Consider the following 72,089-nt stretch of genomic DNA (forward strand, 5'->3'; position numbering starts at 1 on the left):
TATGCAATTTAGGTTTTAAAATAATGGGTTACCTTTATACAACATAGAGCATCATTTATCAGACACAAGAAAATCTAACTGGACATGTAAAAAAATAATTTTGCCCATATCTGAAAAATAATAAATGGCATTGTTAACATTTTAATGACCTAATACTAAATATTTCTTCTATAAAACTGAACAGCAATTTAAAATTGATTATATTGCCCAATATTACTATAGTTTATAGTTGGCAATTTTGTATACATTTGATAGAAGAAGAAAAAAACTCCCAGTTAAGCTTATACATGGACTTTGCCCATGACTAAAATAAAAACATTTTATTATACATGTATTATAAAATGTTGGATAAAGAGCTTTAGTAGGTTTGGCTCCGTGGATAGAACATTGGCGTGTGGACTGAAGGGTCCCAGGTTTCATTCTAGTCAAGGGCACATGCCTGGGTTGGGCTCAATCCCCAATAGGGGGCATGCAGGAGGCAGCCAATCAATGATTCTCATCATTGATGTTTCTATCTCTCTCTCTCCCTCTCCCTTCCTCTCTGAAATTAATAAAAATGTTTTTTAATGTTGGATATAGAATTTGAAAGTTCATTTTCACATTTTTTTACTTTAAATGTTATTTTGTATTGGTTTCAGGTGTACATCAGTGGTTAGACAATCATATACTTTACATAGTGTTTCCCCACCCAAATTTCCAGTACCCAATGGGTATTATACATAGTTATCACAATGTTATTAACTATATTTCCTATGCTGTACTTTACATCCCCATGACTACTTTGTAATTACCAATCTGTACCTCTTAATTCCTTCTCTTTCTCCCTGTTCCCCAACACTCCTCCCCTCTTAGCAACCACCAGTTTTTTCTCTGTGTCTATAATTCTGTTTCTATTTTGTTTGTTGCTTGATTTTGTTTTTTAGATTCCACATATAAGTGAAATCATAAGATATTTATCTTTCACTGACTGACTTATTTCACTGAGCATAATATCCTCTAGGTCCATCCATGCTGTGGCAAATGGTAAGATTTAATCTTTTTATGGCTGAGTAATATTCTATTGTATATATGTACCACCATTTTTTTTTTATCCATCCATCTATTGGTGGGAACTTGAGTTGCTTCCATTTCTTAGCTATTATAAATAACACTTCAGTGAGCATAGGAATGCATATAGTCTTTCGAATTAGTGTTTTGAGTTTCTTCAGATAAATACCCAGAAGTGAAATTGTTGGGTCATAAGGCACCTCCATTATTAATTTTTTGAGGAAATTCCATACTCTTTTCTACAGAGGCTCTACCAGTCTGCATTAGTTTTTTCCACATCCTCATCAACACTTGTTTTTTGTAGGTTTATTGAAGATACCCATTTTTACAGGTGTGAAGTGATAGCATATTGTGGTTTTAATTTGCATTTCTCATCTGTTTGGCCTCTTTGGAGAAGTGTCTATTTATGTCCTCTGCCCATTTTTTATTTGGATTGTTTGTTTTTGGTATTGAATAATATGAGTTCTTTTTAAATTTGGATATTAACTTCTTATCAGATGTATCATTGTAATACATGTTCTCCCATGTATTAAGTTGTCTTTTTTGTTTTGTTGATGTTTTCCCTTGCTATGCAAAAACAAAAAAAATTAATTTGCTATAGTCCCATTTATTGATTTTCACTTTAAAATTATTTTTATTATATTTATTTTTTGTAAGTTTCATCTTTTTCTTTTTCTTTTTCTTTTTTCTTTTTTTTTTTTTTTTTAATCCTCACCCAAGGATATTTTTCTATTGATTTTTAGAGAGAGTATAAGAGAGAGGGAAAGACAGAGAGAAATATCAATGTGAGAGAAACACATTGACTGGTTGCCTCCTGCACCAGCCCTGACCAGGACCAAGGTACATGCCCTTGACTGGAATCGAACCCAGAACCCTTAATTCCACAGGCCAAAACTGGCTAGAACTAGGCTTCATCTTTTAAATCTTTTGTATGTGTGTATGTTTCTTCTGTTGTAAAAATAATAGAATGCCATTACACGAATTTAAACAATACCAAAATATACAATAGTAGACAATGAAAGGCCCCAGCAATGCCAAACAGTCTGGTGGTTTCCATAAAAATACTGGCTTTTGACTGCCTGCATACATTCAAGTCCCAGCTCAGTTTATTTCTACCAGTATGATGTTGGCTGAGTTCATTTTATTCAGAAAAATAGGTAACAAAATGCCTATCTCAAAATGTTGGGAATACTAAATAAAATAATCCAAATAAAACACACAGTACATCTTCAATGGTCTGATTTAATTTTCAAAATTACGTCACTATTTGTAGTGAGTTGAAGATCTCAGTTTGCTTCCCTTGGATAATTAGGCCTATTTCTGTGAATTCACAGTAACAAAATTCTATAAATTGCAACTAAATCCCAGAATAAGTAGGATCATAAAATTAAGATAGCATCTGCTCTTTTTCTCTGCTACCTGTTGAAACTTCTCTGCTTCCCAAGCATTTACTTACTCTCACTGGGAGCAAATTCGATAGTCCTCTTCACAAATGGATTTTCCTGGACAGTTTTGTCATAGATTAGAAAAGGCTTGTGGAGCTAGATCATTCTCAGTTAGCATCTAAAGAGAATCTACCTTCTCTGCCTCCAAAACCCTTCCTATATGTCTCCTCTACCCACATAGACCCACCCCAATAACACTTTGATTCCCTAAGCTATACTCAAGAACTACATAGGTATCTAACCACTATCTATACACCTGAAACTAATTTAATGTTGTACATCAACTATAACTTAAAATTTTTTAAAATAGTTTAAAAGCAATGAAAATAAATTTTAAAAACCCAAACGCTGGTATGCCAGATTTAATGCCTAATGTTTAGCATGCCCTGACACTCCTCTAATCTGGAGGTTGCCAATGTGGCTATGCTTGACAATCTACTCTAGTATGTGTAGCTACAGTCAGTTCTGCTATAATGCTGGTTTCAAAAATGCAAAGTTGTTCCAATGGTGACTGATGAATTAGAGAAAATTTTATCACAACATCAATTTCACATTTGCTTATGCCAATTTCAGCTTAGGCCAACACAGAAAAGTGCGCCCTGCTGAACTGAGCTGCACACCAATCAACAAAACAGACAGAAAATCAATAAGGAAGCAGTGGCCTTAAATGATATTGAATACATCTGATAAGGAGTTAATATCCAAATTTTACAAAGAATTTATAAAACTCAACACCAACAAAATAAACAGCCCAATTAAAAAATGGGCAAATGACCTGGACATTAGATGAGTGGGTAAAAAAAAAAACTTTGTTATTTACACAATGGAATACTACTCAGTTTTAAGAAAGAAGGAAGTCTTATGTTTTGCTACAGCATAAACGGACCTGGAGAGCATTATGCTAAGTGAAATAAGCCAGTCAGAGAAAGACAAGTACCATATTATTTCATTTATATGTGGAATCTAATGAACAAAATAAAGTAACAAACAAATAGAAACAGATTAACAGTTACTAGAGGGGAGGGGGTTGCCAGTCTAGATGAAAACAGTGAAGGAATTAAGAAAAACAAAACTAAACAACCTCATAGACACAGAAAACAGTATGGTTATATAGTGATTACCAGAGGGAAATGGGGTTGGAGGGAGGGAGGAAGAAGAGGGTGTATCGGGGGTAAATGGTGATAGGAGCCTACTTGGAGTGGAGAACACACAATACAATATACAAACAATGTATCATAAAATTGTGCATCTCAGACCTATATAACTTTATTAACCAACTTATCACCCCAATAAATTCAATAGCATTTTAAAAATAAATAAAAATAAACTAAATAAATAATAAATAAAAATAAAATCTATTGGTCTGAGGGAATTCTGTCCAATAGAAATGTGAGCCATATCTTTTTTTAAATATATTTTATTGATTTTTTTTTTTCACAGAGAGGAAGGAAGAGGGATAGAGAGTTAGAAACATCGATGAAAGAGAAACATCGATCAGCTGCCTCCTGTACACTCCCCACTAGAGATGTGCCCACAACCAAGACACATGCTCTTGACCAGAATCGAACCTGGGACCCTCCAGTTGGCAGGCAGGCACTCTATCCACTGAGCCAAACCAGTTAGGGCTGTAACAACATTTTTGAGTAGCAAAAAAGTAAGAACAGAAATTCATTAAAAGAAAATAATTTTAAGAATGTTTTATTTAACTCAACTATTATCATTTCAACATATAATCAACATAAAAATATTAATATCTTACAGTCTATTTTTTTTTTAAATCCAAGTCCTTGAAATCTGCTGTACTTTTCAATGCACATCAAACTTCAAGTGCTCAACAGTCACATGTGGCTAATGGCTACCATTAAGCATCGAGATCTAAAGGATTCTAGCCCTCTGGCCAGAAGAGGATGAAAGGCAGGGAAGAAGATACCCATTTACCCTTTATTCTCAGATAATATAAACACAGCTAAAAGATAGCTTTGGTTAAAGAAGGCCAGAAATAAATCCACCCGCCCTTACATGCCTCCTTGCCTGATTTAGATTAATGCCTTGCTTAGTGTCAGAATTGATGTGGTCCAAGAGTGGAGAAATGCACATCCATCTAATCTATTCCATGTGGGACTCCTGAGAAACACAGAGGGAATTTTCTTGTTTCAAACTTATGCACTATGAGCACATGAACATTGTTTTGACTAATAGTTCAGACAATAAGAAGGATAGTTTAAAATAATTTTTATGAACAAAACAAGGAATAAACACATTTAACTTTATGTTGGTTCATATAGGACCAAAAAATTTCATATAGAACCCACTTTAGAAATGTAGGTCTTCTATGAAAAGTTCCCTACATTCAGTTCCTTCTAAGTATCAATTTAATCAGCATCAGCAAAACACACATAGTTTTCTGAATGCTTTAAGGTCAGTCCTTTCTTCAAAAGAAATCCTAATATATAAAAACCCAGGGTCCATAACATCCAAAAACAAATGAAAGCTGGACTAACCAGAAGTCAGTTCTGCAGTCAGTACTGGGTTGCCCTAGCCAAAGGGATTGTGGATCAGGCCAGAGAGAAGCCCGAAGAGATTCTGGGTCTGATCCGAAGCCTCTGTGGCAGCTGTTGATCAGCTGTTGTCTCTCTCTTTTTTCGCCAGGCTTTGCCAGCAACCGCACCTCTCTTTCTCTCTGGCCTCCACTGGGCTGATGATCAGCCCCAGAGACACTGACTGACATAGACCAATCAAAACCAAATCTGGGTGAACTGTGAGGAGCCAATGGCTGCCTAGGAGGTGGAGCTTTTGACACTGACTGGCATAGAAACTGACCAATCAGAACCAAATTAGCTGGCAGGGGAGGGAAGTTGGGGGTGAGATCAGGCCTGCAAGGGAGGGCAGTTGGGAGAGATCAGGCTGACAGGAGAGGGCAGTTAGAGATGATCAGGCAAGCAGAGGCAGTTATGGGGCGAGATCAGGCCAGCAGGGAAGGGCAGTTGGGGGCAAAATCAGGCCAGCACGGTAGGGAATCCTCTGACCTCAGAGCCCAGCTGAGCAAATATAGTTTTGTTTTTACTTTGATTCATTGCCTCAGAGTCTGGGTCCTCCAGCATTGGGGTCCTAAAATTTGTGCACCTGCAATATACCCATGCCCCAACACTCATCTCTATCCCCACTCTTTCCAGAGTCTAGAAATATCAGACCTAAATTCCAACAGCTATGGCTGGATCTCTGTTGTTTGAAACTGCTTCTCCCTAACATTGTCACTTGCCTAAATCTTTACCAGATATTTTCCAGGGTTTTAGAACGATCTAATTAAGGTATCTGGCTCATCAGTAATGGGTAAAATTGAATGATGAGATCTGCATTTCTACCCTGTTATTTTCTTTCTCCTTTACCATGCCCTAAGCACCCTTCAGAAAGATGTTTTTTATTGTTGACCATATTACAGATATCCTCCATTTCCTCCATCCCTCTCCACCCTTCACCCAGCCCCTGCCCTACCCCAGACCTTCATCACACTATTGTTTGTGTCCAAGGGTTATGCATATTTGCATATAAGTTATTTGGTTAATCTCTTTCTTGCCAGGGAAGACCAGTAGCCCTGAATTGAAGGATAAACAGATTACTCCAACACAGTTTCACTGTGAAAGAGAAGGCTAAGGGATAGCCTGGCTGAAGAAGCCAGGTAGCCTCGACTGCCTGCCTCATTAGACTTTTATTGGAATTTTTATCTTTAGACACAATCAGTAGGGTGAGTAATCTTGGGAGGACACATGTGTTTACATTCTCCTCCAGGCAAGGGCATCCAGGGGTTAAGCATAAGGATTCCAGTAAACACTGGGGGGGGTCTTCAAATGCAGAGACTTGTTTGGAAAGGTCAAGGAATAATTAGGGGCACTGCCTTCAATAATCCCTAAGTCTCCCCTAAGTCAAAATTCTGATAAACAGGGCAGGCGGCCTTCCACACAGTTCCCTTTTATCAGAATGTCCTCCTTACAACCTTCCAACCAAGTCTCCTGTGCTCCCCAACATTTTCTGTCCCCCTCACCCTCCACCCCTCTGAGATCTGTCAGTGTGCTCCTTGCATCCATGCCTCTAGACTAGGGGTGTCGAACTCAATCAGAGAAGGGGCCAAAATCTAAAATCCAGCCTAAATCACGGGCCGAATGGTTTACTGAACAGTCATAAACTGACAATGTCATAAACTGACAGCGGAGTGCAGTGATGACAGCGCGGTGCGGGCCACATTGCAAGGCCTGGAGGGCTGGATTTGGCCCGCGGGCCTTGTGTTTGACACATGTGCTCTAGACCTATTTTGTTTGTCAGTTTATTTTGTGCATTAGATTCCACATATAGTGAGATCATATGATATTTACCTTTCTCTGCCTGGCTTATTTTGCTTAGCATAATAATCTCCAGTCCATCTATGCTGTTCCAAAAAAATATATTCCCAGAAGTGGAGTCACTAGGTCAAATGACAGTCCCATTTTTAATTTTTTGAGGAAACTTCATACTGTTCTCCATAATGGCTGCACCAACCTGCATTCCCAACAGCAGTATCCTAAGATTCCCCTTTCTCAATATCCTTACCAGCACTTACTGATGGTAGCCATTCTGGCAGGTGTGAGGTGATACCTCATTATAGTTTTAATTTACATCTCTCTGATGATTAGTGACATTGAGCATTTTTTAAATGTCTATTGGACATCTGTATGTCCTCACAAAGATGATGTTTTAAATGTATTTTTATTGATTTCAGAGAGGAAGGGAGAGGGAGAGAAAGACAGAAACATCAATGATGAGAGAGAATCATAGATCAGCTGCCTCCTAAAGACCCCCTACTTGGGATCAAGCCCGCAATTTGGGCACATGCCCTCAGCTGGAATCAAAACTGGGGCCCTTCAGTCCACAGCCAATGCTCCATCCCCTGAGCTAAGCTGGCTAGGGCACAAAGATGATTTTTTTAGAGGAGAACAGTTTTCCTACAGCTCCTATTCTTCCCTACTATACAGCACTCCGCATTCTTTATTGCCTTTTGCTTGGAGCTCTCTTCATTCTCCTCTCTATTACCAAGTACCTGTCCCTTTTCTAGAGGTGGCCCTTCCCCAGTCTATTTTTATCTTACTGAAAGCCCTCTCCCTGAACTCTACCATAAAAATCTTCTCTTGGAAGCTTATAGATTCTCCAGAGCTCCCTATTAAATGGATATATACCTAGGAGTAATAGTTTCTATTTTTTTCTTTCTATCAGTTAATACCATAACTGGCATCTACCTCAAGGCAAAAGCTAGTATTAGTAGGAATTAAATATGCACAGGCAGAATTTCACATTAAACACCATTAAGACTCAAATTATAGTACTACTAATAGCCTGGTGCACAGATTCGTGCACATTGAAAGGAAATTAGTTAGAAGAAATATTTTTTTAAAATATATTTTATTGATTTTGTACAGAGAGGAAGGGAGAGAGATAGAGTTAGAAACTTCGATGAGAGAGAGTCATCGATCAGCTGCCTCTTGCACACCCCCTACTGGGGATATGCCCGCAACCAAGGCACATGCCCCTGACCGGAATGGAACCCGGGACCCCTCAGTCCCCAAGCCGAAGCTCTATCCATTGAGCCAAACCGGTCTCGGCTAGAAGAAATATTTTAATATCTCTATTTGCCTCTTCTCTATAATAGAAGTGTCAGAGATGAAAGAAAATTAATAAACTTATATGAAAATAATATATAAATTAATAAATAAACAATAACAACATGATATAACAACAAAGACATGATGTGAAAAACAACAAATCATGACATAAAAACAACAAAAACATAATATAAAAACAACATTGATAAAAACAATGACTGATAAATTGATTAAACTTATTCTAATATCTCACTGTATACCACATTAAGAGTAAAAACACTTTCAGAGTGCTTGATCAGTTTCCCTTGTGATAAAGTATTTACAGATTTAACTTTGTCACATGCTTTTCAAACTCAAGAGAAAGTAGCATGTGACTGACCATGTCTGGAACAGGTTCAGGTGGGAATATTCTGATTCCGTCTAGATTGGTGCCAGTAAGAGTTTTATATGTATCGTGCATGTGCGAGTCAATGTTTATTTTTAAATGGCTAGTGTCATATGGACTGGCCAGTGGGTTGGACAGTCAGATGGATGGATGGTCGGTCACTTAACCTTTTATATATATATAGATAATACAGAGTAGGATGAAGAGTCAAGAATGATTTAGAACAAGTATTTGGTAAATGACTAATATATATGGCTTAACATAGTCTATCAAGAAAGTTAGGATTCTCAGAAAACAAACTGATGAACTCAATGAATTCTAAGAATCTTCATAGTCTAGATATCAACATTAATTAACTCAAGCAATTTTCAAATATCTTTTATATTAAAAGGTACATATTTCAGTAATGATATAAAAAGGCGTTTAATAAACAATGTAACTGCCCAGAGATAATGTCACTCCCCCATCAGTTTTGCTTACCAGTATGACCTGCAAATAGCCAACTGACTGCTAGATCAAATTACTGAGATTTAGTTATATAATTTAATACCTACCCCCAAAATATCTAATAAATTAATAATAGTTGTGTTTTATGCACTACTTTATGGAATGAGAAAAAAGAAATTCACTTTTTAAAAATTTATAATTATCTAACCCAACTTCAGTATCACTATTACATGTTAGGAAAGAACCTATTTTCACAAACTACAGTGGCACTTGCTGTCAATCAGGGATAAAACTAGAGTATAGAAAGGGTGTTTAAAGGTCATGGGAGGTAATCAAACAAAGACCTTGTATGCCTATATGCATAACCATGGATGCAGACAGTGAGGTGGTGAGGGCCAGGGCATGTGGGGTGGAGGTAGGAGAGGGGGCTGAAGGGGGTTAAATGGGGGGAAAAGGGGACACATGCAATACTTTCAACATAAAGATATTTAAAAATAATAAAGGTCAAAGAATCATCATAATTTTCTTTTCTGTCTTCCTCCTCCCAAGTTGGCCAGCTAATTGTTTCAGAGAACCAGCAGAGGGAGCACCAGCCATTGTTTTTTTGCCAATGTGCAGTTAAAACAAAAGGGACTGTCTTTTCTTTGTGGATTTTTAAACACTTTATCAAGATTGGCAAAACATTTATGAAGTACAAATATTTGTGACTGCTAAATTTTCTCATTAACTATTTATTTTAAATCAGTATTAAAACATTTTCCTTATTAATATTTTAATTATGAAAGAAGTAGATGTGTGTTGTACAAAGCAAAACAAATTAGAAAAAAAGTTTAAAATTCCATAATCTTCTGCCTTCCCTTAAGACCCTGTATATTATACTTTCATATCCTTCTTATTAAAACAAGAAAAAAATAAATCCTTTATTTTATTTTTCCCATCACCCTTTATCATTTATCCCACTATGCCCTCTAATAATTCTTAATTTAAAATATATCCCCATGTAGTTTTTTACTTGCTTGTTGTTTTTTTCTTTAATGGATTCATACAAAAAAAAACCCTATCTTTAGGTAGCAAAATAGCATGAAACATCCATGAATGTACAGTGGATTCAATAGGAAATATTATGTAAACACAATGTCACATCATATAAAAACCATGTACATACAGATGGAAAACCTACAAAACTGAAATGAGATCACTGTCTTCCAAATGAAAAATATTTATACACATATTAACAAATGTGTCGCTCTGGAAAAACAAGCAAGCTGGAATATACACTGCCCTTCTGAAGAAGGCCAAGAGGAATACTATGTTAATTTCTGGTTGGCAATATATATTATCAATCTCTTCACAAAACAAAATGAAGACAGGACAACAACAATAAAACTCAACCAGTCAAGGCTTTTTTTAAAAAAAATTAGATATATTAAAATGGATTCTTCGATATTTCATATATTCTAATTGAAGTAAAAGACCAAATTTCTTTCCACTCAAAAATACACTCTACTGCACAATTTAACTGAAAAAGGGAAAAGGATACAGCCATAGACAGCCAGAAGATGTGCTCCATCCCATCCCGTTGACAGAACCCTTGAATTTTACTCTGGCTTCCTACCCTTATCCAACCCTATCTTGTTGCAAAGAGAACCTTCTAAAAGTAGTCTAGGGCTCAGACACCCATCTAGCCAGCTGGTAGCTATCTCTGAAGGTTTATCTTTCTGAACCCAATCCATTGGCAGAAGCTTCGATAGCCCTGACTGTCACTCCCCATCCATTCAACTCAAAGTGCCTTCCTTTCTTTCTCTCTCGGTATACCCACTTTGTACACAACCTATCAGAGATGTTCTTCATCTTTGCCAACTTATATACACCTTGATTTAATAGTTGTGACTACATAGGAAACACTGCAGGGGGTAGGAGGGAAGGCAGAGGGAGACAGAGAGAGAAAGAGAGAAAAAGAGCAAAAGAAAAGGGTTTGAGGAAAAAAATTAAAAATAAATTTAAAAAACTGACAGGGTAGGAGGGGAAACTCCCTACATATGGGATTATAGAGAGAATTATTTCTGGTAGTGGAGAGCAACTAGGCAGCTGTGGCTTCCTTTCCATCTCCCCAAAGGCCAGAATAGGCCATTCTTTTTTTTTTTGCTTCTTTTTCCTTTTGCTAAGGGCTTTAAGCACTAAAATACCTTTCAATAATCACATCTTCGTGATAAAATAAGAGAACACTGCATAATGATCCTCACTTGAGAGATGAGAAAAAAAAATGAGGAATGGGGAGGTCAAAAGCCTGGCTCAATGTCACAGGAAAGGCAGTTGCAAAGTCAGGATAAGACCCAGGGTTCTTGACTCCAGCCCTTTACTTTATCCCCAAAGTCAACACAGGCAGTCTAGATTTGTTATCTCGCCCCCTTCTGTCTCAAAGGCTGAGTGACAAAGAGTGCTTAGTGTGATACTGAGTGTAAATGACAGCACAGGAAGTCCATTCTCGGGGCAAGCTGCGAGACTGGCAGCTGAACGGGAGGCCAGAAAGCAAGTCTGTACAGAGCACTTTCAGTCTACACTCGCTATCTCGCCCCTGCTGTGGCCGAAGTCCACAGGGCCAGGGGGAGGAGTTGTGAGGCTGCGTGAGGACACCACCAGGTCCCAAGTCCACTTAACTCATCAATTTCTGATCATCTCCTAGCAACACAAAAGGCTGTGGCATCATGAGAAAGACACAAATACCTGCAGAACTAGATGGTTTTTTTTTTATTAGTTTAAATATCATTTTAATATTATAACTCACTTGTGAATTAGAGAATCATTTATGAACCATGCATGAAATTGCTGTGCAAATTTTCAAGGAACACTGTTTTCTGACATGGTACTCACCTCAGAATTCAACTCCTTGAAACATGTTAATACAGTTCTCAAGGAATTTCATCCAGTCACGTATCACATGTTTGAAGCTGAAAGGCTGAAAGTAAAGAAGTGTTACATCAAAACAGGTTCAGTATGAATATCAGCCATATAAGGAAGAAACATTTATATAAAAACCACACCTACCGCTGAATTCAAAGTTGTATCAGCCAAGATCTTAGGATATATGCAAAGAGCGTAAGTCTAGCTGTATAGCAAAAGATTGCTTTATTTGTGTTATTATGGCATTGTCATTTACTGCAAAAATAAAGGAAAACATGGAAAAAGGAAAGACTAGAAATAGAAAAGCTGATAGTGACCCAATTCTAATGCAAATTGAGTTTCATTATTATCTTTCTGTAAACATAACTTTCATTACAAGTAATGTATTACAAATTGATCATCTATTGTATTTAACACAATGGAGGAAAATAATTTTATCATACATAGGACAACATCCAATTTACAATTTTTTATATAATGCTAAATTGTGACCAACAACTCTTGTTTTTATTTATTAAATGGTGATCAAATTATCCTGTGAAAGAGATGTTTTATATAACTTACTATCTCTTCTTATCATTGACTGTTTGCCCTAGCTGGTTTGGTTCAGTGGATAGAGCTTTGGCCTGTGGACTGAAGGGTTCGATTCTGGACAAAGGCACAGGCCTGGGTTGCGGATTTGATCCCCAGCAGGGAGCATGCAGAAGGCAACCAATCCATGATTCTCTCTCATCACTGATGTTTCTCTCTCTCTGTCCCTCTCCCTTCCTGTCTGAAATCAACAAAAATATATTTAAAAACAAACAATGACTGTTTAAACAAATTGACTGAACTAGACATAGTTAAAAATCTAACAGATGCTTGAATATATTTCTTTTTTAATTCTAAATGTCCACAAGTTGTGAAAACCTAATCTCTAAGCCTTATACTCTGATATTTTCACTTAGGATGGTTTTCTGTTTGGATACCAGCCATCCAGTAAATAAAGAGAAAGAGCAATCATCACAGAAGGTAATTGTTTTATATTGTACTCTTATATTTCTAATTATCGGTAAGGTCAATCAGAGGTTGGCAGATTTTTCCAGAATTTGGAAAGCAAACACATTCAAAGAGGGAAAGATGCACACTAAGAAAAACACAAAGACAAGCACAAAGAGACACAAAGAGATAGGAAAAGTCCAAAATGTGCTTCCTTAAAATACCAGACGTCTTCAGTGAGGACATATGCACTGGCTTGGGGTTCCTAAATCAACAACCGGAAAAAAAACTGACTTGTCATCACAACTCCAAAATATACGATTCTCGTGAGACACAACTACGTGGAGCTGTACGTCTAAATCCCAAAGCCCTGTGGAAGAAAACAAATTTTAGCTGCCCAATAAACAGAGCGACGTGAACAATAAGTTAGAGACTACACCAAAGACATTCTAAGAGCGAGAGACACTCAACTCATTTTCCTTTCAAAAGCGGGGAGAGGACAGATAGAAGGGCTGCTCACTGCAGCAAACAGAATGCAAAAAAAAAAAAAAAAAAGGAAAGGGCTAAATAAAAAAAGACCGATGAAAGCATAGCATTAAAAAGAGAAGTGTTTAGCTGTTAAATCATCCAAATTGCTTTGCCAAATTTTGACATGCTTGATTTCCTGTAGTAAAAATCTCTCCTCTCTCTCCTTTTTTTTTTTTCTTTCTTGTCTTTGAAAAAAAAAAAAAAAAAGTGAGGAAAAATAACCAGCTGTTCCTTGTATAGTTCAGGAAACAAGTTTGATTTATTGCTGTAAGGTTATTTTTGAATAAGCTGCTTGTGGCAGCCAGAGTGCAAGAAAAGTCACTGAGGCCTGTCCACTTGAAGGGCTCACACTGCTTCCTGAACAGCCCCTTCTTCACTCCGCACCTCCGACGGCTGTTATTGACAACGTGTGACTGGGGCCTTCCAGGATTTTAAAACAGCAGGGGTCCCGGCCGGACAATCGGGCTGTCAATTACCTTTTCCCCTGTGGTGAAAAGGGGGCCCGGGGACAATGCCACGGCCCAGCGGGGGGCTGTGCAGCCCCGAGTGCCGAGCCCACGCTCGCTCCCTCCTGCATTCAGAGCTCAGGAAAGGGTCGGTGCCTTCACTTTTGTCCCTGAGTGTCCGTCTAAACCAGAAGCACTGCAAGGTAGATGTCTCCATGGAAGGGTTTTTAAGTTCTTGGTCGGGCAAAATGGACTCTATACATTGTAATCTCTGGGCTTTGTGGATTTTTATTTTATTTTATTTTATTTTTTCCCTAAAACCCAAAAGGGTACAAAGAGCACCCCTACTTCCCCCTTCCCTTGTATTCTCCCCCCCGACTCCCAGCCCCCTTCTGCAGGCTGGTCCTCCAGGAACGCCCAGCCCTCTCCACCTATATGGAGGCTTTAAAAACTTCCTGTGGACATTGGTGACTTGCTGTGAGGACTGTCCATCATCCCGCGCCTTTGTCCCGCAGTCACTTCCATTCCGAATCTGACTGACTGAGGAAGCCCGAGTTATTTGTTAAAGAACAACAAGGCTTTTCATTCATAATTTTGGTAGGAGGGCCGGGTGCTAATGACTGAGCTTGAATAACTAGGCCATGTGGTATTCAAGGCAGGAAGAAGCCCAACCGGCTGCCAGAGGAAGGCAAGGGAGGATGTAGGTGAAAAGTGGCCCGGGTAAAATTAGCCAGACAATTGCTATGAGGATCGCCCTGTGTACAAACAAAATACTTTTTTTTTTTTAAAGGTGAGAGGATCCCAAAGATGGAAGCAGGAAAGGAGGGCATGGAAAAGTCTAGCAGGATTTCATTAGCGTTGGGGTCAAGTTACAGGGCAGAGTTTACAGAATCCAAAACCCATAAAGTGTCTACAGCGGAAGTGATCTTTTCTTCCTCGGTTGGTTCTCCTACAAAAACAAAAAATAAAAATAAAAAGGAAAACTGGTTTTCACTCTCTTTGGCTACCTTTCATATATTCAGACAAAGAGAGTTTCTTTTCCAGGGTCCTCAGATTGACAATCAAGCCTGGGTTCCATAGAGCATACTTTGGGGGTCTATAGTCAATTTTATGTGCATGCAGCATAAATATAATATATAATACTTTTACGTACAAGGAAGATGTGTAAAAATGTTCATTTCTGGTTGAATTTAACTGTATAGAGAAGTACTATGAATTTTCTTTCTTTCTTTTTTTTTTTGCTAAAATAAAATTGTGCTTTGGAGTTTTTAAGAAATTAAAAGCATCATATTAAAAAAATAAATGCATGATTTTACACAGATTTTATAAAGAATAATGCAAAAAAACAATGCTGCACATTTTTAATCTATTGCAAATTAGCAGGAAGATGCAAACTCCTTTTTTCAAAACAGATTGCATATGTGAAGAATGGTTCATTCATCATTGGAAGATTTTTATTTGTGTCTGCTGTTAAATCAAGTCAAATAAAGGTTAAACTGAACTATAACAACTGCTGAAGTATGTAGAGATCGGCAAAAATAGTCAGGCAATGAGACTCTTTAGTTCTGTCTTGGTTAAATCAATTAGGACCAGTGATTTTCGAAGCACTTAGGGCTACTGAGACCCAAGGTCAAAGTTCAGACTCTGGCTGGGTGTCTACTTAGCTCCATTTTCCTAGGTCATAAACTGGCACAACAAATGTTCTTAAAAACTGAGCATTTAACTACAACCACTCTGCAGTCAAAATCCTTGATTTCATTTCAGCCTGACAACCGTTCTGTTCTGAGCAGTGGGGAAACTGAGGTATGGAGGAACTCCAGTGCTTTCCATCTATTTCCGCCTGAGTACCCAACAAAGGCAAAGGACAGAGAACGTATTCTCAGTGTTTCAAAACCAACCTAAAAATTTCAATGAGATTTCTTCTCTTCGTTGTGTTATTGTTATTGTTATTGTTATTGTTATTATTGGCTTGTTTTAAGAATGTACATGGGTTGAAATAGTTAGGCGGACCATGTTTATCTTGAGGCTTCCTATGTCCCCTGGTATATCTCCACAAATCCTTAGAGGGTTGTTTTTTTTTTTCTTTTTCTTCCAGCATTATTGAGGTGCAATTGACATATAAAATTGTACTATATTTAAAGTGTACAAAATGATGACTTGATATATGTATACATTTTGAAATGATTGCCACAACAAATTCATCAGTACATCTATTACCTCACATAGTTGCTTGTGTGTGTGCATAAGAACTCTTAAGATCTCTCTTAGAGAATTTCAAGTGTATGATACAGTGTTATTACTATAGTCACCATGCGTGTATATTACAGCCTCAAAACTTATTCATCCTGGAACTGAGAGTTGGTATCCTTTTACCAACCTCTTTCCATTTCACCTCTCCCTTACCTCTGGCAACGACCATTATCCTCTCTGTTCTAGAAGTTTAAATCCTTAGTTTTTTGAGTACATCATTAAGTAACAGCATTAAGACTTAGAATCAATGATTGGTTGAGAGTTCTATCATATCCTAGTGAGTCTAGATTCAAAAGCAAGTGAGGACCACTATGTTCTTCCACCCACCGCACCTGAGGACCCACAGCTCAGGTCCCAGTTCCACGAATGACAAACAGATGCCGTGATTGGCCAGGCCGGTGCCCAGGCCAAACCATGATGTAAGCATATGGTTTTTTTCACCTCGGACTTCGATATCAACTGCTTTTATCCTCTCAGGTGGAGGTCAGTGTTAATAATTGGTTCTCTGGGGTACACAGGATTTGGTGATTTCTGTGTTGTAAATAAACTCACCATGGCTGATTTTCAAACCTAATACCATCATTAAATGTGGAGATGAGACAAGATATCATTAATCAGCTCTTTCAAGCAACTATGAGACTTTTGCAGCATCTTCACCTACCCATACTTTATTTAGTGTTACTCCATTTTCTATTCTTAGTCTCAGTCAGCTATGAATCTCCATTATGACTTCATTATAATAATATGACTTTCATTTTTTGAGGACTTAATACAAATCAGACCTCCTCTAAAGCTCTACATGTATTATTCAAGTAATCCTCACACTGATGCTCAGACATAGGAAATATTTTTATCTCCACTTATGGGTGAGGAAACTATAGCAGCTGGAGATTTAATTTATAAAAATAAAAGTGTAATATGCTAATTAGACTGATGTCCTTCCAGACATTGTTCTGGACGACCTTCTGGATGAAGCTGGAGGGAAGACCTGGTCCCAGGTGCCAGGGGGAAGCCGGTGGCCAGCAGCCAGGGGAAGGAAGGCTACTCTTGCACGAATTTCATGCATCAGGCCTCTCATTTTTATGTAAGGTCCCTTCCCAGGTCGATGTAAATCAGATTCTATGTGAAGGATCATGACATCTGATTTTTTCTAATCTCCCCATGTAATTTTTTTAAATTATTGATTTGTTTAAGAGAGAGAGAAACAGCAAATTGTTATTCCACTTATTTATGCATTCATTAGTTGATACTTGTATTGATCCCTGATCAGAAATTGAACCTGAAACCTTGGTGTATTGGGAAGACACTCTAACCAACTGAGCTGCCAGCCAAGACTCCCGAAGTAATTCTAATGTGCAGCTAGGGTTTGAGAACCATCGATCTAGAAAACAAAGAAAGAACAATTGCTATTTGAAAAAATATATAATAACTTTCTAATTAAAAGTGGCTAACTACATGCTAGGCTTTGGATAAAGCTCAATTCACACTTCTATTTGGTTATGCAGACACACACCTTACATGAAAAACTTCTGGAGAGATTAAGAAAGTGAGAATGCAGACAATCTTCAGGATTTGATGCAGTTTTTCTTTAAAAAAAAAATGTTCTAATATAAAAACCTCAATAAGGGAGTAGCAGATTTTGAAACTACTAGCTTTAATTTCAAATATACTTATACTAGAAATTGAGAACATCATTAAATAACAGTGTTAAGAACTAGAAGCCCAGTGCATGAAATCTGTGCACAGTGAGAGGGTGGGGGGTGTCCCTCAGCCCAGACTGCACTCTCTCCAATCTGGGACCCCTCAAGATGTCCGACTGCTGTTTAGGCTCAATCCCGCCCCTAACTGCCTACCCGAGCTGGCCCACTCACCCCTAACTGCCCTCCCTTGCCAGCCTGGTCACCACCAGGATCGAGCCTAAACAGGCAGTCGAACATCCCTCTCACAAACCAGGCATGCTGATTCCCAACTGCTCACATGCCTGCCTGCCTGATTGCCCCTAACTACTTCCCCTGTCAACCTAATCGATTCCTAACTGCTGCCCTGCTGGCCTGATTACCCCTAACTGTCCTCACCTACAGGCCTGGCTACTCCTAACTGCCCTTCCCTGGCAGCCTAGTCACCCCCAACTGCCCTCCCCTGTAGGCCTGGTTCCTCTGCAACTGCCCTCCCCTGCAGGCTTGGTCTACTCCCAACTGCCCTTCCCTGAAGGTCTGGTTGCTGTTAACTGCCTTCCCCTGAAGACCTGGTCCCTCCCAACTGCCCTCCCGTGCAGGCCTGGGTGCCCCACAACTGTCCTCCCCTGATGGCCATCTTGTGACCATCTTTGACCACTTGGGGGCAGCCATGCTGTGTGTTGGAGTGATGGTCAATTTGCATATTATCTCTTTATTATAAAGGCTTATTATTTATTTAATTTGCTTAATTTGAGGTCACCAGATAAACTATAGTGTGAGACATACTTATACTTATTTAAATCAACTATTGGTTGTTATTCTAAAATGCAATTGTGACTGAGTGTCCCGTATTTTTAGCTCTTTAATTTAGCAATCCTAGCATAATTTGGGGCTAGAATTTTCATGCGTTGAATCAAAACTCAAGTATTATTTTCCTTCATTTCTCACCACCCAAACTTATCCATTCACCAAATTAGGCCTAGTGATTATGCCAATAAACAACATGGGGTTTACTATCTATTTACCAGATTAATTTCCAATGATTTTCTCCTTAATATCTTACCTAATAATAGACAAGCATGTAAATTGAGAGTACATCTGCTACACCCACAGCCAATCAAAGTGAGTATGCAAATTAACCCAACAAAGATGGCAGTTAATTTGCATACATAGGTGCCGAGAGGCCTGGTTCCCAGGAACATCTTCGGCACCCAGGTCACTCCAAGGTAAGCCCCATATGGACTCTGAGCAACCTGGGAAGGGCTAAGCCAGGGGCTCCTGGGAAGGGCTAGGTCTGCGATTGGAGGAAGTTGGGGGGCCTCTGCCCAGGCCTAAATACCTCTGCCACAGATCATTTGACATAAGTGAAATCCATCTCTCACAGGGAATAGAGCTTCAAAACCAGTGCAGACACAAATCTCCATCCCCCAAAATAAAGTTAAATTTAGTGCTGAATAAGAGCCCAAATGTGGAAGCCACTCTGAGAAGAAACACATTTCTATGCCTACAGACTTCTTGAACAGGCAATTCAATGAGTAGACTTCCCAGTCAGAAACGACCTCATCAGCCAAATAGGCGAGTCCCTTCTTCCCTACAGTTCTCTACCTACTTTGAGAAGGTTACACTTTAAAACAAAAATTAATGTAAATACTGACTGGTGCAACTACTGTGGAGAACAGTATGGAGTTTCCTCAAAAAACTGAAAATGGAACTCCCATTTGACCCAGTAATCCCACTCCTAGAATTATATCCCAAGAAACTAGAAACACCAATCAGAAAGGATATAAGCACCCCTATGTTCATAGCAGCACAATCTACAATAGCTAGAATTTGGAAACAGCCTAGGTGTCCGTCAGCAGATGATTGGATAAAAAAAACTGTGGTATATCTACACAATGGAATACTATGCTGCCATAAAAAAGAAGGAATTCTCATCATTTGCAGCAACCTGGATGAAATTGGAGAACATCATGCTGAGTGAAATAAGCCAGTCAATGAAAGAGAAACACCACATGACCTCACGCATTTATGGATAATAAAGAACATTATAAACTGATGAACCAAAAGATAGATATAGAGACAGTAAAGCAACAATCAGACTGTCAAATTACAGTGGGGAGGGTAGGGAGATCTGGGGAGATAAGAGATCAACCGAAGGACTTGTATACATGCATATAAGTACAACCAATGGACACAAAACTCTGGGGAGGGAGAGTATTTATGGGAGGGGGGGGGGGCAATGGTAAGATATGTGTACAGATAATAATTTAATTAAAAATATGTATATACTGACTATTAATAGCTGAATACAATTAATAACAGTCAATAAAATTTGTACTAAATCTCAATGTTTGTTCTCACACAAATAAGATACATAAAATAAATCAATTGCACTTACTAATTTTAAAAGTTATTGAAAATATGGAGGCAGGAGAGAACCAAGATGGTGGCATAGATAAACACCTGTACTCGCTGCCTCTCAACCACATCAAAATTACAACTAAAATACAGAAAAACTATCATCCAGAACCACAAGAAAGCTGGCTGAGTGGAACTACAATCAGAGAGGTACAGAAGAAAGTGCGTTGAGGCTGGTAGGAGGTGCAGAGGCGTGGAACAGGCTGGCACCTGGGTGTGCTGCTTTTTTGATCAGGAAGGAGATTCCGGCTCCCGCTTGCTCTGAACTCCAGTTCCGGGCGAGACTCGGGGGGACCCGGGCACATATGGGGAGAAACTGGATTATCTGGCATCAGGACAGGAACTTGAGGGCAGCTTTCTTTCAGATGGAGGTGCTTGCAGCAGTCATTGTTCCTGCACTGAAACCTCTCTGGAGCAGGGCCATTGCTGTTTGCTCCACACTGGTGATTCCTTGAGACCCCGCCCCACCTAATTTACATCCCCACCCGAGCTGTGGGCAGCAGCGTTTGCATATGAATGGCCTGTCCTTTTTCAATCTAAAACCTCTCAAAGAGGCAGCAGCTGGGTCAGGGAGCCCGAAGTTATCAAAAGGAGACCAAGGCCAGTAACAGCAGCCTGCCTTGCTTCACAGATGGGCCTCATCTGAGCACTTCCAAACCTGATACAAAGAGGAGGAATCTGCAGATCTCTCTGTAGCTCCTGCTGGGTGGCCCCAGGCAGTGGCAGACTTTGCATTTCCTTGGAGATCCAAGAGCCAGTGTACCAATGTTCAGTGTGAAACCATACCAGATTACAACTCCTCACATCCATAAGTGACACACTCAAGGGGCAGACTCAGTGAGTACCAAAGCCCCACTGAAGCAAGTCCTGCCCCATAATTGTGTCTCCTGCACAGCAGCTCTACCATTGTAGGCACAGCTAGTCCTCACAGTTTTAGCCAAAATGCAGAGACAAAGAACATGTCACAAATGAAAGAAACAGGAGAAAACAAAATACTGGATCTAGAGTTCAAAACCACAGTTATAAGGTTACTCAAGAATCTTCTAGAAACCTCTGAGGGACTTAGTGAAACCTTCAGGGATCTTAGGGAGAATGCCAAAAGAAAAAGAAAAAAAAGAAAGAAAAAAAAAAAAAAAAAAGGAAAAGGACCTGTCATAAATTAAGCATACACTGACTAAAATAAAGAATAACATACAGAAATTCAACAGTAGACTAGAGGATCCCAAGAATCAAGTCAAAGATTTGAAATATGAGGGAGCAAAAAACACCCAACCAAAAGAGAGAGAGAGAGAAAAAAAAAAGAATCCAAAAATATGAAGATAGTATAAGGAGCCTCTGGGACAACTTTAAGCATACCAACATCCAAATTATGGGGGTTCCAGAAGAAGGGAGAGAGCAAAATATTGAAAACCTATTAGAAGAAATAATGACAGATAAAGAGCTTCACAGACAAGAAAAAGCTAAAGAAGTTCATCACTGCCAAATCAGTATTATATGAAATGCTGAAGGGTATTCTTTAAGAAGAGGAAGAAGAAAAGGGTATATAAAAAATTATGAACAACAAAGTGACAATAAAAACATAATTATCAACAAGTGAATATAAAAATCAAATGAATAAAAAATCTGATGAACAGAATAAACTGGTGAATGTAACAGAATCAGGGGCATGGAAAGGGAACAGGGGGAAGGGGGTGTGGGGGTGCGAAAGAGAGGACAAAGATCTTACACCTTTGGATGTCGACAGTGCGGGGAGCATTATAAAGTTACATTAGCCCTGGGGTGGAGTGGGAACCAAGTGGAGGGGAGCTATTGGGGGTAAAAAGAAAAACATCTGTAATAATCTGAACGATAAAGATTTTTTTAAAAAAATGAAAATATGGAGGCAAAATAGCTAATTTTACTAAATAAACTACTAAACACAATATAATTGAAATAATCACTGCCATTTATTGAGAGCTTCCCACGTGCTAGGCTTTGTAGATATTTTATATCATGCAATCTTCACAGCAACCCTTTTACAGATGGGAACTAGTTATTTATTTATTTTTTATTCATTCATTCACCCTATTTAAACATAATGTTTAAGTTGCTTAAATTGCCAGACGCTTCAGTGCTGGGAATAAATGGCAGGCAAAATCTGACTTGAATCCCAGACCTCATGGAGCTTGGAATACTGTGAAAGAGACAGTTATCAGTCAAATGATTGCTTAACTTTGTAGCAGAAAAGGTCAGGGCAAGAAAAAGAGAGATTTGACCTAGTCATAGATGTCAGAAAAAGCCGTCCCAAAAAAAATCACAACAGAGGTTGAAAAGATAAGTAGGAGTTAATATGGCGAAAGGCCAGAAAAGGGACAATGTCCCTGTGGCAGCAGAGAGGTAATTTTGAGCAACCTACAGGTGGTGGCTTCAGAGCAGAAAACAGGGCAACGTGGTGCAACCGATGACTGTGAAGAGAAGGGTGCTGGACTATTGGACCGAGAAGTTGGGTTAAGGACTTGAATCTTTATCCGAGGAATAATCACAAGCAGGGCATGCTCAAATGCTTCAGCTTTGTCCAATGTGGCCTAGATTTCAGAACCTATGAGGATATTTAGGAGTACAACCTTCAGTATAATTTTTTTAGGAATTACCCTTAAAAAAAATAAACGATGATAATTTTAAAGGTCTGATTTCTAACTTGACAAGTGCATTATTCTCTAAATGACAAGGAGATTTTCACAAAGAACATGAAAAACAAAATTACTCACTATGTGGTGGCTTAAGTCTTGCAGCTGTTTTTAAAATACGTTCTTAAAAGTAAGCCAAATGCTAACTTCCTAATTTGAAATTACAGATTAATATTTAATTTTAATGAATATTGTCGTACTTTTTGCCACATGTACTTTTCAAAGTAAGAAACTCATAGGTGTTTACTTTTACCTATATTCTCTAGCCTTCTACCATCTGCCTGTTTGGTAATTTCTGGATCATGTTGTTTAAAAATAGGTGTCCCCTATAAGCTTCTTTTCTATTACATAAAAGTTCCACAAAGATTTATTTTCTAACCACCATGCTATACACCTGAAACTAATACAAAATAACATTAAATGTAAACTATAATTGAAAAATAAAAGACACTAACATTTTTTAAAAGATTTATTTTTTGCACTAGCCAGGTGTCTAAGTTGGTGGAGCATCACCTGTGCACCAAAAGGTTGCAGGTTAGATTCCTGGTCAGGGCACAAACCTAGGTTTGGGGTTTGATCCCTGCCTGGTCAGAGAGCCTAAGGGAAGCAACTGATGGATGTTTCTCCCTCACATTGATGTTTCTCTCTCTCTCTCTCTCTCTCTCTCTCTCTCTCTCTCTCTCTCTCTCTCTCTCTCTCTCTCCCTCTCTCTCCCTCTCTCTCCCCCTTTCTCTCTCTCTCCAAATACATTCTAAGAAAAAATTTAAAAAAAGACATATCCTTTGGTGAGGATTAGAAAGAAAATATTCTTTTTTTAAACTTTCCATTTTTTTTAATATATATATTTTATTGATTTCAGAGAGGAAGGAAGAGGGAGAGAGATAAAAACATCAATGATGAGAAAATCATTGATTGGCTGTCTCCCGCACGCCCCCTACTGGGAATCAAGCCCACAATCCCGGCATGTGCCCTGACCAGGAATCTAAGGTTCATAGGTCTTGGCACAACTGCTGAGCCACAGCCACAGGGCAACTTTCTATGTTTGTGACCCAAAGATCACCGGTTCAATTCCAGGTCAGGGGCATGCAGGAGGTATCCTATCAATGTTCTCTCTCTCTTTCTCTCTCTGCCTCAATCTGTAAAAACATATTTAAAAAAAAACAAAACTTGTTTTAGTTACTTCCTGATAATTATGCAAACCACAATGATAATTTCCAAACTAGAGGAATGACTTAAATTCTGTCATTAAAAATTTTTAAACTTTTAATTTGTTGTCACAAAATTTTAATTACATTCATTGGTTTACTTATTGGAAAGCACTCTGGAGTGTCTAATGTTGAGATTGGAATAGATCCTTTTAAAAGAATGAGATGGTGAAAATCTATTTCCATTCCAGGACCCTAACAAAGAAGTCCAAAGTAGGCCTGATGTTTACTGTCCAAATCTATGGAATAGTCTATCTTTTTAAAGAGTCTCCGCCAACATGGAGTATGTATAGAAAAGCTATTTGATATAATCCCACCATGTTCATAAATGATTCACAATTCACTGTAACTTCAAGACACTTCTTGTCCAAAGGCACAAATTAACTCTGCATACAATCTTATTCCATTTCCCTAATTGAACATTTTTATATTTGTACTGTTTTTAACTGAGATTGGTTTGGGGCTGGCTGGCAGCCTTGATATTATTGTGGCATCTGGACCTTAAGAATGGCTTTAGTAGAATCTGTTTGACTACATCTTCCTTAGAGAACAGGTTGAACTTCCTATGCCCTTCTAATCAAGTGTCCACATAATGAGAAGTATAAAACCAAAACTTCCTATTTATTCAGAGGCTAAATCTTCCTGTTGCTATTAAAGTTGACCGGTAATATCTAAATAATCATTTCAATTTATGATTTTCACTTATATGAAGCATTAGCATCTGGGTTAAAAAGATTCCAGAAAAAAAAAAAGGGGGGGGGGTAATTAAATGTTTTAAACAAAGAGAAAAACAAATAAACCTAGGGCTATTGTTGGAGGAGTAGGCAAAGCAACAATACACTGTTTCCACTGATTACACTTTCTCTGCCTACATCAATCCTACAAAGGAAGACACTTAACTTTCAGTCAAGGAACAAATATATTGGAAATAGAATGAGAAAAATCATGTTGGCCAGCACAGAAATACTGTTTTGCCTTGGTAAAGAACTTCAGTCCACATTTGATTTTGCATAAATTTCAGTAATAATATGCATGGATCTAGCAGGAAGATGGATTAACCAATAAAAACCGCGAGATCAAATGTAAGATTTCTGAAAAAGATCAGACCCACAGGAGCCTCCAGTTTAAGGTTAACTCACCAAGACTACTACTCCTCTTACCCTGGGATATCTCCATATCTTTCCAGAATTGGGTTAGGAATAAGGATGTCACCGAGTTGAGTTAGGAATAAGGATTAGATGCAGAGATAAATTGTTCCTAGTTCTCCAAGCTGCCTAGATAAGAACTCAAGTAAGTGGTCCATCTTTTTAATTCCTTTACATCTTTAGTGCAGCCACTCCCAATTCCCTCTTAGCGGCAATATCAATAGAATTTAGAAAATCAAAGCAATTCAAAGAGTGGAATGACTTACAATGCTACCAAATCAAAAGGTCCGTTATTGGAAAACCCTTTAATTGAGGAAGTGTAGTGAAGCGTGCGAGACTTGGTTGGAAAGTTTGTAAGGAGGACATTCCGAAAAGGGAAGTGTGCTGAAGGCAGCCCACCCTGTTTCTTGGAATTCTGACTTAGGGTAGTTTGGCTGAAGGCAGCATCCCTAATTGTTCCTTGACCTTTTCAAACCAGTCTGTGCACATGCAGACCTTCAGGTTTTCCTGGAATCCTTATGCTTAATCTTCGGGTGTCCTTGCTTAAAGGACATTTCAGATACATGTGTGTGTGTGTCCCCCCCCTCCCCCCAAGATTACTTATCCTATTGATTGTATCTAAAAGATAAACTTTATCTCAAACTGCTGTTACAATAAAAGCCTGACAAGGCAAGCAATCGAGGCTGTCTGGTTCCTTTAGCCAGGCAGTCCCTTGGCCCTCTCTTTCACAGTGAACCTGTGTCAGAATAATCATTCATCCATCTCTCGGGGTCTGCTGGTCAGTCCCAGCAAGGACACTCTTTCTCAGAAGAGTCCCTGCATAAATTAAGTTTATTATTGGAATTGGGATGTGAGGAGAAATAATGGTTGAAAGACCTAAATTGCTATTCCTGGAAACAGTATACACGGGTGTACTTTGGGCTTATTGGAAAGCACTTATGGAGTGTCTAATGTTGATATTGGAATAGATCCTTGAAATAACCAAATCATCAATAACTATTAATTCTTCTTTGTTTCAAGAACACATCGTATCACTGCTTGATTTCTCTTTGGTTATCAAAACTGGTTCTGAACCAAATAAGGTCAAGTGATTTGATCAATCTCAAAAAGAAACCAGAACTATAGTTGCTTAAAGCTACATTCACCTATTACTACACATAAATCAGAAGCTTAGATGAGTAAGTGCAACCTTGAAAATATCTGACTTAACTAGGCCGACATACCTACTGATAAAAAAAAACCATGTCCTCGCAGAGACCAGTTTGGCTCAATGGATAGAGCGTCGGCTCGGGGACTGAAAGGTCCCGGGTTCAATTCCGGTCAAGGGCATGTGCCTTGGTTGTGGGCATATCCCCGGTGGGGGGTGTGCAAGAGGCAGCTGATCGATGTCTCTCTCTCATCGATGTTTCTAACTCTCTATCTCTCTCCCTTCCTCTCTGTACAAAATCAATAAAATTAAAAAATTAAAAAAAAATTTTAAAAAACATGTCCTCATTGTCCATCCTGATGTCTTCTACCAAAGATAAAAGTAAACAAAATTCACATAGGTTTGTGCACTGCCTCAGGAGACATATAATACTTTCAACAATAAAGATTTTTTAAAATAAAAATAGTAAACAAACAACAAAGAAGCCCAGATAGCATGGATCAGTGGTTGAGTGTCCACCTATGAACCAGGTCACGGTTCAATTCCCAGTCAGGGCACAAGCCGGGTTGTGTTGCGGGCTCAATCCCCCCAGTCACGGGCATGCAGGAGGCAACCAATCAATGATTCTCTCTCATCTTTGATGTTTCTTTCTTCCTCTCTCTCCCTCTCTGAAGTCATTAAAAAATACATCAAAAAAATAACTAAAAATAAATAAATACATTGAGAATAGTTATAGCTATAAAAGGAAGTAAGTCCAAATAAATGAATATAGAAAATAAAATGAGCCGAGACCGGTTTTGCTCAATGGATAGAGCGTCGGCTTGGGGACTGAAGAGTCCCAGGTTCGATTCCGGTCAAGGGCATGTACCTTGGTTGCGGGCATATCCCCAGTAGGGGGTGTGCAAGAGGCAGCTGATCAATGATTCTCTCTCATCGATGTTTCTAACTCTATCTCTCTCCCTTCCTCTCTGTACAAAATCAATAAAATATATTTAAAAAAAAATAAATAAAATAAAATGAAGGCAGAGGTCCCAGATATATGACACACAGTCCTGTTCGACTGTTAGAATTAAGTAGGCATGTTACCCCCAGAATTTGGAGAACTTGGTGCAGCATGAGTTTCCATAGACTTGATATTTTTCAACATTAAGCAAATGGTAACACTTATTCAGGCATCGGGGCTGCCTCTCTAGAAGTTTCCACAACGCATTTGAAAATGGACTTCATTGTCAAATTTTGCATAAACATCTTTTCGTAATTCTGAAGAATCACCCAAAATTAACCCGTCATGATTTTGTAATGCAACATGAAAATCCATTCGGGAATTCATTACAAGAGCTGCACCAAACGCTTCGTTTTGGGTACATGCACACGCATACACATAAACATAATTCCTCTTAGGGATTATAACTCCCTAAGCAAACTTTGAAGGCACAATATACTGCTTTATATGCCACTCATGAAAAATAATAATTGCACTACGTAAAATAAATAGTAAGGAGTGAATTAGAAAGAATCCAACAGATTTCTGTTTTTACCTCGTGCTTAAATTATAGGTTAAATGTTTTCCCAGCCAGCAAGTGGGAGGCTGTGGGGAACGAGGGGGAGGGGAGAGCTAGATTACATGGGATTCCTTCTCGCTCATGAAAGAGAAATATAAATTCCTAGCTTCTTCCCTATTGACTTGATAAAAATACAAGGTGCTCTAACCAGCCGGAAGCTCCTTTCTTGAAAATGCCATTTTATGCTTTGATCCAAAACAACCTGTCTTCACAGACTTCCTGCAGCGCTGGGGGAACAGATTGGGCACAGTGTCTCCTAAGAACAGCCTTCCGGTGCAGGGCATTGGAGAGGCGAAGAGAAGGCGTCTCTTTCACCTGTTCTGCCGGAAACATGTTCCGACCAGGCTTGCACCACCTGGCTGCGGGCCCCCAACTCCTTCATCTTGGTAAAGGCTGGAGTTCTTCCGAACCCAGGTGCCTCATTTCGCATTCCAAACCGAATGTGTCGGAGACGAGGGGCAAAGCTACCTGTTATGGCATTAAATACTTTTTAAAAAAATTCCATTTTGAACCAGCCGATCTAAAGTATATTTTGTGAGCAAAAGCAACCTCGCTAGAGTTTGGGGGGAAGAAGGCTGCCCCAGCCCCCGCGCCTGCAGGGCGCCCCCTGGTGGCCGGACGCGCCGTAAGATCCGAGGCGCCTGCACGTCCCCCGGAGGCTCTCAGAACCGGGGCGTCGGGCGAGCGGCCGGGGTGGGGAGGGTGGGCGCGGGGATCCGCGCCTGCAGCCCCCGAGGCGCGGCGGAGCCCTCTCCCCGACCCTCGTCCACTCTCACCCCAGGGTGGGGGGGCACGTAGGCCAGCGCCCGGAAATAACGCATGGCACTTCCCTTGCCATCTCTGGTTCTCAACCCCGGGCGGGGGGGGAAGGGGGGGTGGGGGGGGGGGGGCAGGTGGTGCCCGGGACGTGCGCAGGCGAGGGCTCGGAGAGGGCGGCGATCCCCGGGGCGGCTGCAAACGGATGTGGCTGGAGCGGGACCGAGCACCACGTTTCCCCAGCACTGGCCAGCTCCACGCGGGGGCCAGGTCGCAGGTGCTGTTCCTAAGTACTAATCGCACTTCCCTGCAAAAACATTCTGTAAATCACTTGAATGCAATATTAGGGGTGTGTGTGTTTGTGTGTGTGTGTGTTTGTGTGTTGGGGGGTGGGGTGATTTCTCCGTGGAACTCACGCGCAAGCACGTTTTTTGGTAACCGAACGGCAGTGAGAGCAGCGCGCCTGTGTGCATTGCTATCTTTACATTTTACTTTATTTCTTAAAGTAGGAAAATGCAGTCCATAGTACCACAATTGACACTGGGGTCTTCTTGAGAACTGTTCTAAGTCACAGAAGAGCAGGAAGTGAAGGGGGGACTGTCCCGGGTACGTGGAGGAGGACATCTGCTGGGCAGCGGCGAGCCCCCTCCCGTCCCAGAAACCCTGAAGCGGCCTGGCCCTCAGGAATCGCGTGTTTATTACTGAATTAACTACGTCTGAAAAGGCTTATTGTATAACTCCCATCAGCTATTGTGTGAGACAGAACACAGAGATCTTCAAAAAAAAGCTCCCATTTAGGTAGCTAACCACCCTTTTTGGAAAATAAAATTCAATCTTAAAACCGAAGGGGGGGAAAAAAAGGAAAAAAAAAAAAAAAAAAAACCCTAACAAAACGAACACAATCAAAACCAAACCCCCGCCCAGGCCAGAGCAGAAGGTACTTGAAACCCGAATCTGCATTCCGCCCCTCGCCGCTCCGGGGCGGGGGAGGCGGCGAGGGCCGGTGCCTGGTGTCTAATCGGGTTAATCCGGGAGACAAAGAATAAACCAATAGCCCTCCCACCTCACTTCCCGCTCCCCTTCCCTTCCCCCTGCTCCTCTCCGAGTCGCCCCCTCGATGGGGGGATCAGGAGAGGGGAGGTGGGTTTGAAATGGATTCTGAAATAAGTCTCAAAACCCTGCAACTTGTTTTAAAGGCTAACACGGAGTGGCCCGAATTCGTTTTAAATGTTGATTCCTTTTCCCAGTGGCAGGGGGGGAGGGAGGAGGGAAAAGAACAGTTCCATAAGTCAGACCAAGCCTTAGGGCTCGTCCTCATGGCCTCGGGGGAAATCCTAGGGTCGGTGCTTCCTCCGAACCAGAGGAACGGCCCCCGCGGGCACCCAGGCGGCAGGACCTGCCCGGGGACGCGCCGGGCGGCGCGGTTGCCCTTTTGAATGCCTCCTGCGGCTCGGAGCGCTGGCAGGCGCCGCCGTGCGAGTGAATGTAGCCCCGCGGAGCCAATGAGCGGGGACCGGATGCGATATATCCTCTGGGACAACAACTGCTCTGTTCCGCCTCGGATCCACATGACGCCACTTACTGCTGCCGCGGCCGCCGCAGAGCTCCCTGCCTCCTCCGGAAAGGCGAGGGCGCAGGCCAACCGCGGGCCCCCCCTCCTCCTCCTCCCCAGGGCCGGGCCCCAGACCCTCCTCCTCCTCCTCCCCCGCCTTCCCCTCCTCCGCACCCCCCGCCCCCGCCTCGGCCTCGCCGCCGCGCCTCCCCAGCGCCCAGTCTGCACGGCGGAGAGCTGCGCGCCGCAGCGAGCGGAGGAGCAGAGGGGCCGGCGGAGCGCGCAGCGCCCAGGCCCCCGCGCCGCCCGGCCCGGCCCGCGGCCCCGCGCCGCCTCCGCCCGGACGCGGCGGCAGCCTCGCGACCTGGCCATCTGGTGGCTTTAGGGTCTCCGGAAGGCCGTTTTCTTCTCCCCCACTCGCTCCTCTGCCGGGGAAAAGAGACTCGCCGTGAGCGCTTCGGCCTCCAGTTCATTGAGAAAAACGAGGAAATACTCCGCGTGCGCTTCTGGAGAAAGGGGGGGTCGCCTCCAGCCCCGAACCTCATCGGCTGGTGGGGGGGGGGGGCTTGGCTCCGGATTTTTTCCTCTCCTTTTTTGAACTCCCGCCGGTTGCTCCGAAGTTGGACTCCGAAGCAGAGTTTGGAAAGAAGGGGGGAAAGTTTGCATCGGGGCTGGGATTACTGGCACCTCGCTGGGAGAAGAGGATCCAACGGAGAGGGGTTGGTGCAAAGCCGCGATCACGGTGAGGCGCGTTCGGCTCTTCCCCCTCCTCTCCCGGGCTCCGGGGCCGGCGCGCTCTGGGGCAACATGGAGTAGGTGCAGCCGGGTGGGTGGGGAGCGGGGTTTCTCTCCCGTGGCCTCCCGTTCCCTAACCCCCAGGCTCCCCGCGGAGATCCTGAGAGCCGCCCGCGGGTCCGCCCGGCCGGGGGGCTCGGCCTGCCTGGGCGGAGGCTGCAGCGCGCTGGGCGCAGAGTCCCCGGTCCCACGCGCCCGCACTCGGGGGGGAGGGGGAGGCTCAGCCTAGAGTCGGCTCCCAGCCCCGCATCGGTCCCGAATTCGGCGCTGAGAGTAGGAAAGGGGGAGAAATGCCGTGTTTTCAGGTCGCCGTTGCAGGCGCCCGCGTTTCTAACCTGCACCCCCTCTTTCTCGGGAGGGCGAGTCCTGGGAGAGGCTGTCCCGAGGCTGGGGTGCTCTCCCGGGACCGGGGGCAGCGAGACCCCGCGAGGGGGGGGGGGGGAGGAGAGGGGCCGGGAGCGGGAGCCCCCGCCTCTGCCCCGGGCGCACGGAGCCGGGTGCGGGCGGGCGGGAGCGGCGCCCTGCCTGGCGCCGGGCGCTGCGGTTCGGAAACGCAGCTTTCTCTGTTTTCCGTTCCCCCCGGCCGGCCCGGGTCAGGCTTTTTTTTTTTTTTTTTTTTTTTTTTTTTTTTTTTTTTTTTTTAAGATTGGGCTGACCCAACACAGGAAGAAAGTCATCAAGCGGTCGCGGTCGTTTTCCATTACCTGAAAATAGGTGGCAAAAGAGGCTGGTTTTCTTTCCCCCTTTGATTGGCTGGTCTAGTTTTTTGTGGTCTCTGCTGATTTTTGTGTTTTGTTTTGTGGTGGTTGTCTTTTTGTTTTGTTTTTGAATTTGGAATCTTGTGCGTTTTCACCAAGTGGCTGTGTGGGTTATGCCCCACCCTTGTGCTGAAGTGCTTTCCCCCCCTCATCCTCCATCTGATCAGGCACTTCTTCATGGGGGCTGCAAAGTAAGGAACTTAAAGACTAGGAGAGAAGGGGACTGGGAGCTCGAGAGGGGGTGCGAAACTGGCCAGGGGTCGGCAGAAATCACTTGTGAAAAAATCTCCCCCACACCCCCAAAGATGCTTCTTTCCACCGCCAGCAAATCTGCGCGGAAAGTTCCCAGCCCCGTGATATGGGTCCTGCATGCCCTACGTGCAGGGGAGCCCCGGAGAATGACCTTTATCTTTAAAGAGTCATTCCCTCGCTAACTCCCAGGAAGATGAGTGTGTGCCGATGGCCGGCGGCGGCCCCGGACGGAGTGGCCCTGTGCGCGCGGGTGAGACTCCGGGCGGCGGGGCCGGATGTGCCGGGGCCTCTGCGGGAACGCCCTGCGGGGGGCTCCGTGACCGCTGCCCGGGGGGTGGAGTGGCTGGGTTTGGATCTGGGGGGCAGTTCTCGGGGTGGAAAGGATGGGGGGCTGGGGAAGTGTGCTCCCCACGCCCCTCCGAGGCGCCCGCCCCCCGCCCGCGGCGGCGATGGTGCGCAGGGGGCGGGGGAGCAGCCCGCCCTCCGGCGACGTGGATCCGCCCGCAGACCGCGTCCCTCGGGGCCCGGCGCGGTCCCACCTGCCGGGGACGGTGTGGGAGCTGGAGCGGGGTTGTCTGGTCTGCCTTTCTGCTGGAAGTGAGATCCGGTTTCCAGCTCTGCCTTGGCGGGATTGGGAGGCGTGTGTCACCTGCCTGGGTCTCGTTTCTAAAAACCAGAGGGAGGTTGGATCAGAGTAGACTTTTGCCCATTTCTGTACATTGTAGACTTAATGGTAAACGGGAGGTTGGTTTTTAGAAAAGGGATTGTAATGAAAGCGGTGACTTGTCAGGATGATAGATTTGAGATGTGACACTTGAATTTTTAAAACACTTCCGGTTATCACAAACCGGTTTATGTTCTTAAGTATTTTATTTTTATTATTATTATTATTATTTTTTTAGAAGCAGACAAAGCATTTAAGATTTTGGCATAATTTATTTCTAAAACAGGGTTAACAGCTACAGAATTTTAAAGTTCTAGGCAATCAGGCTGTAAAATATACTCTGAAGTTGAGAAATGGAAAATAAATTCCTGTCTTGTTTGTGTGAGTCTGCTTGATTGTGTTCCTGGCACCTATCAGGATTTGAATCGATTTGTTTTTAATTCTAAAACTTTGTGCCTACTGTGTATTGAATGATAGATAGTGCAGGATTGTAAAATTTATATAACTATTCTTTGAGGGAGGAATGTTTACTTTTTTGCAGGCCGTATTCATCATACAGGGGTCTGATAAAGTCACAAAATACCAGCTAAATAATACTTTAAGGTATATGTTGTAAAAACAAATTTAAAGTTAGAATTTCTAGGCTGTATTTATTGACGCTAAAGACAAATGACCATGCTAATCTTAAACCCTTCCAAATTTGGAAAAAGTGTTCAACTTTTGAAAATGTCAGTTGCCATGGTTATTGTTCTAATTCTTTGCAATTTCTACAGGGAACCCACACCTTGAAAATTTTATGTTTATTTGAAGAAGGAATTGATTGATACTTAAGCAGTTGAAACAAAGTCAGCTTTGTGTCACAAGATTAAAGAATTGTCAGTATCCAGCCAAAATTTTACATTTTGGTGCAGGCATTGATCACGTGGCTATTCTAATAATTCCCACAGCAGCTCAGATACAAATCCTGTTTCTCTGGAGGAAGGAGTGGGAAGTGAAGGGTTAACTCAGGTGGGTGGAGAGTAGGAAGTATCCTGGAGCGTAAACCTACTCTTTCCTCTTGGTTTCTGCAGGAATTCAGATGTGTTCTAAGCCTGCTGGAGTGACCACACTTCCAAGACCCGATGGAGGCCAGAGCTCAGAGTGGCAGTGGGTCACAGCCCTTGCTGCAGGCACCCCGTAACAGTGGGAGACAGCGTGGGGAGCCCGACTCTAGAGAAGCCCTCATCCAGCAGGTACACGTGCTGTCCCTGGATCAGATCAGAGCTATACGAAACACCAATGAGTACACAGAGGGGCCTACTGTTGTCCCGAGACCTGGCCTCAAGCCTGCTCCTCGCCCCTCTGCTCAGCACAAACACGAGAGACTCCACGGTCTGCCCGAGCACCGCCAGCCTCCCAGGCTCCAGCACCCGCAGGTCCATTCTTCTGCACGAGCGCCTCTGTCCAGGTCCATCAGCACGGTCAGCTCGGGGTCTCGGAGCAGTACGAGGACAAGTACCAGCAGCAGCTCCTCTGAACAGAGACTGTTGGGACCATCCTTCTCCTCCGGGCCAATTGCCGACGGGATAATCCGGGTGCAGCCCAAATCTGAGCTCAAGCCAGGTGAGCTTAAGCCGCTGAGCAAGGACGATTTGGGCCTGCACGCCTACAGGTGTGAGGACTGTGGCAAGTGCAAGTGTAAGGAGTGCACCTACCCGAGGACTCTGCCGTCAGACTGGATCTGCGACAAGCAGTGTCTCTGCTCGGCCCAGAACGTGATTGACTATGGGACTTGTGTGTGCTGTGTGAAAGGTCTCTTCTATCACTGTTCTAACGATGACGAGGACAACTGTGCTGACAACCCGTGTTCTTGCAGCCAGTCTCACTGTTGTACACGTTGGTCGGCCATGGGCGTCATGTCTCTCTTTTTGCCTTGTTTATGGTGTTACCTTCCAGCCAAGGGTTGCCTTAAGTTGTGCCAGGGGTGTTACGATCGGGTTAATAGGCCTGGATGCCGGTGTAAAAACTCAAACACAGTTTGCTGCAAAGTTCCCACTGTCCCGCCCAGGAACTTTGAGAAACCAACATAGCATTATTATTAATCAGGAATATTACAGTTAATAGGAGTGTTCCCCTCCTTTTTTTTTTTTTTTTTTTTTCTCTTCTCCTCTTAACACACATATGCAACCAACTAAACAGTTATAATCTTGGCACTGTTAATAGAGGGTTGGGGTTATTCTTTGCCGTTTGCAGTGAGATGCTTTTTTGTCCATGTGCCATTTTAACTGATAAGCTTGTTAGAACTCGAGGTATGGGGCTACAGAACCTGACGACTCACGTGTTGCATAAGCTAAGGCAGCAGACACTCCTAGGCAAAATGTTTCATTTGTGAATAGTCCTTGCGGAATTTGTAAATTAGCAAATGACTTTTTCCCCCCATTGTTTTCTTCAGAGATAATGTGCTATATTTTTGTATATACAATAATATTTGCAACTGTGAAAAACAAGTTGTGCCATGCTACTTGGCACAGTCACAAAATATTATACTAATACGTTGTACATTCGGAAGAATGTGAATCAATCAGTATGTTTTTAGATTGTATTTTGCCTTACGGAAAGCCTTTATTGTCAGACTCTGATTTCCCTTTGGACTTCATGTATATTGTACAGTTACAGTAAAATTCAGCCTTTATTTTCTAATTTTTTTCAACATATTGTTTAGTGTAAAGAATATTTATTTGAAGTTTTATTATTTTATAAAAAAGAATATTTATTTTAAGAGGCATCTTACAAATTTTGCCCCTTTTATGAGGATGTGATAGTTGCTGCAAATGAGGGGTTACAGGTGCAAATGTTCAATATAAAATAGAAAATATATTAACGTTTGAAATTAAACAGAACTCTTGTCTTATTTCCCCCCTCCCCCCCTTTTTTTTCAAAGTGAAAGAAACCAAACCACATTCTATGTTAAAGCTAAGCATTTCAGTGAAATAGTTTAACTTATCTATAAGATGATTTTTATCTGTAGTTACTGCAGATAAAGTATCTTGGAGATTTGATGATTTTCAGAGATAATTCTAGCAATTGGGAGAGAAATAACTGAGCACTTGACACACCTGTATTAATCATGGGGACTTATTCTGGCTATATCATTGCTCTTGTCCTTCCATCTGCTTTGGTAGATTTGGTGGCTTGCCCAAACTGATTCATTTAGGAGACTAAAATGTTAACAATTAGACTTTTTTTTATATCATCCAGTACTAAGCACAAATGCTAATTCAAGACCAGAGAAAGGAATTTAGTTCAATAAACATTTATTGAAAATCCTCTGTCAGGCATGCAGAATACACAGAAATGCTTGCAAGTGAGGCCAAAATGTTTTCTTGACAAGTTGATCATGGCTATGATTTTTTTGTTTTTGTTTTTTCAGTCTGTTTGGTTTTAGACTCAAGATTTGTTTTATCGCCATGATTCCAAATATGTTAGGAAAGACATGGAAAACAGCTTGTTTTGATTCAGGTAAAGAGTATCATGAAATGTCATCCTATATTGGCATACTAATTCAAGCTCAAACAGGACAATGTGAGAGGGCCCTGTCTTATTTAATCAAATTATCCAGAAAATTGTTGAATTTTACTCTTGAGAAAAAGATTCAGCATGACAATAAGTCTGTGTTTGCAGTTGTCTTTGGGGAGCAAACACAGCAAGCTGCTACAAGCCCATCATGACACAAATGAAGGCGTTTTTTTATTTGCAACAAGTCACTTGATTAATCAGTCACTTTTTGGCGGATGATTTTTTTTCTTTCAAAGGCACAACCTTTTGCTGCCAAGAATCTCCGGAAGTCTAGGAAATGATTTACCTGTCATTATTATTTAATCTCTCGTTTCCTGTTCTAAAGCTCCTCCTCTGGTTAAGAGGTCTTAGTACAGGTTGTCTTATGTTTTGTTTTTAACTGGCTTTCAAGGAATTATATAGTCTAAACCAACACATAGCTGTAAGGACTTTCAATGTCCTCAAAACTTACTCCAAAAACCGAAGGTTACAATAATTTAGAAATTATTTACCCTTTTTAGGATACTACATGTTGCAATTCTAATAATCTTAAATTTTAACCCCTAAAATGGTCTAGGAAGAAGAAGAACGTTGAAAAATTGGGCAGGGTGGCTTGTTTACTGTCATTGAGTAGTTTGCAAGGTTTGTAAAGCACAAACATTTTGATTAATTAGCTTTATTCACCGAAAACTGCCATATGTACTTACAGAAATTCGGTAAAGAAGTAAGATTTTTTTTTTTTCCCACTGCATAAGCAGTTTTCAAAGTTCTTTAAACAAATGGCAGCAGAGCCCACTGGGTGTTTATTGAAGGAGAAGATTGAGAACACTGAATCAGTCTCTTGATAGTATGGCCTAGGAATTGGCATTTTTTAAATCATAACTGAAAATCTGCTTATTGATTTTCAGACAGAGAAAGGGAGAGAGAAACATCAATGTGAGAGAAACATCAGTTGCCACCTGTACAGAGCTGTACTGAGTGAGGATCAAACCCACAACCTTTTGGTTTATGGGATGTAGCTCCAACCACCTGAGCCATCCAACTGAACTAGGAATTTGCATTTGTAATTGTTCCACTAGTGGTTGATTAGATGCAGTTTAAGAACTGACAAAGGAATTGCTAATTTTCCTTTTTAAAAATTTTTTTATGGAGTCGGATATAAAGTATCATTCACTAGTTGAACATAGTGAGAAAAGGGTTTTGTGTTAAGTATTTATGAAGTCCTGGTGAAAATTATTTAAAGATAAGTAAGAAAATTGGATTTTTCAATAAGCTCCCAACCTGTTAAATGTTGACTTTATCTAAAAACCAGTATGGAATTCATTTTCAGAATATAGAAAATTAAATTTTTTATGTTTTTAACATTAAAAATAGCTGGTGCTCTTCAGTGTGTTAAAGGGAATTTTTAAATTTTGCAAAGTCATCGCACTGAGATGGGAATAACACCTCAAGTTCTTAATATCTAAATTCATGAAAATTCATAAGTACCATGAGTTTAAAATCATACTCATTATTTTGATATTGTGGTAGGTTCAGAGTAAAAGGATGCAGCAAACATCACTTGACTGCTAAACATGTATGGAAATCTTCACTATATTTTTCTGGCTTCTTGCATTTTTATTTTTTTGGAAACCTATACATTCTTTATATTGAGGTTAGTTTTAAGAGTGACAGCTTGAAGGTTACTTAAAACATTCATTTATGTGTTTTGAGGAGATGTTATATAAGGCCCTACCAAATTTCTGCCTTGTTGGAGCATGCTCTGGGGGTTGTCTGAAAAAAGAAAGGGAAAACTTAGTGCAGGTACTCCCAACCAAACTGGCATAACTTCCTTCTCCAACCAACTTGTGTCTTGGGACTGCTGACCTCCAGGCTATGTAAGTTAAGACACTGATGATGTCAGAAAAGTGAATGTGCTCTTCGCACAGTGCTCTGAGGTATCTGACAGTCAGTTGGGTTTGATGTAATTTATTAACTTTTGAGCATATAGGTCAAAATTCAAAGGTTTAATAAGTTTAGAGTTTCACTTGCAGTTATAGCCACAATTGTCCATTTGCCTTCCTCTCTTTAATGTGCAAAAGGAACAGAAGATCAGTGCAAAAGTCTAAACTTTGGAAACTGTTTAGTGTTTAGTGTAGGTCAAAAACAAGATTGTCATCTTGTGCAGAATATTATAATTGAAGAAAGAAAAAAGTAGAATATTAACTAATGACAGCAATGCTGTATCAATATCCAATGTTTGGTTTTCATTGTTCATTAGGGCAAAAGTTATGCTGATTTCTATTTTAAATTAGGACAATTGTCTCATTTCTCTGACATAACCAAGGGTGGGTCTCCACACATGAAGACCAGAGCATGTGTGTGTGTGTGTGTGTATTCTCCACATGGTTCTCAACACCTATATATATAATATAGTTGGATTTTATGAGAGACAACCATGTGACTACCACTAATGACAGTACACCTCTGTACGAAATTAAACCTAAAATATTAGCCTGGCCGGTGTGCTTCACTGGTGGAGCATTGACCTATGAACCAGGAGGTCACAGTTTGATTCCCATCGGGGCACATGCCCAGGTTGCGGGCTCAATCCCCAGTAGGGGACATGAAGGAGGCAACTGATCAATGATTCTCTCTGATGATTGATGTTTCTACCTCTCCTTCCTTCCTCTCTGGAAAAAAAAAAAAAAAAAAAAAAATTAAACCTAAAATAATTATTTAACGTTGAAAAAGGAAAGGGAGATAGAAATAATAATAATAATAATAATAATAATAATAATAATAAAAGATTAACACAAACTTTTTATCCACAGCTAGCAAATGTTTTTCATTTTTATTAAAAACTACACTTTTATTGACAAAGAAGTTTTAAAAGCCAGTCTCATTGGCAACTAATGTTTTTTAAGTAAACTATTAGAAGAGGTTAGAATGAAGCCTGTGGCCTTGACCTTTGGCTTGGCTAAATGAGACATAAGGCTTCAGCAGACAGGAAGGAGTGCATTTCTCAAAAACATTTCCAGCACAGAACTGTTTAGCTTAATACATGGACCACGTGGAATGAGTTTGCGCCATGATAATTTGGCATTCCAAGTTAACTAATGTTTTTTGAATGCTACTCCATATGAGTGATAGGACTAGTTGATGTAATGCAAAAAGAAAGAGCTACCAACTCTTAATGTATGACAGGACTTTTAAAATAAAGACACAAGCAGGTGGCATCACAGTACTGTTCAGATACTGGAAAAAGCCCTAATGCATTCTGTAGTGGGTTTGGTCTCCAGGTCTTGGCAATTATTTATTTATTTATTTTATATGTTTTTATTGATGAGAGAGAGAGTAAGGGAGAGAGAGACATCCATTGGCTGGGATCAAGCCCAAAACCTGGGCATGTGCCCTTCCTGAATGGGAATTAAACCCATGTCCTGTTGGTGCATGAAACAACATTCAACCAACTGAGGCACACTAGCTAAGGCAATGGGTACCACTATTTAAATAAATAGCCGGAGTTTTTTTTTTGCTAGGAGAGCAGAATTAGTATTACTCATGCAATAACATTGCAAATTTATTAATCTTCTAAACCTTAAATGAAATGTAGAGATGTTTGATTCATAGTTGGACAGCTATATTTTGCTATGTTTATTCATAAAAGTTCAAAATCCAGTAATACCTTTCCCTAAAAAACCTCGGTTGAAAAATACATTTTTAAGCTATTTAAGAAATAAGTTGGAAAGGTCCATCTATTCTTGCAAATCCAGTTTTGCTGGAATTCACTTCTTGTCATTAACCCATAGTTTTAGCCTGCTTCTGTACATACAGTAGAATGAATATTTGTGAAGAATGAATTGGGGATAACCAAGCTGAGAAAAAAATGTCTGTGGAAGCGTGAAAGGAAGTGGTAAACTTTGGAGCAATTCTGCCCTTGTCAAAAAAACATGTTGTTCAGGTCCTCGTGACTCTGAAGTTAATACAACTTCCATTTTGAAATGGTTTTGTGCTCTGAATAGTGTCTGGTTTATTTACTTGCATCATTAGGGCTTACAGTCAAGCAATGTTCTGGTTACCAACATTTTTGTCTCACCCTTCATTTCTCCAAGCTCTTCCTCGGCTCAGCACATTCTTTGTGATCCCCAAACCGGCTCTAAAGTAGGCACAAAGTATGCCTTGTGCCTGGCTGGTCACACCGTAAGACTGTTCCAGGCATTCCTGCTAGAAAGTCATCTTTGTGAATTCAGGACAGCATTCTAAGGATGGATATCTATCTAATGGTCACTGTGAACATTATAAAGCTAGTGACCCAGCGGCCTAGCAGACATCAAGCAGTGGAAAGGGCCTTGGGATTCATTTAGCATCTGCTGCGTTGGCACACTAACGACTAGGTGCCCCAAGACAGTGGTTGGCAAACCGCGGCTCACGAGCCACATGTGGCTCTTTGGCCCTTTGAGTGTGGCTCTTCCACAAAATACCATGTACCCTAATTAAGTTAATAACAGTGTACCAACCTATGTAGTTTAAGCTTAAAAAATTGGGCTCTCAAAAGAAATTTCAATCATTGTACTGTTGATACTTGGCTCTGTTGATTAATGAGTTTGCCGACCACTGGCCCAAGAGATATAAGCCTTTGCCGCATGGCTTTGCTTGTGAGGAACTGAATCCAGGAGCATAAGCATCCACACAATCAACATTTGCATCCAGGTCTTTTATTTTTTATCTATTTGTATTAATTTCAGAGAGGAAGGGGGAGGGAGAGGGAGAGATAGAAACATCGATGATGAGAGAGAATCATTGGTCAGCTGCCTCCTGCACCGGGATGGAGCCCACAACCTGTACATGTGCCCTTGACTGGAATCAAAGCTGAGACCTTCATTCTGCAGGCCAACACTATCCACTGAGCCAAACCAGCTAGGGCTCACCTGGATTTTGATGCACACAATTAGGAGAGAGCCTATTTGATTCAGTTCCCAACATTTGTTAACACTATACTTTAAACTTTGAAAATGGATGCTTTTATGCACTCTTGGTGTGATTCTAATTATCTGTGCAAAGTCACAGGATCACCCAGTAATGTGTCTACTGGGTCTTTGCCCTGCCACATGGACCATCAAAACTACAGGCCCAGGTGCAATTACTTGTCATGAATGTAATGTTTATTGCGTACCTTCAGTGTCACAGACATTACAGTAACCGGGGGAAAGAGCATTCACTGGATCTGTGTGCACTAGCAAATTAAATTAAGAATGATGCTAACAGCCTTTTGGAAGCTAATAATCTATGATTTAGGTTCTAAGTCATTGAAAAATGACTGGTAGCATTATGTGCTTCCTGTCCTGGGCAATTTGATCCCCCAAGAGGACATTTGGAAGAGTCTCAAGACGTTTTTGGTTTTCACTTGTTAGGGGTTGGAGAGAGGAGCTATTGGCATCTTGCAGGTAGAAGCCAGAAATGCTGCTAAACATTCTACAATGCCCAGGACAGACCCCATAACAAAAAAGTATTCAGCTCAAACTGTCCGTATTACTGAGTTTGCAATGGAGGAAACTAAGGAATAGAGGGGAAACTGTAGCACATGGCAATAAAGGCCATCAGCTGTATGAGGGAGGGCGAGGTCAAAGATGTGGGAGATCACTGTAAACATAACTTTGGAATTTTCATTCTGAGTGCCAAGCGTCTGAAAATCTTCTAGTGGAAAGATGCCCTACATTTGTAAATATCAGTATAGGTTCAGTACACCTACATTCCTGCAGTACTTCAAGTTCATGAGCTTTAGAGACAAACCCCTTTGCAAATGCCCTCCTCTGTTACTTAACTAATTGTATAGCCATAGGCAAGTTACTTAACTTCTCTAAGCCTAATGTCTTCATCTGAAAGATAATTCGTGACCCAAAGGTTGTTGTGAAGGTTGAAAAGACATGTGTGAAATATTAACCCTTGTGATTGGTACAAAATAAGTACTAGAGAATATTTAATCATATTTTTAATCTCAGTTGATTTTTTTGAACTTCAAGTACAGCATTTCTTTTACTTTAAATTATATTTTGCTATTAGAATTTACATTCAGTATTAGTTAGTATTAGTTTCAGATGTACAGCATAGAGGTTAGAAAATAATTTACTTTATGAAATGTTTTCCCCCCAATATTTCCAGTATTTACTAGGCACCTTATATAGTTATTACAATACTAGGGGCCCAGTGCACAAAATTCATGCATGGAGGGTGGGGGGTGGTCCCTCAGCCCCACCTGCACCCTCTCCAATCCAGGATTCCTGAGGGGATGTCCAACTGCCAGGTTAGGTCTGATCCTGCAGAGTTCAGGCCTAAACCGCCAGTGGGACATCCTTCTCATAATCTGGGACAGCTGGCTCCTAACCACTCACCTGCCTGCCTGCCTGATGCCTTTAACTGTGCTCTCCTGCTGGCCTGATTATCCCTAACTGCCTCTGCCTCAGCCCCTGCCACCATGGCTTTGTCCAGAAAACATCCGGTCTATCCAGTCTAATTAGCATATTACTCTTTTATTAGTATAGATTATTGACTATATTCGCTATGCTGTTCTCTACATTCCTATGATTATTTTGTAACTACTGATTTGTACTTTTTAATGCCTTCACCTTTATAACCCAGTCACTCAAAACACCTCCCCTCTGACCACTATCATTTTGCTCTCTTTATCTGTGTGTCTTTTTCTTTTTTTAATATATTTTTATTGATTTCAGAGAGGAAGGGAGAGGGAGAGAGATAGAAACATCAATGATGAGAGAATCATTGATTGGCTGCCTTCTGCACGCCCCCTACTGGGGATTGAGCCTGCAACCTGGGCATGTGCCCTTGACAGGAATCAAATCTGGGACCCTTCAGTCTGCACCACTGCTCTATCCACTGAGCCATACTGGCTAGGGCTCTGTATGTCTTTTTAAATTTTATTCATTAATTTTGTTCTTTAGCTACCTATAAGTGAAATTATATGATATTTGTCTTTCTTTGACTGACTTATTTTACTGAGCATATACCTTCTAGGTCCATCTATGCTGTTGCAAATGGTAAAATCTCATTCTTTTTTTATGACGGAGTAATATTGTATACTATGTACCACCACTTTTTTCATCACTCACCTATTGATGAGCACTTGAGTTAATTCCATATCTACTTAGCTATTATAAATAACACAGCATGAACAGAGGGATGCATATAGTCTTTTGAATTGGTGTTTTGGGTTTCTTTAGATACGTACCCAAAAGTGAAATTGCTGGGTCATAAGGCAGTTCCATTTTTAATTTTTTGAGAAACCTCCATACCATTACCATAATGACTATTCCCACCAAAAGTGCAGGAGTGTTCGCTTTTTCCCACATCCTGGCCAACACTTGTCATTTCTGAATTTGTTGATGAGAGACAGTTATTCTGACGGGTCTAAAGTGCTATCTCATTACAGCTTTAATTTGCATTTCTCTGATGATCAGTGACATTAGACATCTTTTCACGTGTCTGTTGGCCGTCAGTTTGTCCCCTTTAGAGAAGTGTGTATGCACTGTTTAATTGGATTTTTGTGGGGTTTTTAGTGTTGAGATGTGTGAGTTTTTAATACATTTTGGATAAATTATCACAATCTATTTTTTCTTGTAAAAAGCAACTAAGTGTTTTATAGGACCTAAGAAAAGGAGAGACCCACAAGATGAGAGAAATCTTAAAGCAATGCTAAGCTGAAATGACCAATTTATGCATCTCGACAGACTACTGTTAAAATTTTGTTATGAATTTATTCACTTACTTATATTTCAAAATGTTGGTGTCTCTTACAACCTGCAGTGTCTTAAATGTTCAGAAATATGTCAGTTGTGATATTCAGAGAAATGGGCAATATTCAAAGTATCAAGGATAGATTAAATTTTTTCTAGCTCTTAAAAAAACTGGTGGTGAGGAAGTGTTCTGGAAAGTCAAAAATCTAGACTGAGGAAAGTTTTATTCAGGAGAGTTTAAGGATGGACCAATCCGGCTGAACTGCACATGAATGTAAGGGAGAAGTAGAAATGAAGACTAGGAAGATAGATTTGGCCTCAACTCTGAGGAATCTGACTGTCACACTAAAGAACCTGTATTTGGTTCTAACCTGTCTGCCAATGTCTATTTTGGGCCATTCCATAACATTTTCCAGCTGACCGTAAGAGTGGTCCTTCAAAAGTTTATCCTAAACACTGATCCCTTGTTAAATAGATTTGATGATGAATTTCTTTTGCTCTTTGAACAAAGTTGTATTTCTTTCAATATCTTGAATAATCTGGTTCTTCACTCCAATACCTATTCTTTTGCCCCTTTACTCATGAGCCCTAAGGGTCTGCCTCTCTCTTTTTCTGATGTCATCCTTCACAAATACTACTGCCTTTCCATGGAATCTTAGCCTCATCCCACACCCATTCACCTGATATACTCTTATACTTCTTTCAAGATTCAGTGAAAATGTCACCTCTCAGGGAATCTCCTTCTAACCCCGATTTTAGATAATGTCCTCTTGTGATTTGCTGTCATATTATTCAGGCTTTTTCTTTCATAGCACATATTATAAATGTAGATATATAATTATCTGTGTGATTATTTCATTTTTCTCTCCTTTAGATCTTTTTAATTTGCTTTACATCTGGATTTTGAGGACTGCGGTTAGCATCTAATACATAGGAGGAGATCAATAAGTATTTGATGAATAAATGAATGAATTAATTAAATAAATAAAAAGTAAAAATAATGAATGAATTAAATAAAATTTTCTGATGCTGTCTAAGAAAGAAGAGGTATGAAGCTGTAGCCATTTTGAAAAACTCAGTTGATTATTTTATGTGGAATGAATTTGAAAGAAAGAATTTAGTTAAAGAAAAACTTATCCTTTCCTCTTTTCATGGCCATTTGTTGAGGGGCAATTATATCATGTTATTGCTTATACTTACACTATCTTTCTCCTGAAATAATTATAAGGTTCTTAAAGACAGGATAAGGACTTCTTTGTGTCTGCAGCATTCATCACCATACCTGGCTCAACGTGGATACTCTGTAAGTTTCATTTGAATGAATGGGCTTTTATTAACCACAATCCCACCATTAGAGAGATAGGTTTACTATGATTTTACATGTATGTATTTCTTATTTTAGACATTCATGACCTTTCAAAATATTTTTTGATAGCTGAGCAGTCTCTGCATCTACCTCATCAATCCAAATAAAAATATGGACTAGACTTCCCTAGTGGTGGCAATGAATTAGATCACAAAATTGGACAAAGTTTTATCAAGTTTTTTAAACTTTTGGTAGTGGTCAAATGAAACTACCAATGATTTCCCTCATTAATTCCTTCACTGCCCCAACGTACTCAGCTAGCTGAAAATAAAACTACCTTCAAACATCCTGAAGATGCCAAATCTAGTAGAGAAATATTTACAAAAAAAAAAAAAAGGCAGTGGGAGGGGGAAAAGAGAGAATAAAACAACTTGAATTTCTGATCATCCTAGGTTGGACTTCTCAAAAGTAACTGTGCACACCCACCACCTGGGGATCCTGATAAAATGCAGATTCTGAACAATAGGTCAAGGGAGGGCTCTGAGATTCTGCATTTCTAAAAAGCTCCCTGTGGTACTAGTCTTGAGATCTTGTGGGTCTGCTGATCACCCCTTGAGTAGTGCATTAGTCAAGGTTCTCCAGAGAAAAGGAACCAGTAGAATACTTATTTTAAGGAGTTCACTCATGTGATTATGGAGGCTCGCAAACCCAAAGCTGTAGGCGAGACCAGCAGGCTAGCAACCAGGGAAGAGCCAATATTGCAGTTCAAGTTTAAAGGCATCTGCTGGCAAAACGTCCTTCTTTCATGGAGGAAGTATGTAAATATTAAGACCTTCAGCTGATTGGATGAGGTTCACCCACATTATGGAGGGCAATCCATAGTCTGCAGATTTAATTGTTAATCTCAACTAAAAAAAAAAAAAAAAAAAAAAAAAAAGTACCTTCACAGAAATACAGAATAATGTTTGACCAAATATCTAGATACCATGGATCGGCCAAGTTGACATATAAAACTCACCATCACAAGCAAAAAGGACCTAGGGAAACACTTAGTTTTCTTTCTTCCTTCCTTCCTTCCTTCCTTCCTTCCTTCCTTCCTTCCTTCCTTCCTTCCTTCCTTCCTTCCTTCCTTCCTTTCTTTCTTTCTTCCTTCCTTCCTTCCTTCCTTCCTTTCTTTTTTTCTTTAACACTTGGTTCTTAATTAGAATAGTTATGTCTGATTTGCTTTATCAATACATCATGAACTCACTGCGTGGTGACAAAAGGATGGGACTTTAAAAAATGGTACATTTGCCGAAGCCTGTTTGGCTCAGTGGTAGAGCGTCGGACTGTAGACTGAAAGGTCCCAGGTTCGATTCCGGTCAAGGGCATGTACATTGGTTGCGGGCACATCCCCGGTAGGGGGTGTGCAAGAGGCAGCTGGTCAATGTTTCTCTCTCATTGACGTTTCTAGCTCTCTATCTCTCTCCCTTCCTCCTCTCTGTGAAATATCAATAAAATATATTTTTAAAAAAAATGGTACATTAAACCTCCTGTATTAAGCAGAAAGCCCATGTTAAAAAAATATATAAAATACTTTTCTGAAAACTGATATATTTATAATATCACTGTGTATGTAAATAACTTTATAATAGAACAATTTAATGTCTGAACTACCTATTAGAGCTTCAGTGGGTCTCTAGGAAAGCACCAACATTTTTATTTTGATGCAATACCAACATAGCAGTCAAAATCATTAACGTTTGAACTTGATGGCTTCTCATGTTGGCTGGAGGCCTTGGGATGGTTAATCAACATCTCTGAGCATCAATTTACTCACATATAAAAGAGGAATTAAAACTATTCTTTTTGTAAATTGTTTCACAATTAAAACTATGGCATATCACCTCTGCCTTTATTAAGTTATATAGTTTTTGAAATCCTTGACAAGGCAAGGGCCATTTTGTCCCCAGTATCGAACACATGCCTTGGATTTGCAATGTTTTGTGGCATGAATGCATGCCAATAAACTAAGCACTTACTGAATGGCAGCTTTGGTTGTTAGGCAGCCACTGCACTTCCTTTGTAGGGTGAAGCAGGATAGAAATCAAACGATTTTAGATTAAATAAGATTATGTAGCAATGTATCCTACTTCTGTTTTATACCCTGACTTTTAGACAGAGACCTTAATGTGGAAATTAGGGCCACATCTGTGTAAATTATAGTAACTCATTACATCTTATGGTAATGACTTACATTACAGTACTCTACTGTTGACTTGTTGCTTTCACATACAGTATCTCATTTGACTTTTGATCCTCACAGCTGGCCCTGAGATGCTTGTAGGACAGACATTAATATTCTTATTTTACATAAGAGAAAATTGGAGTTTCTGTAGATGGGAGAATCATATAATAAGCTCCAAATTACATAGTAAGCAAGTGAAAATTTCTTCAAGCCCAGACTTTTGATTCCAAGTCTGATAGTTTGCTTATATCACAGTTATTTCTTTCTATCAGTGCTTGAAGAAAAATAGCTGTTAAATGCATTCTTCATTGATAATATTTTTGCTCTGGCATCTTTATACATGGGCAACAAATTATTATTTAAAATTAGGATATTCCAAGCTAACTTCTTACATGAGGCCTAATAGCATTTTTGTTCTAATTATCATCACCACTGCTATTATTCCTTCAAATCAGTTCATTAGTCACGATATCATCGAGTTACTCTCAGCAATTCTAATCCTACAAAAGAATACACAGACCTTTTTATTTTTGTCATGCAAATTCTTAATTTGGAAACATATCTGAAGAGAAAGCCATGAAAATACATTTTTGAACCTTTCTCTGTGTTACAATGAATGAACCAAAATCTGAAAGTTGAACAACATAAAATAGTTCTTCCATGGTCTTTAAATTTAAGAACAATTTATGTAATAGTTTACTCAAAAACTTTCATTAAATTTTTGGTCAGCTATCATTTGAAAACATACCATTTTAACTTTAATTGATTTTTTTAACCCTAATAACTATAGAATGCAATTATTTTGTGATTCTAAAAATAAGACTAATCTAAAAAATAGGAGTTTTGGACTTAAAAACTAAAACACTTAATTTTGTATTTTATTTGAATTTGATAGAACCTGTAAATAAAGGTTGTCCCCAAAATATACTGAAGTTAAAATAGTGAACTTCCCAACTTCTAGATTGGCTACTACTATAGCTTTCTTTTCTCCCCTAGAGAAAATGAAAAGATGCTGCCTATTGGGTATGACAGATCCATTTTTATTGTTTTAATTTGTTGTCTGTCTCATATATTATTAAGCTCAAAGATTCTGCAAATGTGCTTACCAAAAAAAAAAAAAAAAAAAAAAGAATCAACTTAAACGCTTTCCAAGTTCAACAGATCTGCAGGTATATCGAGATATATAGAATTATCTGCTTGTCCTGTTACCCTGCTCCCTCACCCTCACCCCCACCCCCCACCCCAAAAAAAAGGTCTGCTTTTCTAGGACTTTAAGTTTATTTATTTATTTTTTTACAAAGGAAGTTCTTATACATACATTGAAGGGAGAGATGAGACATGGGGTTTGACTTAAAATGCCAAACCTTCTCTAAGTTACCTGCTTAAATTCTTGGAACCCAGCCTAAACTTTAAGTAGCAATTTAAACAGTAAATAAATTCTGCTAATGGCTATTAGATTGCTAGCTGGGGAGATTAGTATAGGGAGTAATTCTAATTAAATAGAGAACACTGAAGAGAGTGGAAACATTTCAAAAGCTGATTTTTGTCTCCCAGGCCTCATTAGGAATATAAAATCAGTGTTGTGAGAAGGACAACCTTTCAAAAGACTGCTCTTTTGCCATAAAGAGGTTATATAACCTTCATTTTCAAATTTTGCATTCCTTTTTTTCAGTAGCAAAGGGTATTTTTATTGCCCAAATCCAATTAAAGCCATGCTAAATCACCGTGTTCTATTTCAAGTTAACAATAATTTATGTCCCATTTAGACACATAAAAAAGCTGACTTCAGTCACTGTAGTAAAATGGAAGAACCCAGAGTCCTGCCGCCCAGTAGTTCTTAGATAAGGCCTACAGCAATGGGTGCCTGGCTCTTCTCCCTGCCTTCTGTACCCAGAGCTCACACATCTTGCAGCCTGCTAGGTGTGATTCCTAAACAGAAGTGGAGAAGAAAATGAGGGTGGAGTCACTAAGCAATTGATTTGGTTTTCAGGACAGTCTCATCAATTCAAAGTTTAATTGCATAATTCACTGAGTTAATAAAAACAGCAGCTGAATTTTATAGTAAGCAAAACTATGAAAGTTTACAGAAGAAAATCTTATAATTTCCTCAGTCCCTTTCTCTACTAATAGGAGTTAGCACTATCTGCATCTCTTGCCTCGATTCTTTGACCCGTGTTTGTTTAGCAGGTATTCAAAACACTAAGTACTGCCCGGCCAGTGTGGCTCAGTGGTTGAGCATCTATCCGTGAACCAGGAGGTCACTGTTGGATTCCTGGCCAGGGCACATGCCCGGGTTGCAGCCTTGGCATGCAGGAGGCAGCCAGTCGATGATGATTCTCTCTCTTTGTTGATTCTTCTCTCTCTCTCCCTCTCTTTTCTCTCTCTGAAATCAATTAAAACACACACACACACACACACACATACACACACACACACATAAAAAAAATAACAAAAGTACTTAATACAAGAGAGGCTCTAGTTCATTCATTTTTAAATGTATTATAATGGTGATAATTAGACATTGAGAAAAGAAAAAATTACTTTTGCTGAAACCTGTTTGGCTCAGTGGATAGAATGTAGGCCTGTGCACTGAAGGGTCCCAGGTTCGATTCTAGTCAAGGGCATGTACCTTGGTTGTGCCATATCCCTGCAGGAGGTGGCTGATTGATATTTCTCTCTCATCGATGTTTCTAGCTCCCTAGCTCCCTCCTTTCCCCTCTGTAAAAAAATTAATAATAATAATAATAAATATATATAAGTTATTTTTCAATTACAGTTCACATTCAATATTATTTTGTATTATTTTCAGGTGTATCACATAGTGGTTAGGCAATCATGTACTTTATAGTGTGGTCTCCTGATATTTCAAGTAACTACCTGGTCCCATACCTAGTTATTACAATATTATTGACCATATTCCCTATGCTATAGTTTACATCTCTGTGACTCTTCTGTAACTAACAATTTGTACTTCTTAACTCCATCTTTTTCACCCTACCGCCCCAAGCCCCCTCTCCTCTGTCCACCATCACTGTGTTCTTTGTATCTTTTATTTTGTTTATTTTGTTCTTTAGATTTCACATGTAAGTGAAATCATGTGGTATTTACCTTTCTCTGTCTGCCTTTTTTCACTTATATAAGCCAAGAAAGAAATTACTTTTAAATTTTAAACATCAAGGTCTGGGGAATCTCTCCAAGAGAAAGATATTGATGTTCCCTGTAGCACTCACTGCCCTGAGCATGAGGTAATGACCTACCAGCATCTTAGCCAGAAGGAAGGAAGGGTCAGGTGCCTGGTTCTACTGCCTTCTCTCCTTCACTCAGTTGCTCCCACTCCTGTTTCTCCACGTGGAACCACAACAGATTAAACTACAGTATTGTCACGTCAATATTGTCAGTGTAGGTTGAACTTTTACAGGAAATATATGTGCTGGTGGGAAGCACACTATTAACACTCCTCTGAATCATTTTATTTATTAGTTTATTTGTTTATTTTACTAAAGGAGTAATTTTCTACAAAAATAAGTAGTTCAGTTTACTTATTTGTTCTACTTATTTGTTGGTGCAGTGTCCCAGAAAGAACATGAGCTTTGAAGTCTGTAATATCCTAATTTGATCTCTACCAGAAGAAAACTGTGTGACCCTGGGTGAGTGTTTAACCTCTCAGAGTTTCTTTATCCTTATTGAAGGAAAAAGTACTACCTCTCATGCTTTATAAGAATTCATGATAAGATAAGGTATGTGCACTTTTAAGCACATTACCTAGCTCCTGGTAGGTGGTTGGTAAATGTGAGTTCCTTTTTATCTCCAATTGTCTTCATATCTCCTAATCAAATCAATCTCTGATATGACAGTCTGTGCCTCTACTGATACGATGGCTTTGATGTTTTAGCTTTGGATTTGTGGTTAAGCAAGTTATGATGGCTGAATAGCTGCCTTTTAATTCTCTTCCTGCTCTAGTGTCCTTCTCATTCTGCTCATGAGGAAGGGTTGTGATGAAATCAACACCCCTTTTGAGGAGTCACATTGTTTCTCTCCTAGGGTGACCAGCATTTCCCAGGATTGCTCATGGATCAGGGAATTAGCTTAAATTCTGGATGGACCCCTGAGGCTAGTTTTGAGACACTAGGGTGATGGTATTACCTGAGGCATAATCACATGGTGATAGCTCTCCAAGCTCTAGCAATCTCAATGTCTCTGCCAAATATAATTGATGGGAACCCTTTCTTTCCTGGAACATAATTACACTGTTATGTCCTTAGAGAACAAATTTAGCCTCTGATAACACATCCTCCTACACCAGAGGACAGGGTCTGGCCTTGCACCATGAAGAGGAATTCTGGGATCTAGTCCTATCAGACCGGCCATGCATGTAAAACAATGGCAGCATGGGGTCCTGGACCTCCTGAAGGATAGATACACATTCATGCTAGAGCCAATGTTTTTTACACCCTCCCACATACCTAGTCCTATGGTCAATAATGCAATCTATGGGTATAAGGAGACCAAAGTGAGTAAAGTGTGTCCTATCCAAGGTCATTGTATTATTTATATTATCCCAGATTTCCTTTCTCTATCTCTCACCTGCAGGAGTTGGAATCTATGAGTATAAATTACTCACTGAAAAACAATGATAAAGATGTTAGGTTTCAGGGAAACCTGGAATTTCATGAAGCAGGGACATATCTTACAGATAAAATTCCAGGGCAACAAAGGCACATCAAGAAAGGGTGCCTTGCCCTTCTGTCATGGATGGCTCTGTGGTTGAGGGTCAACCTATGAACCAAGAGGTCATGGTTTGATTCCTGGTCAGGACATATGCCCAGATTACAGGCTCAATACCCAGTCTGAGGTAGCAAATCAATGATTTTTTTTGTGCAGGAGGTAGCAAATCAATGATTTTTTTCTCATCATTAATGTTTCTATCTCTCTCTCCCTCTCCCTTCCTCTCTGAAATCAGTCTATCTATCTATCTATCTATCTATCTATCTATCTATCTATCTATCACCTATCTTCTATCTACCTACCTACCTATCTATCATCTATCTATCTATCATCTATCTATAGTATACATATTTATCCTACTTAATAAAAGAGAAACATGCAAATTGACCATACCTCCACTACACCCACCAGCCATGCACAACAGCCAATCAGGAATAAGTATTCAAATTAAACAAACCAAGATGGTGATTAATTTGCATATCCAGGCATGCAGTGAAGACTGAAGACAGCATAGAAGGAAGCCAAGCTCTGTAGAAGGGAGTGAAGCTTCGAAGAAGCAAGCAAGCAGGGCAGTGGAGAAGAGAGGGAAGCAGGTGTGGCAGAGTTAGGGAAGGAAGCAGGAGGGATGGGGGAGAAGGGAGGGAAGCAGGCCAGGCTTCAGGAAGCCCTACTGCAGGAATCTTCCTGCAACAGGCCTCTAATATATATATTAGATATATATAAAAGTCTAAGCAACCAATCGCTATGATATGCACTGACCATCAGGGGACAAACACTCAAAACATAGGATGGGCTCCCTCTTGTCTGTATCAGGCCTGTGGGGATTGGGCCAAAACCAGCTATCTGACATCCCCTGAGGGGTCCTGGATTGTGAGAGGATGCATTCCAGGCTGAGGGACCCCACTGGTGCACAAATCCTTGCACCAGGTTTCTAATATATATATATATGAAATGGTGCTTTATAAAATGGAACTATTTTTCACTTGTTTGATTGTGCAAATAAATATCTTGTTCATTTGTTTAAATACAGTAAATTATTGAGAGTAAATAACTTACACAAATGCTTTGCACCTTGGCTGTGAAGCTATCCCTCTACAAAGGGTACTTGTGGATATTGTTCATAAGTGATAAAATGTGGAATAAACAGAGTAATCATGAGGAGAACTGGATTCTGATACTGACTGTTGCTAACTGTGTAACAGCAGGCAAGTCATTAATGCAGTTTGCCTCATGTGAAGTAGGAGAATTGAATTAATACATGATCACTAAAATCCAGTACAGAAATAAAAGGCTCTATTTTTAGTAAAGGGCGAAATAAAACTTGGCAATTGCCAAACTCTGGCATCATTTTCCTATCTAGTTACAAAGAAGCAGTTCTTCAATTTCTTTAACTATTCCTACCTCCCAAAAGTGCACTCTCAACCCTCCACGTTATCCATGAACATAGGACATGAAATTTTCAACTTAGAATAAGTGAATATTCTTTGGTGTTTATTTTACTTGATTTATTATACCATTAAAAAAAAAAAAAAGATAAAGACAGGGAGTCAATTTAAAGGAGATTTGCTTAAGTGAATACTCTAGCTTAGTGAATAAATTTATTGTGAGTAAGTGCTATTCTCTATTTAAAAGGGTTACTTTTCAGGGGAAACCAAGATGGCAGCATAAGTAAATACCTAAACTGCTATCTTGCACAACAATTTCAAAACTACAACTAAAAGACAAAACGGACATCATCCAGAACCACAGGAAGGCTGGCTAAGTGGAAATGCTACAACTAGAAGGAAAGAAAAAGCACATGGAGACTCAGAGGAGCTGCAGGTGGCAGAGGTATGGAGATGCATGTGCTCGGAGAGGACTGGCAACTGAGTGTGCGGCTGGCTTTCTCTAGTGGGAGGGAGACAAAAGCTCCTGAGTGCTCTGAATTCCAGTTCTGGGTGAGACTCTGGGGACCCAGACTCATTCAGGGAAAAACTGGACTGTCAGGAAAGAGAAAAGCACTCAGAGGAACTGCAGAAGGCAGAGGTACGGAGGCATGCTCGCGGAAAGGGTGGGCAACTGAGTTTGCGGCTGGCTTTCTCAAGCAGGAGGGAGACACAAGCTCCTTACTGCTCAGAACTCCAGTTCTGGGCGAGACTCTGGGGACCCAGAGGCAATTGGGGAGAAAGTGGACTGTCTGGCAGCAGGCAAAACTCAAGGGCGGCTTTCTCTCAGAGGTGCTTGCAGCGATTACCATGGGACACTGAGACACAGGGGCCTCTTAGGACAGGGTTGACAAGAAGCCATTGCTGTTTGCTCTGCTCTGAGACTCCACCCCATCCAAGCTGAGCACAGAGGCTTTTGCTGTTAAAATAAACGGCCTTAAACACCCCTGACCTTTCTTTTATGTAATATGATCCAAGTATGAACATTGCTGAACACAAATTTAGCAACAGACTCTCCAGGGAGAGTGCAGGACACTGTTGTTAATTTTCTCAGAAGAATGAGTTTCCATTTCCGTTTCTGTTGCGTAAGGTTAAAGTCAGCCCAGCAGAATCCCTATTCCCCTTTTCTCATGGAAAGGCTATATTTCCTTCCAAACTCCTGTGAAAACTTCTCTAAACAACTGCCGACATTGGCTAGTGAAATTTCTAACCCTTTCTGAAAATAGCAAACAAAGGACAGGAAAAGCTTTAGAACATCCTTATTCAAAATGTTACTGTAATACTTCCTGGTTCTTTTTATTATTTTTTGATGCCTTTTTGATAGTATCATTTCTATATTCCCCTGAAAATTCACATTTCAATATTAGTGTTTCTGAAAAAAAAGCATTTCAATATTAGTATTTCTGGAAGAAAAAAAAGTGTAAAATATAAACTGAAAAGCAAAACACAATGGAAAGACCTCTTTAAGTTGTTTTAAGAAAACTTAATAGTGTTGAATAAACAGAACTATTTCCAGGAATAGCAATTCTTAGAGCATTTAAAAAAATAAAATGCAGCATAAAAATATGTTTCACAAATCACTGAGATGTATAAATAAAGGAAGCTATGTAACTTCCTAGATCAGAAAAAAAATTAATTTTAATTTATCTACTTGTAAAAGTAAATACACCATATCTGAAGTATAATTATAAAGTCACAAATAATTTATTCTTCAGAGTGGCAAACTTTTGAGTAATATCCAAATTTTTAGCACTGTAAATAATATATAATTTAAGATTTCATTCTTTAAGTTACAGGGATGATGAAAGATATTTTTCTTCTGAAATGTTGTCATAACTAGTTTATAAATTTGCTCAAGTTAAAAGCCAGATATTTCATAATTATATGATTAATGAGTCCGTTTCTTTAGTTTGTGGGTCAGAAAGGGGTCTGAGTTAAAGATTTCCTAGGATTTATGAAAAAGAAAACATATCCTTCCATCTCCTTTTCAGCCTAAGAAAGCCTAAGGCACCCCTCCTTAGTTCCTTAACACATTGCAGTCATTTGGAGATCTGGCGTAGAAGAGGTTAGAGCCCTTATTTTCCCATGGAGAGACTTCTGAAAATTTTCTTCCTTAAGCTTAGAATGATCACATAACTCTCCTGCACAAAATTCTCCCACATCAGTACACATCCTCTACAAGTTAACCCCTTCAATGATCCAGCTCTACCAACCACGGCACAATTTCTCTCCTTCCCACCCCAACTTTATCCCTCCCGTGAACACGCTAAGTTCCTGGAGTGGCATTCATCAACTATTATTCAAACTGTTCTCTTGGAATGGAATTCTCACCTTTTACAGCTCTTTCAACTGAATCTTTAAATTTCTCTGTGGTCAGTGAAAGCGATCCTGAGAGAAATGTTCATAACATTAAAGGCCTACCTCAAAAACAAAAACAAACAAACAAAAAAAACTTTTAATAAGTTATCTAACCCTACAACATAAAAAGTGAGAAAGAGAACAAGAAAATCCCAGAGCTATCAGAAGGGAGGAAATAATAAAGATCAAATTGGAAATGAGATAGAGACTAAAAAAAATACAAAAGATCAATAAAATGAAGAGCTGGTTCTTGGAAAAGATAAACAAGATAGAGGAACCTCTATCAGGACTCATCAAGAAATAACGCGAGAGGACCTAAATAAACAAAATCAGAAATGAAAAAGTTGAAGTAACAACTGACCTCAGAGAAATACAAAGGATTGTAAATAAATAAATAAATAAATACTATAAACAACTATTTTCCAACAAACTGGACATATTCCTAGAAAAATAAAATCTTCCAAAAGGAAAGAGGTGAAGTAACAAATGACCTCTCAGAAATACAAAGAATTGTAAAACAAATACTATGAACAACTATATTCCAACAAAATAGATATATTCCTAGAAAAATAAAATCCTCCAAAACTCAATCAGGGAGAATCAGTAAACCTGAATAGGCTGATAACTACTGATGAAATTGAAGTAGTAATAAAAAGACCTTCTAGCAAACAAAATCCCTGGTCTGGATAAGGGAGGTTTTATCAAACATTCAAAGAACTAACACCTATCCTCCTCAAACTATTCCAAAACATTCAAAAGGAAGAAACACTTCCACGCTCTTTCTATGAGGCCAGCATTATCATAAATTTAGCTATGATAAAGACACTACAAAGAAAGAGAATTACAAGCCAATATTACTGATGAACATAGATGCTAAAATCCTCAACAAAATGTTAGCTAAGCAAATCTAGCAATACATTAAAAAGATTATATGTCATGACCAAGTGAGATTTATTCTGGGGATGCAAGGCTGGTACAATATTTGCAAATCAATAAATGTGATACATCACATAAACAGATTGCAAGACAAAAATCACATGATCATGCTAATTGATGCAGAAAAAGCATTTGACAAAATCCAGCATCCTTTTTAAAAAAAATATTTTATTGATTTTTTTACAGAGAGGAATTGAGAGGGATAGAGAGTTAGAAACATTGATGAGAGAGAAAACATCGATCAGCTGCCTCCTGCACACCCCCCACTGGGAATGTGCCTGCAACCAAGGCACGTGCCCCCCACTGGAATCGAACCTGAGACCTTTCAGTCCACAGGCCGACGCTCTGTCCACTGAGCCAAAGTGGTTTTGGCCCAGCACCTTTTCTGATAAAAATTTTCAGCAAAGTAGGAATAGAAGGATTACCGTATACCTCTACATAATAAAAGCCATATATGACAAACATACAGCCAATGTCACACTCAATGGACAAAAACTAAAACCAGTTCCCCCAAGAGCAAGAACAAGACAGGGATGTCTGCTTTCACCACTCCTGTTCAATATAGTACCAGAAGTCCCAGTCATAGAGATCAGACAAGAAGAAAAAATAAAAGGCATCCAAATTGGAAAGGAGGAAGCAAAATTGTCATTATATGCAGATGACATGATATTGTACATATAAAATCCTAAAGACTCCATAAAAAAAAATACTAGATTTAATAAATGAATCTAGCAATGTTGCAGGATACAAAATTAACACCCAGAAATTAATGGCATTTTTATATACCAATAATGAACTCTCAGAAAGAGAAACTAAAAAATAAAAACAATCCCACTTACCATTGAAACAAAAAAATTTAAGATACTTAGGAATAAACTTAACCAATGAGGTAAAAGAATTGTACTCAGAAAACTACAAAACATTGAAAAAAGAGATAGAGGAAGATATAAACAAGTAGAAGAATATACCGTGTTCATGGATTAGTAGAATCAACTTAATTAAAATATAGATACTACCCAAAGCAATCCATAGATTTAATGCAATCCCTATTAAAATACCAAAGGCGTATTTCAAATATCTAAAACAAAACTCAAAAAATTTATGTGGAACCAAAAAAGACCCCTAATAGCCACAGCATTTTAAGAAAGAATAAAGTTGGAAGAATCATAATAACAGGTATCAAGTTATATTACAAAGCGATTGTACTCAAAACAGCCTGGTACTGGCACAAGAACAGACATATAGATTAGTGGAACAAATCAGAGAACTCAGAATTTGACCTAAGCTATTATACTTAATTTATATTTGATAAAGGAGGCAAGAACATAGAATGGAGTCAAGATAGTCAATAGTGTTGGGAAAATTGGACAGATACATGCAAAACAATGAAACTAGACCATAAACGTATACCATACACAAGAATAAACTTAAAATGGATAAAATACTTAAATGTTAAGTCGTGAAACCATAAAAATCTTAAAAAACATAGGCAGCAAAATCTCAGACACCTCTTGTAGCAATATGTTTAGGGATACATCTACGACAAAAGAAAGTAAAGAGAAAATAAATAGGACTACATCCAAGTAAAAAGCTGTGCACAGCAAAAGAAACCATCAACAAAATGAGAAGAAAGCCCACTGCACGGGAGAACATACTTGACAATGATAAATCTGATAAGGTGTTCATTTCCAAAATATATAGGGAAATCATACAGCTTAACAAAAGGAAGGCAACTTTAAAAATGCACAAAGGACCTAAATAGACACTTCTCCAAAGTGAACATACAGAAGGTCAAGAGACATGATCAGCTCAAAGTCACTGATCAGCTGGGATGTGCAAATTAAAATGGCAATGAGGTATCAGCTCACACCTGTCAGAATGGCTATCATCAACAAATCAACAAAACTACAAGTATTGTGAGAATGTGGAGAAAAGGGAACCCTAGAACACAAGTATTGTGAGAATGTATACTTGTGCAGTGACCTCATTTCTAGGAATACCGTGTTTCCCTGAAAATAAGACATCCTCTGAAAATAAGACCTAGCGCAACTTTGGGAGAAAAAAATTAATATAAGACACTGTCTTATTTTCGGGAAAACAGGGTATATCCTAAGAAATCAGAAACACCAATCAGAAAGATATATGCACCCCTATATTCATAGCAGCACAATTTATAATAGCTAAGATTTGGAAACAGACCAAGTACCCATCAGGAGATGAATGGATAAAAAAAAGCTGTGGTACATTTACACAATGGAATACTACCCAGATGTACTAGTAAAAATGAATGAACTCTTACTATTTGCAACAGCATGGATGGACCTGGAGAATATTATGCTAAGTGAAATAAGCCAGTCAGAGAAAAATAAGTATCACATGATCTCATTCATATGTGAAATCTAACAAACAGAATAAATTGATGAATGAAATATATGCAGAGACATAGAAGCATGAAACAGAATGATGAATTTTATTTTATTTTATTTTATTTTATTTATTTATTTATTTATTTTTTTCAGAATGACGAATTTTAGAGGGAAGGTGGGAGTGAGGAGGAAGGGAGTGGGGGTGGTTAACTGGGGAACTTATATGCATATATGCATAATCCATGGACACAGACAATAGAGTGGTGGAGGCCTGGGAGGAGGGATCCAGGGGCAGAAAGTCAATGGGGGGATGGGGAAGAGATATCAAACAAAGGGACATCTATAATACTTTCAACAATAAAGCTAAATTTAAAAAAGAAATTCTACAATGGTCCTGGTCAGGTTTGTTAAAACATTGTCCCAATACGCCAAGGTTGTGGATTCTATCTCAGGTCAAGGCACTTATAAGAAGAAACTAATGAATGCATAAGTAAGTAAATGATAAATCAATATTTCTCTCTCCCTTCTTCTTTCTCAAGTAAAAAAAAAAAAAATTCCACTGTGAATCCCACCTCCTCCAAAATGCCTTCTTGACACCCTCAGCCAGGATTAAACTCTGACTTCTTCAAACTTTCAGAGTACCTGTTTTGACCACTGGTATACCTGGGATTTGGGAATTTTTCCAGGATTCTAGCTTGTTTCCTTATCTCATCTTCTATAGGTTCTCCCTGAGTCAGGACATCTATTCCTATAGTATTGGTATTATTAAAACTAAACTGATTTTAAAAGTTATATCTTCAGTTCCAACCACTCCTATGAATATTCCACTACAACCTGCTTTTCTGCCTGCCTGCCCTGTGTTGGTTGATGTTATCGTTTGCCTAGTCACTTGAGCTATTTTTAAAATCACCTTTGACTCTTGTCTCTTCTTATCCTTCACATCCAATGAATGTCCAAATTTGGTCAACATAATCTCACAAATGACTCTGGCATCTGTTTGCTTTGCATCCTCATCTTGGTTAGTGTGTGACACCAGGCTTTGTTCATTTCTTGCCTGGATAACTGTTCCAGGCTCTTAGCTTCTTTTCTCTTCCTAGTTAGCTTGTGCCTGTTTTGTCTTTCATTGACTGCTAGATTTATCTTTCTAAAACAACAACATGAGCAACATTGAAAATATCATTTCCAAAGTCAGGTAGAAGTTGAGAGCTGGATTTGCAACTAAGTGCATGACCTTGGGAGAGACACATATCTCTTCAAGCTTCAGTTTCTTTAAGGGCCAAGGAATAAAAGCAGTGTCTACCTCATAGAAGTTTTGTGATAACAACAACAAAATGGTTTTAAATAAAATGGCACATAATGGCTTTAAATAAAATGGCCTTTATTAAATGAATAAACATTCTACAAAACTACTCTATCAAAAAGCTTCAAATATTAGCTCTTATTAAATTACTAGAGGCGCGGTGCGCAAATTTGAGACCATATCTAAGGGCCTGGCCTAGTGCCAGCGCTGATAACCCCCTCCAGGGATAGTGTATTGTTCATGGTTTATGGCTTCTCTAAAATGGGAGTAGTACATTAGATAAACATTTTTGCAAGACCAGATTGTGGAGAAAGGGGCAGTGACTTATTATAGGTTATCAAGATTGTACATTAGATTACTGGCACAGATTCAGATTGCTAGACCCTAACCCTAACCCCACCAAACATCAAGGTTACATTGGAATTAGCCTTTTAGCTTTCTTAAGTACATTAGATAATAAGTTCTAGGGAGAAAAATAAAGCAGCAAAGGAATAAAGGAAGTGCTGAAGGGTATAGTGGGGAGACAGAGAAGGCCTTATAGGGAAGGTGGCATTGAAATAAATATGTGTAGGAAGTGAAGGTAAAGCTCATGCAGGCATTTGGAGGAAGAATTCTCAGGTAAAGTGGAAAAAGTGAAAGGCCATAAAGAGGAACAAAAAAACTGGAGCAGGGTAAATAGGAGGAAGTGAAGGAGAGGAGGCCAGAGATACAATGGTCAAATCATTCAGTGCCTTATGAGCCTTGAGTGGACTTTGATAGCAGCCTTTGAGAGATAGGAAGCGTTCTTGTGCTGCACACAGACCAAAATAGATCAAGAGCAGAAGCAAAGGGACCAGTTGGAAGACCATTGCAATAATGTTGGAAAGCGACAAAGGTAGTTTACACGAGAGGGGTCAGAGTGGAAGTATAAGAAGTGATCCAACTCTATTTTAGAGGTGGTTGGGCAGACAGGATTTATGAGTGGATTGGATATGTGGTATAAGGGAAAGAAGGGAGTGAAGAACCTCTTCCAGATTTTTGGTTATAGCAATTGAAAGAATAGAAGTAGCCGGAGATACAATGAATGTAAGAAAATCAGGGTTGAAAGGGAATATTCAGAGTGTAATTTTAGTCATTTTACAATTGAGATATCTATGAGATTACGAGAGAATATTGTGAAGCAGTTGGGTATGGGATTGTGTAGTTTAGAGATATACAATTAAGTCATGTATTTGAAGTCAATGAGACTGGATAAGGTACTGTAGTAAAGAATCCTGGGGCATTTTATTTTTACTAAGAGAGATAAGGAGAAGGAATTAGCGAAAAGACTGGGAAGGAGCAGCCAGAGAGATAGGATGAGGCCAGTGTGTCTTAGAAGCTAAAAAGAAATTTCAAGAATGAGGGAAAACTCTGTTGGGTCAAATGCTACAGAGAGGACACATAAAATGAGGTCTGGGACTTGGCCATTGGATTCAATAATGTGTTGGCTACTAGTGATATGATTAGAGCAGTTTTTTGTTGTTGTTGTGGTTTTTTTTTATGGAGTGTTGAGGTTAAAGAGAGAATGGTAATTAAAAAATGGAAACAGTGGGCATAAATAAAAGAGGTTTGCTGTAAAGGGAAGGAAAGAAATGGGTTAGTAACTGGAAGAATAATTAGACTCTAGGAATTTTTGTTTGTTTGTTTTAATGTCAGAGAAACAGTAGGTTAGTATAGTAGAAATGCTATTGAAAATCATTCAGTAGAGGGAGAAATTGTTTAGTCACAAGTTTCCTAGATCATTGTCTATAAAGCAATGAAAGGGATTTATAAAAAGGAAAAGATATTGAGTTGGGAGCAGGGGCAGATCATTCATAGAATTGGGAGAAAAGATAAATAAGGAGCCAAACACAGGTAAGTGTATATTTTGTGGGAATTTATTTTTTCTTTTTCAGTGAAATATATAACAAATCACCAAAGGATATTGAGGATGGGGAAGCAGATTCATGAAAGATAAGGGAAAGTTATGAAGGAATCATTTAGGAGAGTAGGTAATATAGCAATAACATTTCTGGGCCTCAAATTCTACCTGACTTTGGAAATTACATTTTCAATGTTGCTTATGTTGTTGTTTTAGAAAGATAATTCTGTAAGTAAGTGAAAGGCAAAATGAACACAAGCTAACTAGAAAGAGAAAACAAGATAAGGGCCTAGTGTAGTTATCCAGTCAAACTATATCTTACTCTAAAGCTTGCATGTTTATCGATTAACTTCTACCCTATTGTCCCCATACACAACAGAATTTTATTTTTATTTATTTATTTTTTAAATAAATTTTTATTGTTCATATTATTACAAATGTTCCTCTCCCCCCCCTCCCCGCCTCCATTGATCTCCTCCACCAGGTTCCCACACCCTCTGCCCTTTCCCCACCCCCCATTGTCCTCATCCATAGGTGCACAGTTTATGTTCAGTCTCTTCCTACATCCCCCTCACCCCTTTTCCCCAAGAATCGTCAGTTCACTTCCCTTCCATACCTCTGATTCTATTATATTCAACAGTTAATATTGTTCATCAGATTTTTTTTTTTTTTATTTCCTTGGTTTTTAGATTCACTTGTTGATAGTTACGTATTTGTTGTTCATAATTTTTATCTTTACTTTCTCTTCTGAAAGAATCCCCTTCAGCAATTCATATAATTCTGGTTTGGTGGTGATGAACTCATTTAGCTTTTTTTTTTTTTTTTTTTTTTTTTTTTTAGTGAAGCTCTTTATCTGGCCTTCAATTCTGAGTGATAGCTTTGCTGGGTAGACTATTTTTGGCTGTAGGTTCTTACTATTCATCACCTTGAATATTTCTTGCCATTCCCATCTGGCCTGCATGGTTTCTGTTGAGAAATCAGCTGACAATCGTATAGGTGCTCCTTTATAGGTAACTACCTGCTTTGCTCTTGCTGCTTTTAATATTCTCTCTTTTTCTTTTGCTCTTGGAATTTTAATTATGATGTGTCTTGGTGTAGTCTTCTTTGGATTCCTTTTGTTTGGAGTTCTGTATGCTTCCTGGACTTGTAAGTCTAATTCTTTCACCAGGTGGGGGAAGTTTTCTGTCACTATTTCTTTCAGTATGTTTTCAATATCTTGCTCTCTCTCATCTTCTGGGACCCCCATAATTCTGATGTTGGTTCTCTTGAAGTTGTCCCAGAGGTTTCTTACATTATCTTCAATTTTCTGGATTCTCTTGCCTTCTTGCTTCTGCAGAGGAGTGTCTTCTGGCTCTTTATGTTCCAAATCTTTAACTTGATTCTTGCGATCTTCCATTCTGTTTTTAGGACTCTGTATAATATTTTTTATTTCAGACAATGTATTCTTTATTTCTTGTTGATCCCTACCATTTCTTGTTGATTCCTTATTAATTCTAGTTGATTCCTTTTCATATCCTCATAGGTCTTATCGACCTTTTCTAGGAAATTCTTGAAAAACCTTATAAGCATAGATTTGAACTCTATATCCAGTCGCTTTTTGTCCTCCATTTCTTTCGTTTGTGATCTATGTTGTCTCAGCATTTTCACAGCTTCCCTGATGGGGCGGGGTTTCAGCGTGGAGCCTACAGTCTTGGCTTCCATCAGCCCTGCCCTATGCGGTTCCTGAGTCTCAGTAATCCCCAGGGTCCTTCAGTATTTGCTGCAAGCACCTCTGAGAGAAAGGTGCCCTCGATTTTCGCCTGCTACCAGTCTAGGCTCTCCAGCAATGAGCCCAGAACGGGGGTTCAGTTCAGTTGGAAGTGGAGTTGGAGGTGGCATTCAGAGCAGTCCGGAGCTTTTGTCTCCTTCCCGCCAGGGCAATCCCACGGCACAGCCAACCGTCCCTTCTCTGCGCGCAATGTGCGCGCCTCCGGGACCTCCTTTCACCACTCCCCGGGGTTCCGCCTTACAGCCCAGCTCCCTATGGATGAGCCTGGGTCCCCGGGGTCTGGCCTAGAACTGGGGTTCAGAGCAGTAGGAACTGGGGCCCAGCACAGTCGGAGCTTTTATCTCCTTCCTGCTAGGGAACGCCAGCCAGGCATTCAGCCACCCCTCCTCTCCGGCTCCGTCCTCTCCAGTTCCGTCCTCTCCGAGCACGCCGCATGTCTCCGTACCTTAGGCTTTTACAGCTCCTCCGCTCTTCCTTCTGGTTTTCTCCTTGCTTCTTGTTGTAGAATTGCCAATCAGTCGACTTTCCTGTAGTTCTCGGTAATGTCCATTTTATATTTTAGTTGTGTTTTATTGAAATTGTTGTGTGCGGCTGCGGCTAGGTGTTTACCTGTGCAGCCATCTTGGATTCTCCCACAACAGAATTTTAAAGGGGGTTTCTTTAAAAATATCTAGAAATAAACATGAAACAAAACAAGGGGATGGGTGGCAGAGGGATAAGCTTTTGCTCTCCAATCCCAATGTCAACCTAAAGAAGACTTTCTAAGAAAATCCGTTGACAAAATGATGATAATTTTCAGAGGATATCTTTCTTAGAGCTACTTATCTGGATTAATACAGGAATTTTGGACTGGAACACGTGTTCCCCTTGGCAGGATGGCTTCCTTGGGCTCTTTGTCCATCAGAGTTGAAGAATGAAACCATGGACAGAAAGTGGTATAGCAAAGGTGGAAATTTATTGAAGAACAAGCATACACTCCCACTGAGTCCCTCCTTCCACAGTTTATAAAGGCTGCAAGTTCCTGTGTCCTGATATCCCCTCTGATTGGTCAATATTCCCTTTGATGTGTTCACTATTGCAACTCCTGAGCTCAAAGGTCAAATCTCACAGGGGACAAGTGAGGCCCTCTTCTTCAATGTTCTCCTATTCCCTCTGGGCTTTCTTCTTCCTTCTTTATTTTGTAAATCTAGACTGTTAGGTTTGATCCAGCAATTAAATTGATAAACCTCCCCCAGGAAATAGTTTTCATGTCATTTCATTATGGTCAGTCCCTTTGCTGAAGACCACATTTCACTTGAGGTAACCACATTCCATTATCTCCCCTCTGGGTATGCATAAAGAAGTCTCTGACTCCTGTCACTGGTGTGCAGATAATCTAATCTATACTAATAAAAGGGTGATATGCTAATTAGACTGGAATACCTTTTGGAAGCCCTTCCAGACCTCCTTCCTCACAAAGCCATGTTGGCAGGGCCTAGACAGAGATGGTTAGGGGCCATCAGGCAGGCAGGCAGGTGAGCAGTTAGGAGCCAGTGGTCCAGGATTGTGACAGTGGTATTCAACTGTCAGCTTAGGCCTGATCCCACAGGGCAGTTGAACATCCCCTGAGGGGTCTCAGATTGAAGAGGGGGCAGTCCGGGCTGAGGAACACCCCTTCCCCTCAAATGCATGAATTTGGTGCGCTGGACCACTGGTAAATTCATAATCCCTCACCACTCTGGCCTCATGCGTTCCTCCTTCAGGAACCTAACATAGGCCTTTTGCAATTCCCAGTTACTTTGTCTTATGGAAATATAATGAATGCCTCTCTCAACTTCCCTGTTTAATGGAAATGCAAACTTTTGCAACTCTGTAGCCCTGTGTTTTTTCCATGGACCCTCTTAATTTTAAAAATTCCCTAAACCTGCCTATTTCACAATGATTGTCTTATGGATTTTACTGTTGATAGATTTCAGAGCAGAAACTCAACAGTGTTACCAGTGTGTGAAATCAAAGATGATGAATAAACACCTCAGTTTTATCTATGGAAACACAGGTATCTGGTGTGGTAGTCTTAAACTGCTCAAAAAATTATGCACTTATAAATGGGACCATTCAAGACACTGAGAAAAAAAAGACCATTTTTCTTTTCTTTTTTTTTTTGTCCTCAATAATTGCTTATATGTAGAGAAATAAAAGAAAGGGGGAACAAGATGATGTATTGGCTTTAGTTAGAAATGTCAAAAAACAAAATAACAAACTGAAACTTTCTGAGGTCCTGCTCCCCCCCACCTATAAAATGGAAATATGTTTAATATGCCATAATAGATATAAAGTATCCTTACAGGCATGACCCTCCTCAAATGTGTTCATTTCCTATCCTCTTTCCCTTAAAGACAATTTTATAAATTATCATTTTAGTTACCTTAAAATTTATATTTTACTAACTCTTTCTCAGCTTCAGTAACATATAGCTTTTTCTTGTTTGTCCAAACTTGTTTTACCAAAATATAAGGATCAGGGATGAGCATGAGTCTGTGGTTTGAAGTGCACACAGAGATATTTAATAAATTATAATATATGATTAACCATCTCTAGTGGCACTAAAGTAAGGATTGCTCTTTCCAAATTAGAAAATTCATCTTAACATTCTTAATTAAAACAAAAATATTTAGCTCTAAGTCACAATAAGCTATTATAAGAGAACCCCTGGCTTTTACTTGTTAAGCTGTGTACTTACTACAGTGCCCCTTGGTTGGCTTATATTAAGGCTCCAAGGCATCTTCTTACTCTGTAGTTCTGTTTCTAACGATTTGAGATATCACCTGGTGTAAATATTCAGATTGTAGTCTGAGTATATGTGCGTGTGTGTGCGCGCGTGTGTGTGTGTGTGTGTGTGTGTGTGTGTGTGTTGCTTTGCCCAAAGTATTATTTCCCAGATACCTCAGTTATGGGATACCTGAAGCTTTAGCAACCTAGAAAAAAAACTTGCTTGGCCATTGATCTCATAATTATTATCAAAAGCTATGGCAAGGTCATTGATTGCTATATAAGGTAGAGCTAATTAGGAAATAAGATTCAAACTTCCAGCCAAACTCAACCCCCAAGTCAGAACTCAGCCAAGTGTAAATGCAGTAAATAAAACATGATTTGCATTGAGCTGAAATAGTGACCAAGAGGAAAAAAAGGAAGTGCATGTGAACCTCTCTCTCTCCCCCTCTCTCCCTCTCTCTCTTTAATAAAAAATCTGCTAGTAAATGATTCAATGTCATAGGCTCTCAAAGAATTTTTGTCAGACACAGGCCCTAGTGAAACCAATATCTAAATTTATCATTATACCTTATAAAAAGAAACCTGATACCTTTTTTTTTTTTTTTTTTTTTTTAACCCAGGAACTCTTGATTGTAAAGCTCCATTATTTGGTGAGGGGGTAGTCTCTAGAAGGCAAAGAGTTAAAGACGTCATTTTAAATGACAAAAGCTAAACACTTCACCCCACTTTAGGACTCTCATCTATTCATCCTTTTCATTGTTACTGATTTCAGTTTTCTAAGCTCTTCCACTACCTGCCCCTAATTTGTATTCCTTGGGAGAGGCCTGGCTGGTTAGTTTGCATTTGTGTGCTCATGTTGATGAGCTTCCTGCTCTGGGGGAGGGGAGAGGAGGGGAGGGAAGCAAACCGCGCACTGGAGTGGGGGTGGGAGTGAAGGTGCTGGCTTTGCCCAGAGAGTCCAGCTGAATTTTAACCTTGAATGCCTCCTACTGAGCTTCTAACAAAGGTTTCCTGATTTTGAGAAATAGGACACCCTGTTAAAACTCCTGTGTGTACACACACATTTGAATCAAATTAGTTAGCCAAAAGTGAAATGTGGATTTAGGGAAATGATTAGTTATAAGAATAATAACTAAAGAATAATAATATGCAAGACCTTCAAAAGCATATGAGAGCTCTTATAATTCATGGAAAGGGTAAGTGTACTGTTTTTGGTAGAGGGGGGGCAGAGGGGAAGAAGGAAAATGTCAAACATTTTATCAAAATAAAAGGATAGTATTTTTCTCTATTATTAACAGAATTTGACAAAATGTTTATAGTCATTTTAATTAAAATAATTATACCAGACATCTCTGTAGTTTACAAATATTAATACCTGACTTAGTTACACTCTGTTTCTGAGGGCATGATTCAGTAAGATTAAATGAAAAAAATACTTCTGATCTGACATTTGTATAGCAAAATAAAACTCTACCTTCATATTTTTAAAGAAGTAAACAGCATTGAAAGAAGACAGCTCCATAATGAATAATTAGTACATGTAGTCTAGCTTTTAATTAACTGAAAGGGTTGCCAAAACATTCACTGGAAGAAGCCATTATGACCCACAATAGAAGTGTACTTATTAACTAATAAGCTAGGGGAGATTTTCATTTTTCTGCCAGCTTTACCCAAATTAAACATTCTAACAACAGCATAGAATGTCACTGGCTTTGCCTGATCAGTAATTGTTAGAAGTTGTGTGGCCCTTTATGAAAATGAGAGTACATCATACCATTTAACACTGAAAAAAAAGTTAAGAAAGGAATCTAGCGGAGGAAAGGCATTTATTCAGGGTCTCACAATTCGGTGAACAGAATTCTACAGTAGAAGATCAGAAATTAGACACCAATGTTTAAACTGTTAAGATCATTTCATTATGGACAGCCTTTGAACTAAAGGATGACTCTATGACTTGGCATGTCTTTGAACTCTCTACACCTCAGTTCTTTTATTTTAAAATAAGTTTAATTCTAAAAGACAGAATGACAAAAATATTTCAAAAATTAAATAGCTTTAAAAATATCAAAAAGGGAATTGCTGTTTTCTTTCTAATACTGTAAGTAGTTATTGGCTATTCAACCCCAATGCCTCTGCAGTTTTACTAAGTTAACCTAGCAATAAATATCTGCCTTCCCATGTTGTGTTTATTTTCACTCTATAATATGCTTAATAGACTTATCTTCAATACCAGTGGATTGTATACAACAAGTACAGGAATTCACAATAAATGAACACAAGTAACACTTAGATCTAAAGACTCTGGTTAGCCTGACACTTGTAGTCTTCAAGGACACCAGAAAGGAATGTGCTTCTTATCTAATCACCCAAGTCAGCTCTGGGATTAGAGTCTAAGCAATACTCTGAAATGGATTTTCCTGGATAAACCTGGTCTACTCAGCTTTTTATCCTCATACATGTGACCTGTCCCTCAATCTTGATTAGAGCTCAGGTGCACAGTCAAAGGCCAACCCCTTCCTTTGAATTAGCCAATCGCGAAAGACTGTGAGCCTGATCTACCCGAGATCTGCTTCATCCCTCTCTGGCTGCTTCCCTCTCAGGAGAACAGAACCACAGATCAGAACTCTGTCACTTTATGTCTAAGACACATCCCAGTCACATATACCCAACCTCTGAGGATACACAATCACCAAAGTAGTACTTAGTCCAATTTTCCACCTTGGCTCATGCATGAGGTTACCTGATTGCCACAGGTCTTGTTTGGGTTATTCATGCATTGCTGGCTGACTCTCAATCCTGAGCTCACAGTCAGATCAAGAGTAATGGCTGTCCCTTCTCACCGAGGCTGATGCAACTTGGCAGAGAGGTACACCTCCTTAGGAGAGAGATCCTATTTCCCCATGATGATAAACAGTATCCCAGACACTCTCCCAAACTATAAGAAATAAAGTGAGCCCCAAATTCAGGGGTCCTGGTAGAACACAAAGTATACTCGGGAGCCAGGCAGCGAGGAAAATATCTTTATTCCTGCACGGAGGGTGCACAGCATGTGGTCTGGAGCACAGCACATTGAGCAGGTGGTCAGCTTGGCTTTTTAATCCTGACACACGTGACCTGTCCCTCACTTTTGATTGGAACTCAGGTACACAGTCTTTAGTGATTGGCTAATTCAAAGGGAGGAGTTGACCTTTGCCATTTCAAGATGGTGGTTCCCAGGGAGCTGCAAGCCATGTGGCCAACATGGTGGCTGTCAAATCACGCAGTCCAAAATGGTAGTTGTCTAAACTGTTCTTTGAGAGAAAAGATGATTTATTTATATTCACTCAGGAGTTGAGGGGCACCCTAAGAATATGAGACCCAAGGACAAGTTAGTCAATTGAGGCTTCTATGCTATCTTGAGCTAAGAAATAGGATAGGGCACAGGGTCAATGAGGAAAAGGAGTAATTTACAGGATGATAAGAGGAGCAGATGGTTGATAATTAAATGTTTCTCCTACTATACAAGTTGGTCATTCAAATTAAAGTTGGTTCTGGTAATAGTTCTCTTTCTGGGCCAGGACACCTTCTATATTTTAGTTAAGGGAGAGGTAAATGTTTCTCTTGAATCTGCTGGGTCTTGATTGCCATTTGCTGAAAATAATACACATGCCAAAGTGGCTCATTTTGGAGAAGTTTATTCTGCACCCTTTCAATGCAATACTACAGCAGAGTAAACAACAAGCAACACCTTAAGGGTGTGCACAAGAAACTATGGAAGATTAGAAAAATAGATCAGAAAATAGCAAAAAGAAAACAAAGCAACACTGGAGATGACAGAGAAAGTTGGACAAAGAAATTCTGAAGTTAACAGCCCAGATATTCCAGCAGGTAAGTTCTGATTCCTGGGAACATGCAATCTCAGAATTGCTTACTTACTCATAAGGAAGTTACTTATAACAAAAAGGAGAAAATTCAGTTCACCCTGTGATATGGAATTGGAATAGAGGGTATTGGTGTGGGCTCCGGATTTCAGCATAGAGCATTATAAATAGAAATAAAAATAGATGTTAATGTTTATGTAGTATATACTTACATATATTGCATGGTATCTAGCTCACTTATGTGGAACTCAGCTTCTTCTAATCTACTGTAGATGCTTTCTATTGAGTATTTTATTGCAGCTAGGTCATTCTTCATTTCTCCTTGGTTCTTCATTTCATCTTGGTTCTTACACATGTTGTTAAATTTGTCTTCCATCCTTTTCAGCATCCTTATGACCATTACTCTGAATTATTTCTCTGACAAATCACTTGCCTCCATTTTGTTTGCTTCCTTTTCTGGTGGTTCTTCCTTTTCTTTTGTGTGGGAACTGTTTTTTTGTCTCCCCATTTTTACTCCTCTCTGGGTTTCTGGTTATGTGGCTCACATTGACAAAAAGGCACAAAATAAAACTCGGCAAGACAGGATACAGTGGGAACAAAGCACAAATGTATTCACGACACAAATAACTCAACTAAAGGGGACCACCAGAGAAAAGAGAATTAGGGGAGAGAAAAGAGCACAAAAATGATATTGAGAAAAGAAAAAAAAGGTAAGAGAATTAAAAAAAAATGAAGAAAAAATAAGGGGAAAGACAAAGAGAAAAGAAAAATATATACATTTTTAAAATATATACTCCACAAATATATACTCCACAAAACCAATAATTAAACAACAACAACAAAAAATGCAAACAAAAACCCTCAGAAAAAAAGGAGGGGAGCTAAATCTGAAAAGGCAGAGCTTATTTCCAGAAGGCAAGGTAAAGAAATTGAATGAATGGGGAATGGCCACAATTCAGTGTAGAGAAGATAGAAAGAGAATGAGTGTATAAGAAGAAAAGTAAAAAACAAAACACTCAATTAAAAATAATAGTAATCATAAATAATAATTAAAAATAATAGTAATTAAATATATATATTCAAAAATATATAAAAATTATATATTAAAATTTTTTCCCCTTTCTTTAACCTATCTATCTTTATATTCATCAATTTTGGAAAAGGAAAATAGAGTTGGCAGCAGATAAGCCTGAGTTTGGTGAGTGAAACTAATTAAACTATTACTATTATAGAAGTAGAGAATAAGCTAGGAAAGGAAGAAAAAAAGCATGAAAT

The 72,089-nt window shown here is 39.6% G+C and overlaps 1 protein-coding gene across 3 annotated transcripts; it reads left to right on the plus strand.

The window, feature by feature from the left end:
• The first annotated feature begins 30,183 nt into the window (after window positions 1–30,183).
• Window positions 30,184–35,529, plus strand: SPRY2 (sprouty RTK signaling antagonist 2). Of its 3 annotated transcripts, none has more exons than XM_084879153.1 (2): window positions 30,184–30,923; window positions 33,721–35,529. In XM_084879153.1, the coding sequence occupies exon 2, from the start codon at window positions 33,772–33,774 to the stop codon at window positions 34,717–34,719; it is 948 nt and encodes a 315-aa protein (XP_084735279.1). In that variant the 5' UTR covers window positions 30,184–30,923; window positions 33,721–33,771; the 3' UTR covers window positions 34,720–35,529. The 3 variants fall into 3 exon arrangements, with proteins under 3 accessions (XP_084735279.1, XP_084735280.1, XP_084735281.1); XM_084879154.1 differs by lacking the exon at window positions 30,184–30,923 and adding an exon at window positions 31,626–31,925; XM_084879155.1 differs by lacking the exon at window positions 30,184–30,923 and adding an exon at window positions 32,420–32,669.
• The last annotated feature ends 36,560 nt before the right edge of the window (window positions 35,530–72,089 follow it).

The sequence above is a fragment of the Pipistrellus hanaki genome (assembly GCF_964339955.1).
Source record: "Pipistrellus hanaki genome assembly, chromosome: 3".
Lineage (NCBI taxonomy): Eukaryota > Metazoa > Chordata > Mammalia > Chiroptera > Vespertilionidae > Pipistrellus > Pipistrellus hanaki.

Excerpts from the sequence above, each read along its gene's own strand:
- SPRY2 (XM_084879153.1), top strand. The coding sequence starts at position 33,772 with ATGGAGGCCAGAGCTCAGAGTGGCAGTGGGTCACAGCCCTTGCTGCAG.